Source organism: Lathyrus oleraceus, chromosome 7, assembly GCF_024323335.1.
Source record: "Lathyrus oleraceus cultivar Zhongwan6 chromosome 7, CAAS_Psat_ZW6_1.0, whole genome shotgun sequence".
Taxonomy (NCBI): domain Eukaryota; kingdom Viridiplantae; phylum Streptophyta; class Magnoliopsida; order Fabales; family Fabaceae; genus Lathyrus; species Lathyrus oleraceus.
Window position 1 is genome coordinate 496,641,849 of NC_066585.1, and position 72,089 is coordinate 496,713,937.

A 72,089-nucleotide genomic window follows, 5' to 3' on the forward strand; every position below is an offset into this window, starting at 1 on the left:
TAGACATTTTAGTTACTTTCTCTCACTAATATTTTAGCCTAAGTTCTTTTTAGAGAAAATTCCTTTTGTGAGTTATATTATTATGTAATTATGGAAGGGTATAATTTTAAATTAACCAAGAAAATCTTTTGTATACACCTTGGTTGATATTATCCATTTAGGGATTGTTTGTGGGTTAGAAGCTAAACCCATACAAATATTTTGTTTGGGATTGTGTGATTCAGTTCCGGTTTAGGTTCGAGATTATCCTGTTATAAAATCGCATAGGTTCTTGGTCAGCCCGTGATAAAACCAAGATAGGTTGAAGCTCAGGCCATTATTAAAATCTTTATAGGTTTGAGATTAGCCTGATATTAAAATCTCAATGGTTATTATTTATTACATGTAAAACCAAGATTTAAGATTAATGAGCTCAACCCGTGTAAAAGCTTGTAAGGTTTAAGGAATTTGAAGACTAATCGGTCCAATCCTTGTTTGTGGAGAAATGACTAACTACTTGGATTCACTGTTTGGAAGAGAACACTCAAACTGCTATAGTATGAAGTCTTGTATTATTGTGTTGGAGGCCAACCATCATTTCCTTGTATAAATGGGGTTCGTGATTCTTTTCTACTAAAAGCTCTAAATGTTTATTGGATACTCTCAAGATCAATTATTGGGGAGAGAAGTGGTTTATTTTCTTGTTTGACCGAACCTCTATACATCATGGTGCCCATATCTTTCTTTTAACTCTTTTAAATTATGCATTTTATTTTTTGCCTTTGATTTTTCGCTGCTAAGCATTTTAAAATATTTTTAAACTCTGATTTTACTTCTCAAAGTTTTTCAAAATCAACTTTTTCCAAACCACACACATCACCCTCCCCCCTCTTGTGTGTGAAGTCTCAAGTCCAATAGAAGGTAGATATGATCAAGCAAACAATGTTGTGACTTTGACTACTCACATCAAATACATGAAGGGTGTTAGATATACTGGTGAGCCATCCGATTCAAAAACTATGTTTGTTGCTCCTACTTAGAAAACATAATGCACAATGTCAGGTAAAAAGTCTCAACATCCTATCAAACATGATTACTAACGCATTAATTTTGTCTACTCCATTCTTCCATACTATTATAAATTGTATGGTAGACAACCACATCATCAACATGTGTATCCATAGTGGAACGGAAAGTTTAAAACGCATCATCAACAAGTTTGGCATGCCAATCCTAATATTCTTGTTCATATTGATTTTACCTCCATCAAGTTCTCTTATCGTGAACTTTATTATTTTGATAATAACTGCACTAGACACATGATAGGAGAAAGAAACTATGTCACATTTAGTGATAGCGCTAAGAGAAATAAATTTGTAGATAGTATGTTGTCTGCTGCTAACATTATAATGCAGAATGTTAAAGATCATGTTATTGACATCATGAATGACATTGTAGAAGCTAAGTTATGGCACACAAAAACTTTGTCACTTAAATTTCAGAAGTATGAGGAAAACTGCCTCTAAAAAGACTATCATTGGTTCAATTGATCTCAAAATTAAAGAAAGTAAAATTCATGGTGACTATCAAGTTAGAAAACAAACCAATATGTCATATAATAAGTTTCAACCAATATGTTCCATAATCACTTCACATAAATCTTATGGGACTCATGCACGATGAGAATCTTAGAGAAAAGAGATGTGTTTGTGTCTATGATGATAACTACTCCATATTTGAGTTTATTAGTGAGAAGCCTTATACCTCCAATGCTTTTGTAGTTCTTTGCCGTCACTTAAAACATGAAAAGGAGAATAGGTTGGTGTTCCTCTTAGTCTATTAAATTTCAGTTATAAACGGTATGTTGGGAAACATGTCTCAGACATTGTTCCTTCCTCACATTATTCCTCATTTTGATAAGTATGATATGGTTGCTGGAAATGTTCTTGACGCACCACATTTGTATGGCGCTTCCATAAGCCATGTTTTGTTAGAATTAATGCAGGTGTCCAAAGCATTACAAAAACTTATTATGACTCGACATTTCACAACAACAAGGTGGATGACCTGATCAAGATGATGGTTCCCAAGGGTGCTGAAGCTTATACATTCCAGGATTCCGAAGAGAATAATGTCAGAAGTGTTGAGGAGAATGATGATAATCAGATTGAGGCTAATAGTGAAGGGAGTGAAGGTGTTTATAATTCTGGGTGGCGTGAAGACTCTGAAGATTGGAGTTTTTTTATTATGATTTTCTGTTCTGATGATTCCTTACCCTTGCATGGATTTTTCTTTAAGTTTGTTTAATAGCCCTCAGAGAAAGATAAGGGCTCTAAGTACCCTTCTGGGTTGGTTCCATCTTGTTTATTTTTGGATTTCTGGTATGGTTTTTTGTTCCTCCTGGGTTGTTTCTCTATATGCATAACTACTTTTGTCCCCTTACCCCTTTTGAAGCAATTAGGGGGAGAACAAATTTGATGAACTTGATATAGTTTTTGAAGAAGAAATGTTGTATGGGCCAATGAGAAGTCATATTCTCAAAGGCTATGATTCATAAGAGACATAGTCTAGTCTTATTTTTTTTAAAATGTGTGGTCTCCCAAATCTGCTGGAGCTTCTTCATCTTAATCTATTGCTACTGCTACTACAATAATGATGTTTAACTGTGATATGTGGTGTATGTGTTCTTATTTTACGGTACTTGTTCCCATTTTGAGGAAATTAGGGGGAGATGATGGTATGTTGATATGCAAGAAAAACAATTGCTTCTATCTGGTGTTCCTGGGGAGTTGTGTCTTGTTGTTATCTATAAACTCATGTTTAATGGTTATGATTTACCTAACATGGTTTTTAGTTTCACTAGACTCTGATAATATAATATGGAAGAATGTAGGTAATAATGTGCGGAATAATGATTTACCTAACATAGTTTTTAGTTTCACTAGACTCTAACATGTTTTTTTTATGTTATGGCTTGCTTTGCTTGTTTCTTTGCTTGATGGTGGTATTTTGTCCTTTGTCACTTTTGAGGAAAATAGGGGGAGAAAAGGAACACGTCTGTTTAAGGATAATGTCTGTGTATTATACATGGTGGGTTATTTGAAGAAGTGTTTATTATGTGTTTTTCCGAAAAAAATAGCCAAAGGGGAAGATTGTTATTACATTTGGATTGACATATTTTTATAGGAAAAATGGAAAGAAATATTTCTCAAAAACATTTGAGCACAACTTGGCTCATTTGGTTCAATGTTTGATTGCAAAGGTTGTTAAATATTCGCTTCAGGTTTGTTCAAGCTTAGGTTCTGCTAAAGTTGCTTTAAAAGAAAGATTTGTCTGGCTAATGGTTGTAGACAACTTGTTGAGAAAGATATCTTCAACATTTTGCAAGACCTCCTGACGTGCGTGATTCAAGAATTGAGTTCTGATTCTCTTTAGATTTATTTCAGTTTCAATTATTCTAGAATTTGGTCAAGAGTGTATTCGGAAGAATAATTATAAATTAAAATAGTTTGGAAAAGATTTTATTAAATCATAATTTATAAAGGTTGAGGAAGATTTAATTGGATATGGTTTAGTTAAAATATTTTGATTTGAATTAAATAAGAAGATTTGATTGGATTTGCATTCAAGAAAAGATTTAATTGGATATGCTTTAAAGGAAGATTATGTTCAATTTTATTTATTCCAAAATTATGTTGAAACTAGATGTGCAAAAATATTGATTGAAGATCATTGAAACAAAAATTCAAGAAGAGATTTAATAATATTGGTTTTAATTACAATATTTGTACATGCACTTAATGATAATATCTTCAATCACTATTAAGAGATGGTTTATAGTGCATTTCAAGTTTGGAAGAGATTGTATTCTTAATTATGTAGTTAAGAGCTTGGTATTCATATTTATAACAAGTAAATACAATATGTGTTTTGTGTTAATGAATACTTATAATAAGCTGTGTAATGTTTCGTGAAAAGCAAGATGTTGAGCATAATGTACCAAACATCCTATCTCAACATGTCTCAAACTGTTTGCTTGGAGCGTAAGATAAATTGAAGTGTATCTCTTTCTTTCAATATCTTTTTCCTTTTCTGTTATATCAGAAATATAAGTGTGTTCATATGTGTTTGATTTGGAAAAGATATGTTTTTAGAAAGATTTCATTTAGTGTACTTATTTGTTTAAGATTTTTATCAATCAAGGATCTCAATCATCATAATGAATACTTGATTGATTGTGTGCATTGTTTGGAAGATGATCTGAATCAAATGCAGCAAGATTGAAGTTGTTATAATAAAGAGATTCTGATTTATCCAAGGAAATCAATCAATATTGGAAATCATCATTATTAAATATTTATCTCATACACTTTCGGGAAGTTCAGTAGTGTTTACAACGTAAACCCTTGTGGTCTTTTGGAGCTGGACTTTTGTGGCTATTTAAGGAGTTCATCTCCTTTGTGAAGACTTAGAACTTTAGAGAAAATATATATTTTATAAGATAGTTTTATTTGAGTCGTGTATTTGTTTTGTAATACTTTATTCCTTAGTCTTATTCTTGAGTCTTATTCTTATGTTAAGGAATAGAGTATCTGAGTTATAATTTTGTATGATCGTTTTTATACTTTTATAATTGTCAAAACACTTGGGAGAGTGTTTGAGTTAAAGTGAGAGGTGTCTCAGATTCATAGGGAGCCCTAATTGAACCTTCACATATAGTATTTGGAAAACAGAATTGGGAAAAGTGGGTTCAGATACTACCAATTGTACTTCAGACTATTAAGAGTGGAGTTCTTTATATAGGGAGTCCTGAATAGAAATTCACGAGAAGTATTAGGAAAAAAGGATTTGAACTAGGAGGGTTCAAGTAAGTCCAATTTTACCTTATGAATATTAAGAGTGAATTTCATTTCATTAGGTTAATGCCCTTCAGATGTAAGTGATTTTGCACCGAACTGGGTTACCAATTCCTTTTTCTTATTTATATTTTGCATTTATTCTATTTACTACACATTTACCCTATCATACACATTTTCCTAGATATTGTGTCTAACATCTTTCCATCAGAAGAACAAAATTTCATTATTGTTACCTTTAGTAAAATTTTCTAAGGTTTCATGTCAATCATCTACTTATTTCTTTAACAAAATAGAGTTTTCACATTTATCTGATTTTAAAGATGATTTATAATATCGACTATTTCTTCACCAAGAATTGTATTTCTATTTTCAAGAAAATAAATACACTCTTTAAAATCATTGACGCTTCTTTCAAATTTCTCATTATCTTTAATGACCTTAACACTTAACTTAAACATTTGATTATATGTTAGATTTGTAGCTCGATATCCTTGTCGTATTTTGTCGTTTTCAAGCACATGTGTTCCTGTTCGACATATTAATTTATTTTAGAGGATACTTCATAAGCATCTTGTGACGTACTATAGGTGATATCTTTGAAGACATCTTTGCATGAGTTTCTTGAGGCTATATCTTCTTCATGTGAATTTTCACACGTTCTTGACGTTGACCTTTCAAATATTCTTCTTGATGAAGTTTTTTAATTATTTATTATTTCAAAGATTCTATCGGATGAAGCTTCTTCAAGTCTTTTATTGGATCAATCTTCTTCGTCATTTCAATAAATAGACGTCTCTTCAGATGATCTTTCATTTATTATGAATTTTCTTTCAAAAGACACCTATGGTGTTAATCCTTCAATTATTTCTTCAAATGGTGAAAATGATGACTCTTATAAAGTTCGTGAATACATTCCTTCATCTTTCAACATCTAGATTACTTCTTGAGGTTCTCAATGATCTCTTTCTTCCTGGATTTTTCCTAAAATTCAAAAAATGTACTTTTATCTTTTGAATCTAGGATTGGAAGAAATTTCTGACCCTAATTCTTGAATCTGATATATTTGTTAAATATAAAGTTTTTAACACAACTCCCAATGATTCCAATGTTTGAGCACCATTTATAAAGATGAACGTCATATATATACATTTGGTGTTTCATCTTCCTGGATATGTATGTCTATTCTCTCTTGTTCATTCTTAGGAAAATATTCATGTGTCATTTCAAGAGTGTCTCATACTCCTTGGACGAAATACAATTAAAAACAAAAAAGTATTATCTGATGCTTAAAGCACCCATCATTAAGTAATTAACTTTAAAAATGAGTTTGACTTTTCTCTTATCATCTTCGGTCTAGAGACTTTCTACTTTATTCACTACTTTATTATTAATATAATAAGTAGAAATATATGGGCCATTTATAATAAACTTCCACATTTCAAGATCATTTGCTTCAACCAAAATTTTCATTATTGTTTTCCATAATTCAAACCTTTCATCATCAAATGGTGGAGGTGTATGTTATGAATCTTATATATGCAAGTATACATAGTCCAAGTGCAACAAGTGATAAAAGTAAGAGTATCGTCCCACAGAGATTGTATTAACTTAAATTGATTTTTAATTCATCCATGAGCAGAAATTAATAACAATATAGTTGTCAAAAGTACATATTCAAGATTAGTGAGAAAAAGTTGGAATCTTTAATAGATATGAAAGTAGACCGAGTTAAGACCCATTTAATGAGTTTCACCTAAAGTGCTTTCTATGATGAGTTATGTCGTGACAAATAAGGCATCATGAGACCTATTGGCGTATACCTACAACAAAAAAAGTAGATGCAAAAGTAGTCAAGGAACAAATTCCTAAGTTACACAATAACTGAAGTTCATATCTTTGTTGAATTCTAATTTCCCATATGGTTGTTGTTTGGAACCATGTTTTGCAGTTTACTCAAAGAAGTAATCAAAGGAGATTTAGATAATGTTCTTTTGATGATGACAATTAAAAAGATATTTTGATGACAACTTGAAGATGCAACCTATGAGTCAAGCAAGTATGACAAGTGGTTAAAAATGTAAATAGACAAATTAGGGTTTGGTGATCACTGCTAATATCCTTTGTTGAGGGAACTCAACCTGAAGATAGCTCAAGCCTCATATCCAAGAATATTCAATTAAGTTTCTATATGATTAGCTTATTTGTCAAGTTTTTAAGCTTCAAAGTGTGAAAGTGTAAGCCCGCTCAATCACATATGAGTGAACTGTGTGTTGTAAAAATACAAGGGTGTTCTTGTAATGTAGCATGGAAATTTTTTAATGTCCTTATTTCTCAAAGTTAACAACCCATAATCCTTTTGGCACGTACCAAGTTGATTCAGGAACTGTCGAAAAGTTTTGGACAAAATTTTGAACTGTCCAATCGATCAATCGATTGAATCCTTTACCAATCGATTTAGTAAGTAAATTTTTTTCCATAAACAATTAAGACAATGTCTTAATTAATGGAAATGTCTCTATATCCATTATTTCCTTTTTTATCATTTATAATCGATTAATTTTAGAGCTTCCAATCAATTGAAATAAGAAGGCAATCGATTTTCCTTTCTTGTGCGAACCTCTGGCCAATAAATAGAGGCATCTCCCTTCACATTTTAACATCCATAAACGTAAGCCTCCTATCTCACTCTTCACTCACTCTCTCTCTAAAAATAGTTTATACTTTCTCTCACTTCAATTTAACTGTAACATTTCGAGAAAGCCTTTGTGTTTAGTAAGAAAATTTGTATTATGGAAAGAGAATGATTGTAAATTCATTGGGGAGTGTTTTTATCTTGGCTGAGTATTTTATCCTTAAGGGAGTTTTTGTTTGGGTTTAAAAGATAAACCTATTAAAAGCTTTGTTTAGGGACTTAGGTTCTTAAGTCTCTATTTCAGTTCATAAGCTTAGTTTGTGTTACAAGCTTACTTCATTTTGAGAACAATTTGGTTCAAAATCTCAACTTGGTTCGTTAGTTAAGCTTAGTTAAAAATTCAATTTAGTTTGAGATAAGCTTAGTTTAAAATCTCATCTTGGTTTGTGGCAACCTAATCAAAACTCTAGTTCGGTTAGTTAGTTCAACCTGGTTAAAATATCATCTTATTTTTAGATAATTCCATGTTTGGAAGAAAGACTAACCGCTTATCTTCGAAAGTTTATGTTTGGAAGGAAGACTTACTGATTCTCTCTGTTGTTTGTTGTTTGGTTGGAAGTTAGCCTGAAACTTCATTTATCCTTGTATAAGGGGGCTCGAGAGTTTAACCTACTAAAAGCTCTTAAGTACTACTAGATACTTTCAAGATCAAATATTGAAGACATTATTAAATTTTCTTGACTAAATTTGTATAAATCTTTGTTGTCATTTCTCTTACCCTTAAATCTTTACTTTACGCTCATTTTTTCAAATGGTTTTAAACTCTAAAAATGATAACAAAATATTTCCAAAGTATCATTTTTATAAAACCCACAATTCACCCCCCCCCCCCCCCCCCCCTCCACCCCTCATGTGTGTGGAGTGATATGTCAAACATCTAAACCTTTATCCATAAAGCAACTAGATGGCAAATATTCCTATTTACGTTTTTCATCCATATTTGTCTTAAAGTCCATTTATCAAAGGATTCTTAAATATTGATAAACTTTTACATATTAATGAGATGATAAGCCAAAGAGACAAGCATAAAACATTAAAACATAAGAAAAAATGAGTCACGAACATAACATTATATTACACAATAAAGATATTTTTCATTAAACATCACTTAACTCAACATAAAAGAAGTTAATTCATAATGAGCAGAACAATTACACCAGTACAAGTTTCTAGGCTTAACATTTCTAAACACAGAAAAAAGTTTAAACCTAAAGGTGACACCCATACTCCTTGCAGTCTTCAACCATCAATATGCAGGTCATGGCACGCTAGGACAGGTGATTGTATTTATAAATGGATGAGTGACACACGTGTCAAAAACTGGTTCAACTTCCTTTCCTTGTTTCTAAGATATTTTCTCAAATTCTGAACCTCCTTCTCAATCCTAACATAAAACCTTATATATACTCATTAAAACCTAGGGAAAACTTCAAATCTAGGATCTTTGGCGTATTTATTACCCTATGATGACTTCTCAGAAAGTGTACAAATAGTGTCACAGCAATAAAAGAACAAATCCACAGGGGACTGTGTTCGAACAAGCTAACAATTGTGCAATATAAAGGAAAAACAGTAAATGAGGGGGGGGGGGTGTCAGGTTTTAGAACGAAAAATAAATTACGAGTTTAAAATAGAAGAATTAAGACGGTTACGTTGTGTATTAGAATTCCCTTATCCTCTCTTGTTGATGTATGATGCTTTGTATGAATGGTCTAATCCTTATAATCTCACTGCGAACTAACAAAACTGTTATAACCAATCCCTCACGAAATTACTCACTAACCACTATTCAATGCTTTCTATCCCTAGTCCACCGGTGTAAGCAGGGTTAGGCGATGTTCAAAATGTTAATTCCCTAGGCCATTAATCAGGGTCTCCTATCCCTATTCAAGTAGCGTAAGTAGAACAGTTGTCAGGTTCAACACATAGGCTCAGGGTTGTCGCACCTCAAAAATGATGATAATGCGATCCCTCGCGATAGGACGCGGAAAAAATGTTGTTCGAAACAGAGTCGCCACCGAACTTTATTCATTCCAATGAAGGAATAGGAAAATATCGAGAAAACCTTTAAGAAAAAGAATAATGGTCGTCGCAACCATATTCGGGTTCGGGAGTCGATTACGCAAGGGGAAGGTATTAGCACCCCTCACGTCCGTTGTACTCAACGGGAACCTTTTAGTCTGATTTTGCTATTTGACTGTTAATTGACTGTTTATCTGCTTGCTTCGAGTGATTAGAATTGATGATAGATATGGATGAAGACCTCAGGAGGGGGAAATTGGAGGTTTTTTATTAGTGTGCTCGCGAAGATACAGCAATCTCCTGCCTACGTATCCTTATGGTGCAATAAGGAAATCAGAGCATTCGTAGTTCGGGCTACTACGAATATTTGGTGTGTTTTGTTTTGATGAACGACTGTGTAGGTCGGCGTTCTAATGGTTAAACGCTGGCTTGTCTACTCTCGGGGGAGGCTCTAGCACTGGTTTGTTGTGCGCATTAGAAAGGATTAACAGTGTTCTTTTTGAAAAGGTTTTGGTCACGCGGGGGTGACGAGTTGATTTGATGTGTTTGGGTGTTTTGATTTGGTTGGTTTCGATCGCACGGGGGCGAGAAGTTAGATTTGATTGGTTTGAGATGTTTTTGGAGAACGACGAAAGATTGAGCAATGTGGTGTTCACCAATCATCCAATTCTTTCGAGGAGTAATAAGGCGTACGCCTTCTATTCCCTTTTCGTTTGAATTATTTTTGAAAAGTTTTGTTTGTGGATGTTGAATACGCATGGTAGTGAGGCGTACGCCCCCTACTGGCTTATTCAAGGAATAATGAGGCGTACGCCCCTTATTCCTTTATCCAAGTTTATTTAACGTGTTTTAGTCGGAAGTCGATAATTTGTGCAATATGGCGTTCGCCAATTATTCAAATAATCGAGAGATGGCGAGGCGTACGTCTCTCATCTTTTATCATCCGAAATTTAAATTGTAAAAGATATGTTTGGAGATGTCGTATTTGATTTGTATTTTAAATTGGTAGGTTTGGATTTGGTATGATTTGAGTTTATTTGATTGTAGTTTTGATTTGATGACGAAGATTCGAGCAATGTGGCGTACGCCAATTATTCGAATAATCGAGAGATAATGAAGCAGATGCTCACTATTCTCCTTTTCATCTGAAATGTGGACTTAAAAGGATTTAGGATTTGTATTAATTTGGAAGAGTGATTTGAATTTGTATGATTTAAGGTTTAATCGGGTGACAAGAACTCGCGCAATATGGCGTACGCCAATTATTCAAGTGCTTGAGAAATAGTGAAGCGTACGCTTACTATCTCCTTTTCATCCCAAGTTTATGTTTAAAAGAGACTTCTTTTGAAATTGAAGTGGTTTGGAAAAATGGTTTGAACTTGTGTTTATAAATGAAATGATTTTTTTTGTGTATTATTTCATCTACTCGGTTAATCAATAACCAAGTAGGCTTCATTGTAAGGAAGCCCAAGAGTAAGCTATGTGAGGTTGATGGCGATGCAAAGAGCAATCGACTTACAAGGGTGTTTTAAAGTGGGCTCGATATTTAAATCGAGAATTGTATGATTTGTGCTTTGTTTGAAATTGGTTTGTGTTGGTAGAGAATTAAAATAAAATTGCAATTGAAAATGATTTATGAAAAGATGATTTGTGAAATAATTTTTTTTTGTTTGAAATAATGTGAAATTTGTGATTGGAAGTATTTAATCAATTTCCTTTTAACAAAATTAATTGATCAAAGCCGATTAAATGGATTAATTGAATTAATTAAAATTTGTTTAACTAAATCAAATGATCAGGTTGATTAAAGCTAATTAATTTATTTGACAAAATGTAATTTTTGATTAATTTGTTTTGTATGAAAATGGAATAAGTAATAATCTAAATTATCTAAACATTGGGTCAAAATTCCAAATTTTATCACAATGGAATTGAAACCAACTAGAAACCACTCTATGTTATGCACATATTAACAAACAGGCTATATAATCAAAGCTAAATCTATGTACACTATAAAAAATTCAGCGAGCAATCGCTAATGTAATTTATCTTGTGATAATCAAAACAACCATGTAATTGACAAGATGACTATACTGTGAACTAATCCATATCAATTTAGAACAAGCAATGCTACGATAATTAATGGAAATGAAGTGACAATTAATACTAATGATATCAACGTTTGAATGAAAGAAAGTAAATCACAGGAATTTGCCCAACTTGATTAAGAGGCGGTTTACTACCCACAATGCTCATGAGCCAATAATAATATGCTGTGTAAAACGCATTAAACCAAACACTGCTAAACATTGGCAAACCAATATGCATATATTCATGGACATATCAGTATATATCAGCATATAAAATGCAGCCTCTAAACTAAATACAAACAAAATGCCTTTGGCTCCCGATTGATGACCGTCAAATGCAATTTACAACACACGTATCGACCCATCATATTAAGTCGGCATGAAAGCTCTTACGGGATAACAATCAAACTGGTCCTATAACAATTTATATACAAACAAATTCCAGCATAATGTTTCAAATGAAATGTGACAGCAGCAATTAGACAGACACGAAATCAAACCCGGAATAAACAGCCACACTAAATACATTGCTGCCACTCATGATCGCCCTTTCAATCACAAACAACCAAACCAAGAATCCAGACATATGACCATAACGAATTTAAAATTCGACAGAAAAAAAACAAACAGAGATAACACAATCTCAAAGATGCCCAAATACAGACCCAAGCTTTGAGCAGTACAGTACAATCATATTGAAAAAAATTGGAATCGTTACCCTCGTGTCGTCGTATCGAACCAACTACCGGACAGTCACTATCACGGTCTTGCAGATGCTCTGCTTGGAAGAACAAAGGTTTCACGGTTGTTCCTCTTTGGCTCTTGGAGTCACTCTGGTTCCGAAGCTCCCAATAATGAAACTTGAACCTTCCTGCAAGCTTCGAATACTTTAACAAAAACCAATCATCAGTAAAGAGCGTTCAAACAAAACTTGGGGTTTTGCTAAAAGGAGGGTTGTTGTTGATGGAAGTGGGGCGGATTTGTGGTTGTGGAAGAGGGTTTCGATTTAGGGTTTATGGGGTTCGTGACTTTGACGGCGGTAAATGGTGGCTGTTAGGGTGATTTTGGGTTTTGTGAGGTTGAAGGTGGTTGTCGCACCTCGAAAAAAATGGGGATACGACTTCAAAGCGAAGCGCGATCGCACGCTCGCAATGATGGACTGAACAGAGTCGCCACCGAACTTTATTTATTCCTAAAAAGGAAAGGGGAAATATCGATAAAACCCAAGACAAAAGAAAGGATAAGATATGGTCATCGCAACCAATATCAGGGTCCGGGAGTCGATTACGCAAGGGGAAGGTATTAGCACCCCTCACGTCCGTTGTACTCAACGGGAACCATTAGGTCAGTTGTGTGCATTAATGTTAGTTTGAAATGTTAGGCTTTTCGAATTATTAGGTGGGAAAGAAAGAATAGATAAAGAAGAAATGTTTTTGGAGTTTTTACGAAGGACTAAACCTAAGTTTTTTATTAGTGGGCCTGACAAGATTTACAAATCCTGCTCCTACGTATCTCAATAGGGAAGTCAAGGCTTACGTAGTTCTGGGTAGAAAAATGTTTGTTTGTTGGTCGATTTTAGCGAAGGCTATACTGTATTAATCGACGAAAACATTGTTTTACCCAAAACAGATGAGGAGTGGACGCATACCACACATCGAACGGATTTATAAATCTACATTCGGAAAAGCGTCATTTATCTCTACTCAACAATCATGGCCGAAACATTGTTTTGTATCACTTAAGACAATATATCTTTCATTTATGAAAAAGGTTCTTTGATTAGTCGCACGGCGGCGAGAAAAGAATTTGATTGGTTGGATGTATTTTGAGTGATGGCGAGAACTTGGATGAGCGAGATATACATCTCGAATCCTAGCCTCAGGAGTGCATGGTATACACCATGTTCCATTTCCATCTTTATTGAAAAAGTATTAAGGTAGGAATTAGGTATTTTGAAGTTTGAAAGACGAGTACTTGTGACCTACAAGCTCTTACGGCTTGGGTCTAATACTCGGGACTACGTCTGGACATTCCACCCAGGCAGTCTGTTTCTTTCCAATATTTGTTAAGAAAATGATTCGAATATTTATGAAGGTTTTGGAGGGAAGACGAATATTTATGGCTTGCAAGCTCTTACAGCTTGAGCCTAATATTCGGGATTACGACTGGATATTCCCTCCAGGTAATCTTTTTCTTCCAACTTTATTAAGAAGATGGTTTGAGATATTTACAGGTGTTTTGGAGAGAAGACGAATATTTATGACTTGCAAGCTCTTACAGCTTGAGCCTAATATTCGGGATTACGACTGGACATTCCATCCAGGTAATCTTTTTCTTCACATTTTATTAAGAAAATGATTTTGAATATTGGAGTGTTAAAGAGAAGACGAATATTTTTGGCTTGCAAGCTCTTACAGCTTGAGCCTAATATTCGGGATTACGACTGGACATTCCATCCAGGTAATCTTTTTCTTCAAGCTTTTAGAAAAGGGGTTTGAATATTGTGTTTGATTTGTGAAATGATCTTGAAATGATTCACATTTATTTTCGGAACGTATTTTGAAATTGAGGAAAGTTGAAATTGATTTTGAAATCAAATGAAATTTGAGTACGATTATTTACACGTGTAAAAGTATGGATATGGGTATTAATAACATAACTAAACTAATTAACACACCAAAGTCGACTAATCGAATAAAATAATATCGGAAATTCAACCATTAATTAAATCTAAAAGGTAAACATTTAAAGATATAAACAACTAAATATTGATTAAATTAAATTGATAAAAATTTCAAATAAAATAAATAGTAGAAGTTATATACAAAATTTAAATAAAATAGTAAGTATAACAACAAAATATAAGCATGAAGATCTGCTATCTCCAAGTATTGAACCCACCCCACTAAAGGCAATGAAAGTAATCTCTCTCCACTAGGCCATTCATAATTATTTACTATTACAATAACAACTGAAATACATGAACCAGAACAGATTGGAATAAAAAGAAACTAAAATAAAGTAGTCTGTTGAACTACCAATTAAAAGCAGAGAAAATCCCAAGACAAATAACCCAGCCGCCTGGCTGTTGGGTTCATGGACTAACAACTAATAAATTACTAGGGAATAAAAAAAGACAAAGCATTAATACACACTATTAAATAAAACATAGGAAGATTAAACGAAATAGCTAAACGTTTGTTTTGTCAATAAATAAAAAGAAATAAATGATTAAAAAAATGGTGAGAGGCGCTGTAACAGAACCTCTTCATCGTCCCAAACCCACTCAATCTCTCGTCACTCTCACTTCTCTCCCTCAATCGCTTTCAACCTCGCTCAAAAACCCTCTCAATCGCGTCTCTCTCGTCTCTCTCACGCTATCAAACTTGAAGACGAAAATGGAAACAGAGATAAAGGAAAACAAACTGGGCTCACCTTTGGTGATATCTCAACGGTTCAAGTAACGGTTCCCCTTCTCTCTTCGCCTCTGATTGATTAGGGTTTTTGCTTTTTGAAAATTTGATTTAGGGTTTCTTTTCAATTTTCGCCGTTAGCTCCCTTAATTTTTCGTCCCCCTTCTACTGATCTCTACTTTTCTATTTATTCTTGCACATTAGGGTTTCGAAAGATGCTCAAAGGTCCAATGGAGAAAGTTCCAGGATGGATTTTGAATGCTCAGAATTGGAGTTTAGCCTGTTTGATGATGGATTTCGAAAAGGTAGCCTTACCGTAACCTTTCTCCTTGATTCTTGTCTTAATCCTATTTTGGGAAATTTCTTGAGTTTTACTGCTTGACAGTTACTTTGCTTTACTGTAGTGAACATTCGTCTGGGCTTCAACTCTGGAATACCTCAAGGTTGGTGTTTCAATTTTGCATTTTTGATTCAAATAAGCAGCTTCTTGTGGTTAACAGGTGTATTGGCAGTTATGGGATTGGGATTGTATTAATTTCATGACTGTGTTGTTGAAGCTTGCAGGAGAATTACAAAGCAAAGTAGTGACGACTACATCATATCGTCAAGCAGTAACTGCAACGGCACCAACATACACGTCAAGAACAGGACCAACGCCAACATCAGAATGTCCTTTCATAAGGGTGGTGTGCAATTGCTCGAATTGTAACCGTTGTTCCCCGTCTTCAAGAATAGCGACACGGTTAGAGATAACCTTAAATGACTAAGAGCCATGAGGTCGAGTAAGTAAGCTTATTGGCATTCTCAGAGTTTGCTTTCGGTTTCTTCTTCCCCGAATCAAAATGCTGAATGTTTTCTCATCATCCATGTTCATTAGAGCCAACATTTTGGCTCGTTCCCAGCACTGTCGGTTCCAGGAAAATTTGGATTACCATTTTCTTTTATGCTTTCTGAACCAACTCTCACCGGTTCATCTTCACTCATCTCCAAACCTGTGGCTCGGAAATGATATCAGGGATTGATTCAACAATAGGTACTGGACGAGGAAATTCCACAGGATGACAGCCGGTTCAAACAGCGGCAGGACCACACTTAGATATGACAGGGTTCAAATTACACTGCCATGTAAAATGATTGGCATGAAAGGCACTGCTGGTTTGCTTTTTATGAGGTTTTGAATCTTTAGTTTAAGCTTTTCTTCCATTGGCTTCAGGTGGGATCAATGCCGAAATCATACCGATGGGCTACTTTGGTTCCAGTTGTAAAAAAAAAGAGTGCTAGGTTGACCGTCTTACTGCTTCTCCCAAAATGTTGACAGAGGAATGTACCGGTGATAGAACCTGATCTTGAACTTCCTTTTTTGGGTTTGCTGATACGGTAATAATTTTTATTCAAAATTTTTTATAGCTTCCCTCTGCTCGGAGGTTTAAACACATCTTATTTCTTCTTGTTTAGGTTACTGATTCTTGGAGCTTTCAAGATTATGAAGGAAAATTGTGTTGTGTCTCTGCTGTTTGAACTCCTGAGGTTGACTGCTTGTGCTCATCAACCAACGGAAAACCATGTTGCTGCCGGCCTGCTTGAAAAGTGACTTTAAGTCTGGTTATTAGGTTCAGGCTTAGGTGCAGCCAATGGACTTGAGGCATCATCTTCTTCCTCGCAGAGCTGCAAAAGCCGACAGATATCGGTGGAAAATGACCCAAGACTTCCACCTTGCTGCAAAGAAGAAGCAGGAGAAGGCTCATTGAGCTCGGCCTTCCACTCACGAAGCATCTGATGCACTTGTTCCTCAAGAACTGCAGCATCAATAGTACGGCTCTCCTTCCCAACAAACTGCAAATCCATGAATGTCAGCTGCAGGTCATCAACACGGTTCCGTGCCTTGTCCTTAAAAAGCCGGTGTGATGCAGATTATTGTGTTTAACACGACGAATGTAATGTGGCTCAGTGGAATTAAAAATTTCAAGTAGAGTTTGTAGTAGAATTTCCATTAAAGTGTTTTATCAAATCCAATTCTTTTATTGGAATCATGGGTAAAGAATGTTTATTGCCTACCCAACGTTGAATTCACTTTTGTATCAATCCTTAGCACCAAGTTACGGATTTCAAACCGAAACTGCTTGAGAAATAAAACATCATTCCACAATGCCGACATCAAGACTTTGCAGTTGCCACCAATTCTTCAATCAGCTCAAAACATGCAATAATTTTTCTATCTATTTTTGAGTTAATGAGTTTAGTACAATCCTGTAACTACCCTTGTTATAATATACACCTTGGCGTGGGAGTTTCTCAGTCACATCCAAATAAACACGGCTAGCTTTAACAACTTTATGAGTTATTGGAGGAGAACAATATGTGATGCAGAAATGCCAACGCCCTTGCAGTTCCAAGCGCGATTTTGTGCCGAAATCTCCAAGTTGTGAGTAATCCTTCAGAACCAACATTCTGAATTCCATTACTGTCAGTAGCTTCTTTCTGTGTGTCGGTGTTGCAATCATCAGTGCTTTGAACCCCAAGCGGCAAATCATAGAGAAGATTTTGCAAGTTTCCATTCTCCATGTAATCATATATGGCAATCCTTTGATCACCGGCTAAACAATAACCGGTTAAAGGAACTAGATTAGGGTGCTTGATTTTACCGAGAAACTCAAGCTTTCTTGCGGCTTCTTCATCTGTTACTGTAGAACCAACAACCAAACCTTTGACTGCTACATGGATATTTCCAGGTAGAAAGCTTCTATAAACAGGTCCAAACTTTCCTTCAACCGAGAGGGTACCTCTATCGAAATTCGAAATTGCAGATAAGAGGTCTGCAAAGGTCATATTCAACAACGGCTTCTCAAAAATTACTAATGGAATTGATGTTACTTGTTTGACATCAGCAACCCACGTTGTTAAATCAGTTTGGAAGTACAATGGACCGGAGAAATTATGTTCTTCTCTGTATGAACTTGTTTCACTTCCCACATTTTCTGTTTCCTTCTGCAAACGAATGCTCTTTTGAAAAGACCCGGATTCACATCGATTGGATAACTGCTAACCGATCCATAGAAATATGTTTTGAAGAATCTCAGGTCTGACTTCTGAAGCACAGAGGGTTAAGTTTTTTTTTGTAAGAGAAGTTGTAATTCTTCGCCTTCGGGAGATTCTTTAAGACAATTTGAAGTATCGATCCACTCAAATCTCTTTCAATCACATGCACTCATCGTCCATCCTTTCCAAGTGTATAAGCAAAAACAGCAAAAAATAAAAAAAGATTCAGGACCAAAATCGGGGTATGACAGTTGCCCCTATTTAAGTATCTTCAACTAGAGAATATGAAGCAGGACACTCTTCATATGATCATAGTGGGAGATGGTTAAATACTAAGAAGACCCGGATTTTGATCCTGAATCCCTATGACATGATGTGATATGATATGATATGATACGATATGACATGATATGACATGATATGATATGCATGGATGCATGAATGCATGGTTCTTTTTTGTAATTTTATCTGCTAGGGATATGGTGGACCCTTGACAGGAGATGCTAACAGACAGACCAAACTGTGGGGAATGCTGATGATCCACAGGGAGACAGACAAATGGTAAGAAACAACTTTGCTGGGGAGACAGTCCTGCTTGGAGAATCAGGCACACACTGGGGAGTATTCAAAGTGAGGTTTGACGAATACAAGGGATTTTGGTAATAAGTTCACACATGACTTACCGAACCCGAATAAAGGAAAAGATGCTACAACAGGTTCATATATGACCTGACAACGCTGGGGAATAATCAAGGTGAAAACTCTTCGGAACAGGTTCATGTATGACCTGATACCGGAATAAAAAGGTTCAATAACAGGTTCATACATGACCTGAATAGGATTGAACAAAGAATCTTCAGAGTAGGTTCAAGCATGACCGGACCCCGGAACAAAAAGGTTCAATGACAGGTTCATACATGACCTGAATAGGATTGAACAAAGAATCTTCAGAGTAGGTTCAAGCATGACCGGACCCCGGAATAAAAAGGTTCAATGACAGGTTCGTACATGACCTGAATAGGATTGAACAAAGAATCTTCAGAGTAGGTTCAAGCATGACCGGACCCCGGAATAAAAAGGTTCAATGACAGGTTCGTACATGACCTGAATAGGATTGAACAAAGAATCTTCAGAGTAGGTTCAAGCATGACCGGACCCCGGAATAAAAAGGTTCAATGACAGGTTCATACATGACCTGAATAGGATTGAACAAAGAATCTTCAGAGTAGGTTCAAGCATGACCGGACCCCGGAATAAAAAGGTTCAATGACAGGTTCGTACATGACCTGAATAGGATTGAACAAAGAATCTTCAGAGTAGGTTCAAGCATGACCGGACCCCGGAATAAAAGGGTTCAATGACAGGTTCGTACATGACCTGAATAGGATTGAACAAAGAATCTTCAGAGTAGGTTCAAGCATGACCGGACCCCGGAACAAAAAGGTTCAATGACAGGTTCATACATGACCTGAATAGGATTGAACAAAGAATCTTCAGAGTAGGTTCAAGCATGACCGGACCCCGGAATAAAAGGGTTCAATGACAGGTTCGTACATGACCTGAATAGGATTGAACAAAGAATCTTCAGAGTAGGTTCAAGCATGACCGGACCCCGGAATAAAAAGGTTCAATGACAGGTTCGTACATGACCTGAATAGGATTGAACAAAGAATCTTCAGAGTAGGTTCAAGCATGACCGGACCCCGGAATAAAAAGGTTCAATGACAGGTTCGTTCATGACCTGAATAGGATTGAACAAAGAATCTTCAGAGTAGGTTCAAGCATGACCGGACCCCGGAATAAAAAGGTTCAATGACAGGTTCGTACATGACCTGAATAGGATTGAACAAAGAATCTTCAGAGTAGGTTCAAGCATGACCGGACCCCGGAATAAAAACAATTGGACTCTGACCGTAAGCAATGGACTACAACCAGCTTTTAACGGATTTTGCCAACAACAATTGGACTTTGAAATGAGTTCTAGTAACAACTGAGCTTGGAATAATGCCTAGCAACAACTGATTTTTAGGAGACACCAATGAGTCTTGAAATAATTCCAGGGAATGACATAGGGGTTCTGGAACTTCGTCAGAATAAAAGTGACATGTCTGGGAATTCATCCGAGAGTAAAAGAAACAAATTCTGGAAATGCATCAGAATTACAAGTGATATTCCGGAAATACAACAGAATACAGACACATCTGGTAATACATCAAGGAAATTCTGGAAATACATCAGAATATAGACATATCAGAGAACACCTCAGATAGATGGTGAAACATCTGGAAATACATCAGACAAGTTATGGAAATTCATCAATAAACCAAGGAGTAATCCGGAAATTCATCGGATAATCCAAAAAGAAAATGAACCTTAATGGAAAATTTTTTAATAGGTGCCAACTGGGTTGGATTTGAAAATGACTACAAAAACCGGATGATGGTTTAAGGGCACCAAAGACAAACTGGAATTATAGGTCAAAGGATATAGGATCAACAACAAGACCTGGGTCAATGCAAAATGAGCACGAAGTACATTTCGGCCATGCATGATTTGAATTCTTTTATGCATGATATATGAATGATCATGCTATGAGAATGCTGACACTTGAGTGGACTGGGAGTTGGTAAAGGCTTTTTATGGAAGCTCATGATTCCTCAACACCGAGAACTCAACCAAATATTTTATGATAGATGTTGTCAAAGGAGGATTCTATCCAGTTTGATAGCCACAGCTTAGCCAATGGATCCTTTTGGAGGATTAATGAATCGTGCTAGCATAATTTTCGGGCACTCGTCTTAAACTCAATAGTTGTTGACGTATGGCAGAATTTGTTTGAGCAATTTGAAAGCACGAAGAAAGAGGTTTTGCCCCTCTGTGGCTCATCTTGCCCCAGTTTGTTGGGACCTTGGAGATGTTCACTTTGAAAGTGAGTTTGGAAACAACTTGCCATGAGACTACCTCGAGATGGCTTGCCCCAAGTGTTTGAAACTTGTAATGGTCTTGACTAACCAAATGTTGGAATGGTAGACTCTTGATTGATTGTCCTTTGGATAGCTGGACTCATTGAGCTCTGAGGTGGCTTGCCCCGGTCTAAGTCTTGAAGAAAATTACTCTTGGCTAACTGGGCCTTGGAGTAATTGGACTTACTGAGCTCTGAGGTGGCTTGCCCCGGTCTGATTCTTGAAGCAGATTACTCTTGGCTAGGTGACCCTTAGGGTGACTAGCTCGAATTAACCGATGCTCAAAGTGATTTTCCCCTGACTAAACTTCTTTCACTCCATCTAGTTCCTCAACTGTGTACTGAATTTCTTTGATGCTGAGTGTTGACTCGCAAATAAGATTGTGCATTCAAAAATGGTAATTTTAATTCAATGCTTATGCAAAAATTTGAAACCAAAATTTATTGATATGAACGGGTGAAATACAGTGAACGAGTCGTTGATAAGAACACAATGGTGATCAAGTCATTCACAGTATACAAGTCGGTGCCATCAAATGATTAACAAAAATCGTTTGGAGTCAGGTTAACACAACCTTGTTGTAGTATGTTTTCAAAATAAACCCTGCCTCAATTAGGTCTTTTAAGGGTTATAACGTGGTCTGGTTCGCGGTTTCTTGAAACAAAAGGATATAAGGCTCAAAATTTATTTTTACCCACCCCTTCTTCTTGATGATCTCCAGTTCCTATGTTCAGTCAATTCAATACACGCGTTCAACTTCCAAGAGGGTTCGAAGGTGTGATGAGGGTTCAAGACGAATTTTCTTGAAATGACAGTCACCTTATTTTGTTTTTGTCGAGGATTTAATGACCTCCTTTTTTTGTTTTTCTTTATCCCTTATTTTGCCTGGACCACTTCTTTGAAGCTTTCGGCCCACCGGGATGCCCTAACTTTTGCCTAAGTTATTTTGTGGTATTTGGCTTAGCGGGCTTTTTCGACTGCCATATTATTGGTGGATGAGGATCAACCAACACTAATTTTAGCTTTCCTCAACTTCTCCGACACTTCAATATGTGCGCGAAGGATAACATGTGGTTGAACCTAATTTGAGGGTGTTCATATGGACGATTTTTTTTGAAAGATCGAATGCACGATCAAACTATCTGAACATAACTACCCTGCCCCAGGTTAAGATTAAGGGTTTTAGATCCGAAATAAACACCAACTTCTAGGCTCAAAGTGGTTGTCTAGGGATTAACTCCTTATCACTCCAGTGTTTGGGGATTTGAAACAATGCCTTACATCATCGACAAGGTTTTACTCAAAAGCATACCACAACACGTTCAGGTGTTTCGTTTTCATCATCCTCCCTCCAATCTTTGTTAACACAACAGTTTGATAAACAAAAGTGAATGAGAGGAGTATTTTTTTTGTTTTTTAACATAAATGAAAAACGAGTGAATACGAATGGATTAATTCAAAAGATGCATAAACATTTCATTAATCTTACCAATTCAAATAAAACAACAATGTTTAAAAGCAATTAACAATCAACATGCAAGGAAACTACAAAGAAGTGTTGAAACAACCAAATGATTGCCGACTTTAGGGAATTGACTTCTTCAAACTTGAAGGTTTGGATCAACAAGCTTTTTGACATTGACACGATGATCTTCAAATTCTTTTCCTTCAGTCTCATCGTTGAACGCAACCCTCTTGGATCCACTACTCACTTCTCCTTTTCTTTCATTGGTATAGGTCGTGACATTGGAAATCCAAGGCGGTATCTCAATGCTCTTACCAGGAAACAATGATAGCTCATTAGCCACATCCCTGACATCTTCCTTGTGGAACAAAACCTTGAGGGTTTTCAAGGGTCCTTTCCCTTTCTCATTACCTGGCCCAGAAATCAAGGTATATGTACTTGAGCCTTCCTCCTTGAGTGTTGGTGACCCTATGTTAATCAATCCTTGCAGTTTGAGCTTAAAACTCTTACATTCCTCGATGGAGTGCCCCATTGTTCCAGTATGGTATCCGCACTTGATCTTCGGGTGATCTTCTTCAAAGACTAAGCTCTTCTTGTTAATCAGTCCTCGTACCAAATATTTTAGCGCACAGCAAGAATCTAGGTCATGTCCCAATGCCCCTTTATGGAATTCACATGTTGCATTTGGATTGTACCATGGTAGGTCTGGTGACACAGGCGTGAGAGCTCGAGGGGTCACCAAAGCATTCTGGATCAGTAGCGGGTAAAGCTTGCTATATGGTACCGGAATCGAGTCATTGTGATCCTGGTTCTTCTTGCTCTGATTCTGATTTTTGTTTTGAACCTGACTTCGGTGATTTTGAGGAGCAATAGCCAGAGGATGTTGATGATGACGCCTTGAGGGAGGTCCATATACTGGTAAATGAGGAGTTGCCACATAGAACTTCCCTTGACTTGAGGTAACACCGGATGGATGTGGCGTAGTAGCTCTCTTTGTTGCAGCAGCGTATAATGGGTGACCCTCCTTTCCCAACGAGACTTGCAGGGTTTCCAAGACCCATCTCATTTGGTTCTTCAAAAGATTGAGTTCCTCCTTCAGTGCTTCTTGGCTTTTCCTTAGCTCGTCCATCATATCTCGAGACATGGTTCTTTGTTCTAAACGCGTGTTGAGAATCACTTTGCTGATCACGGACAAAGGATGGATGAGTTTTTTTGTACTTTGTCTGGAAAATGACATGCGTTATGATGAGATGCAAATGCAATGGAATGCGAATGAATGCAATGCAAGCCATGCACATTTGTTTTTCATACACGGGTTCAAAAGTATGAGGTACTGATGAATCTGATTGTTTTCCAAGAATAGGTTCTCACCGGGTAAGATCTAAGGTTTTTGAAAAAGTTCCTAGAGTCATGGATCCATTAGACTGTTTGCTACCTGCGGCAACTTACTTGCCGGGCATCAACTCCATCTAAAGAATCTACTCTAAGTGAGGTTCTCGCATCGATCCAACGAGAAATACATCTCGCAGACCCACACTACGCAACCATCTTTCCTAGTTGGGCAAAGAACTAAGGTTCTACAAATGGTTCCTAGAGTCATGGATCCTAAAGAAAATATCGAAGCTTACGGCAACTTACTTGCCGAGCGACAACATCCTCTCAAGAATCTACTCTAAGTAAGGTTCTCGTACCGACCCAACGAGAAATACATCTCGCGGACCCGCACTACTCAACCTCGTCCTATCTTATGTTTTTACTCGAGACTCGGGTAAAAAGTCTTTCCCACAAGGTTTGCAATCAGAGTAACCAAGTACCAAACCATAATCGAACCAATACAACAGATTCATATCAATATGACAATAGAGATAGTAAAAACAATAAAGAAAAGCCACATAGGTAAACAAACAAAGGCACACAAACGACCTAACTAGGCTTGACTCACTTAGGGATGAATACTCCCCAGCAGAGTCGCCATCTGTCGCACCTCGAAAAAAATGGGGATACGACTTCAAAGCGAAGCGCGATCGCACGCTCGCAATGATGGACTGAACAGAGTCGCCACCGAACTTTATTTATTCCTAAAAAGGAAAGGGGAAATATCGATAAAACCCAAGACAAAAGAAAGGATAAGATATGGTCATCGCAACCAATATCAGGGTCCGGGAGTCGATTACGCAAGGGGAAGGTATTAGCACCCCTCACGTCCGTTGTACTCAACGGGAACCATTAGGTCAGTTGTGTGCATTAATGTTAGTTTGAAATGTTAGGCTTTTCGAATTATTAGGTGGGAAAGAAAGAATAGATAAAGAAGAAATGTTTTTGGAGTTTTTACGAAGGACTAAACCTAAGTTTTTTATTAGTGGGCCTGACAAGATTTACAAATCCTGCTCCTACGTATCTCAATAGAGAAGTCAAGGCTTACGTAGTTCTGGGTAGAAAAATGTTTGTTTGTTGGTCGATTTTAGCGAAGGCTATACTGTATTAATCGACGAAAACATTGTTTTACCCAAAACAGATGAGGAGTGGACGCATACCACACATCGAACGGATTTATAAATCTACATTCGGAAAAGCGTCATTTATCTCTACTCAACAATCGTGGCCGAAACATTGTTTTGTATCACTTAAGACAATATATCTTTCATTTATGAAAAAGGTTCTTTGATTAGTCGCACGGCGGCGAGAAAAGAATTTGATTGGTTGGATGTATTTTGAGTGATGGCGAGAACTTGGATGAGCGAGATATACATCTCGAATCCTAGCCTCAGGAGTGCATGGTATACACCATGTTCCATTTCCATCTTTATTGAAAAAGTATTAAGGTAGGAATTAGGTATTTTGAAGTTTGAAAGACGAGTACTTGTGACCTACAAGCTCTTACGGCTTGGGTCTAATACTCGGGACTACGTCTGGACATTCCACCCAGGCAGTCTGTTTCTTTCCAATATTTGTTAAGAAAATGATTCGAATATTTATGAAGGTTTTGGAGGGAAGACGAATATTTATGGCTTGCAAGCTCTTACAGCTTGAGCCTAATATTCGGGATTACGACTGGATATTCCCTCCAGGTAATCTTTTTCTTCCAACTTTATTAAGAAGATGGTTTGAGATATTTACAGGTGTTTTGGAGAGAAGACGAATATTTATGACTTGCAAGCTCTTACAGCTTGAGCCTAATATTCGGGATTACGACTGGACATTCCATCCAGGTAATCTTTTTCTTCACATTTTATTAAGAAAATGATTTTGAATATTGGAGTGTTAAAGAGAAGACGAATATTTTTGGCTTGCAAGCTCTTACAGCTTGAGCCTAATATTCGGGATTACGACTGGACATTCCATCCAGGTAATCTTTTTCTTCAAGCTTTTAGAAAAGGGGTTTGAATATTGTGTTTGATTTGTGAAATGATCTTGAAATGATTCACATTTATTTTCGGAACGTATTTTGAAATTGAGGAAAGTTGAAATTGATTTTGAAATCAAATGAAATTTGAGTACGATTATTTACACGTGTAAAAGTATGGATATGGGTATTAATAACATAACTAAACTAATTAACACACCAAAGTCGACTAATCGAATAAAATAATATCGGAAATTCAACCATTAATTAAATCTAAAAGGTAAACATTTAAAGATATAAACAACTAAATATTGATTAAATTAAATTGATAAAAATTTCAAATAAAATAAATAGTAGAAGTTATATACAAAATTTAAATAAAATAGTAAGTATAACAACAAAATATAAGCATGAAGATCTGCTATCTCCAAGTATTGAACCCACCCCACTAAAGGCAATGAAAGTAATCTCTCTCCACTAGGCCATTCATAATTATTTACTATTACAATAACAACTGAAATACATGAACCAGAACAGATTGGAATAAAAAAGAAACTAAAATAAAGTAGTCTGTTGAACTACCAATTAAAAGCAGAGAAAATCCCGAGACAAATAACCCAGCCGCCTGGCTGTTGGGTTCATGGACTAACAACTAATAAATTACTAGGGAATAAAAAAAGACAAAGCATTAATACACACTATTAAATAAAACATAGGAAGATTAAACGAAATAGCTAAACGTTTGTTTTGTCAATAAATAAAAAGAAATAAATGATTAAAAAAATGGTGAGAGGCGCTGTAACAGAACCTCTTCATCGTCCCAAACCCACTCAATCTCTCGTCACTCTCACTTCTCTCCCTCAATCGCTTTCAACCTCGCTCAAAAACCCTCTCAATCGCGTCTCTCTCGTCTCTCTCACGCTATCAAACTTGAAGACGAAAATGGAAACAGAGATAAAGGAAAACAAACTGGGCTCACCTTTGGCGATATCTCAACGGTTCAAGTAACGGTTCCCCTTCTCTCTTCGCCTCTGATTGATTAGGGTTTTTGCTTTTTGAAAATTTGATTTAGGGTTTCTTTTCAATTTTCGCCGTTAGCTCCCTTAATTTTTCGTCCCCCTTCTACTGATCTCTACTTTTCTATTTATTCTTGCACATTAGGGTTTCGAAAGATGCTCAAAGGTCCAATGGAGAAAGTTCCAGGATGGCTTTTGAATGCTCAGAATTGGAGTTTAGCCTGTTTGATGATGGATTTCGAAAAGGTAGCCTTACCGTAACCTTTCTCCTTGATTCTTGTCTTAATCCTATTTTGGGAAATTTCTTGAGTTTTACTGCTTGACAGTTACTTTGCTTTACTGTAGTGAACATTCGTCTGGGCTTCAACTCTGGAATACCTCAAGGTTGGTGTTTCAATTTTGCATTTTTGATTCAAATAAGCAGCTTCTTGTGGTTAACAGGTGTATTGGCAGTTATGGGATTGGGATTGTATTAATTTCATGACTGTGTTGTTGAAGCTTGCAGGAGAATTACAAAGCAAAGTAGTGACGACTGCATCATATCGTCGAGCAGTAACTGCAACGGCACCAACATACACGTCAAGAACAGGACCAACGCCAACATCAGAATGTCCTTTCATAAGGGTGGTGTGCAATTGCTCGAATTGTAACCGTTGTTCCCCGTCTTCAAGAATAGCGACACGGTTAGAGATAACCTTAAATGACTAAGAGCCATGAGGTCGAGTAAGTAAGCTTATTGGCATTCTCAGAGTTTGCTTTCGGTTTCTTCTTCCCCGAATCAAAATGCTGAATGTTTTCTCATCATCCATGTTCATTAGAGCCAACATTTTGGCTCGTTCCCAGCACTGTCGGTTCCAGGAAAATTTGGATTACCATTTTCTTTTATGCTTTCTGAACCAACTCTCACCGGTTCATCTTCACTCATCTCCAAACCTGTGGCTCGGAAATGATATCAGGGATTGATTCAACAATAGGTACTGGACGAGGAAATTCCACAGGATGACAGCCGGTTCAAACAGCGGCAGGACCACACTTAGATATGACAGGGTTCAAATTACACTGCCATGTAAAATGATTGGCATGAAAGGCACTGCTGGTTTGCTTTTTATGAGGTTTTGAATCTTTAGTTTAAGCTTTTCTTCCATTGGCTTCAGGTGGGATCAATGCCGAAATCATACCGATGGGCTACTTTGGTTCCAGTTGTAAAAAAAAAGAGTGCTAGGTTGACCGTCTTACTGCTTCTCCCAAAATGTTGACAGACGAATGTACCGGTGATAGAACCTGATCTTGAACTTCCTTTTTTGGGTTTGCTGATACGGTAATAATTTTTATTCAAAATTTTTTATAGCTTCCCTCTGCTCGGAGGTTTAAACACATCTTATTTCTTCTTGTTTAGGTTACTGATTCTTGGAGCTTTCAAGATTATGAAGGAAAATTGTGTTGTGTCTGCTGTTTGAACTCCTGAGGTTGACTGCTTGCGCTCATCAACCAACGGAAAACCATGTTGCTGCCGGCCTGCTTGAAAAGTGACTTTAAGTCTGGTTATTAGGTTCAGGCTTAGGTGCAGCCAATGGACTTGAGGCATCATCTTCTTCCTCGCAGAGCTGCAAAAGCCGACAGATATCGGTGGAAAATGACCCAAGACTTCCACCTTGCTGCAAAGAAGAAGCAGGAGAAGGCTCATTGAGCTCGGCCTTCCACTCACGAAGCATCTGATGCACTTGTTCCTCAAGAACTGCAGCATCAATAGTACGGCTCTCCTTCCCAACAAACTGCAAATCCATGAATGTCAGCTGCAGGTCATCAACACGGTTCCGTGCCTTGTCCTTAAAAAGCCGGTGTGATGCAGATTATTGTGTTTAACACGACGAATGTAATGTGGCTCAGTGGAATTAAAAATTTCAAGTAGAGTTTGTAGTAGAATTTCCATTAAAGTGTTTTATCAAATCCAATTCTTTTATTGGAATCATGGGTAAAGAATGTTTATTGCCTACCCAACGTTGAATTCACTTTTGTATCAATCCTTAGCACCAAGTTACGGATTTCAAACCGAAACTGCTTGAGAAATAAAACATCATTCCACAATGCCGACATCAAGACTTTGCAGTTGCCACCAATTCTTCAATCAGCTCAAAACATGCAATAATTTTTCTATCTATTTTTGAGTTAATGAGTTTAGTACAATCCTGTAACTACCCTTGTTATAATATACACCTTGGCGTGGGAGTTTCTCAGTCACATCCAAATAAACACGGCTAGCTTTAACAACTTTATGAGTTATTGGAGGAGAACAAACCGTGATGCAGAAATGCCAACGCCCTTGCAGTTCCAAGCGCGATTTTGTGCCGAAATCTCCAAGTTGTGAGTAATCCTTCAGAACCAACATTCTGAATTCCATTACTGTCAGTAGCTTCTTTCTGTGTGTCGGTGTTGCAATCATCAGTGCTTTGAACCCCAAGCGGCAAATCATAGAGAAGATTTTGCAAGTTTCCATTCTCCATGTAATCATATATGGCAATCCTTTGATCACCGGCTAAACAATAACCGGTTAAAGGAACTAGATTAGGGTGCTTGATTTTACCGAGAAACTCAAGCTTTCTTGCGGCTTCTTCATCTGTTACTGTAGAACCAACAACCAAACCTTTGACTGCTACATGGATATTTCCAGGTAGACAGCTTCTATAAACAGGTCCAAACTTTCCTTCAACCGAGAGGGTACCTCTATCGAAATTCGAAATTGCAGATAAGAGGTCTGCAAAGGTCATATTCAACAACGGCTTCTCAAAAATTACTAATGGAATTGATGTTACTTGTTTGACATCAGCAACCCACGTTGTTAAATCAGTTTGGAAGTACAATGGACCGGAGAAATTATGTTCTTCTCTGTATGAACTTGTTTCACTTCCCACATTTTCTGTTTCCTTCTGCAAACGAATGCTCTTTTGAAAAGACCCGGATTCACATCGATTGGATAACTGCTAACCGATCCATAGAAATATGTTTTGAAGAATCTCAGGTTTGACTTCTGAAGCACAGAGGGTTAAGTTTTTTTTTGTAAGAGAAGTTGTAATTCTTCGCCTTCGGGAGATTCTTTAAGACAATTTGAAGTATCGATCCACTCAAATCTCTTTCAATCACATGCACTCATCGTCCATCCTTTCCAAGTGTATAAGCAAAAACAGCAAAAAATAAAAAAAGATTCAGGACCAAAATCGGGGTATGACAGTGGTCGAAGGGTTTTGATGGAGGATGGTGGCGAGCTCGCGGGCACGGTTTTGATGGCTGAGCTGGGTTGCGAAGGGGTTTCGCCGGTGGGAGTTTGAGCGGAGGCGATGAAGATTGAAGGTTGGGATTTTGAAGGTTTACGGTGTTGTGGGGTTGTGCGGATGTGATGTTTGGAAGCGATGATGGAGGTCGCGTAGTGGGTTCTGGAGTTGAAGATGATTTTGTTGTTGTTGAAGGAAAGGAGTGGACGGCGGTGGTAGGTTTGGTGTGCGGTTGTGGTGTAGCGATGGTTTTTGTGAGAGAGGTGAGTGAATCCGAGAGTGAGGTTTTCTGTGTGAGAGTTGAGAGAGTGAATGGAGTGTTGGTCTCGTGAGGATTTTTGTGAGAGAATAGCGAATGCCTCCGAGACGCGTGTGAGATGAAATGGATTTAAGGAGATTTCAGAGAGAGTGGATTGTATGTGACGCAGACCGTTGGGAATGGATTGTGAGTGGAGAGTGAGAGATATGAGAGGGACGCGTGTTGTGGAGAGAGATTTCCTTCTTTTCTTTTTTTCTTTTTGTTTTTTATGTGAAGAGGGAATCCAATGCAAAAATATATATTTCCCATAATTGTTATTCATTCAAATAATAAATCATAAAAAAACTAACTAATAATTAATTTAAACTAACTAATATTTAAAAAACTCTAACTAATATTTTAAAAAAAACTAACTAATATTTAATTAAATCACTAATAATTCCTTTAACTAAGTATCAAAAAAAATATTTGACCAATTAAATAAAATAAAAATCGAGTACAAATTTGATTCGGAAAAAATTAAACCAATCACACTAAAATTGTCAGCACAAAACCTATTATTTGAGAAAACACCCTTTCTTCAAATTTTAACGATTCGACCGATTTGTCTGTATTCTCAAATAAATTCATTCTGACTGACATTTCAGGTATTATTCATGATGCAAATGTGTGTCATGTTATGCATATGATGCTAAATGAAAAATGAAAATAATTCTACGACAATTTAAATATGCCCGGACAAAATTGGGGTACGACAGCTGCCCCTATTTAATTATCTTGAATTAGAAGGTAAGAATGACAATGTCATCATACATTCGTGGTGAAAGGTAATTAAATACGAAAGGATCCGAATTTTGTCCTTTGGAATGCAATGGAGAGATGCGGATGGAAAATGCAATGGATTCTAACAGCACCAAGGTAATAGGGTAGAATGCCAAATCAATGCCAACCCTCGAGTCAACATTCAAATCTTGTCCAGGTCATTATTGTTGTAAAGACAAATATGGGACTGGTTTTCTGACATCAAAAGGATGACAGTAGGACTTGCTATCACCAAAAGGATGATATGATCTCACCATGATTTCCAGGATCGTCATCACCAAAAGGATGATGGATAAATCGAGCTTCAAAAGTAGTCATCATCAAAAGGATAATGGTTACAGGGGATACCACAAAGATCGCCATCACCAAAAGGATGATGGTAAGATCAACAACTAATCTCGCTATCACCAAAAGGATGAAAGCTAGACACACTCCAAAGGTTCCCATCACCAAAAGGATGATGTCCGTCACCAAAAGGATGATGGTTATTCTGATAAAGTTTCCATTAACAGAGAGTGTAATATTAAGGCTATCACCAAAAGGATGATAGTCGACTCATCAACTTCAAAGATCACCATCACCAAAAGGATGAGGGTAAGATTCAACAGCAAAACTTGTTACCACCAAAAGGATGATAATAAGTCAAGTAACTTCAATGATCACCATCACCAAAAGGATGAAGGTACAATCACACAACAAACTTGTTATCGCCAAAAGGATGATAATAAGTTGACAATCACCATCACCAAAAGGATGAAGGTATAATTAAAAACACAACTTGTTATCGCCAAAAGGACGATAATAAGCACTCAACGCAATTGATCGCCATCACCAAAAGGATGAAGATAAGATTAAAAACACAACTTGTTATCGCCAAAAGGACGATAATAAGTACACACGCAATTGATCACCATCACCAAAAGGATGAAGGTAGGATCAAGACACAGACTTGTTATCACCAAAAGGATGATAATAAGCACACAACGCAATTGATCACCATCACCAAAAGGATGAAGGTAGGATCAAGACACACTTGTTATCACCAAAAGGATGATAATAAGTCAACAATCACCATCACCAAAAGGATGAAGGTATTGTCAAACGACAAAACTTGCTACCACCAAAAGGATGATAATAAGTACACAACGCAGCTGATCGTCATCACCAAAAGGATGAAGGTAGGATCAAGACACAGACTTGTTATCACCAAAAGGATGACAATAAGTCAACAATCACCATCACCGAAAGGATGAAGGTATTGTTAAAAGACACAACTTGTTATCACCAAAAGGATGATAATAAGTACACACGCAATTGATCACCATCACCAAAAGGATGAAGGTAGGATCAAGACACAGACTTGTTATCACCAAAAGGATGATAATAAGTCAACAATCACCATCACCAAAAGGATGAAGGTATTGTCAAACGACAAACTCGTTATCACCAAAAGGATGATAATAAGCCGACACAAACTTAAATATCACTGACACCAAAAGGATGACAGTAAGATCACACAAACCAAACTTGTTATCACCAAAAGGATGATAATAAGGACAGAACTTCAAAACTTGTTATCACCAAAAGGATGATAATAAGCTGAAACAGACTCAATGATCGCCATCACCAAAAGGATGAGGGTAAGATCAAAACAAAACTCGTTATCACCAAAAGGATGATAATGAGCCCATAACTCAAATGGTCACCGTCACCAAAAGGATGAAGGTAAGGCCAATAACAAAACTTGTTATCACCAAAAGGATGATAATAAGTCAATAGTCACCATCACCAAAAGGATGAAGGCACTATAAACAACAGAACTCGTTATCACCAAAAGGATGATAATGAATCAGCAAACACCATCACCAAAAGGATGAAGGTGAGATCATAACTTTGAAACTTGTTACCACCAAAAGGATGATAATAAGTTATAATAACTTCAAATATTGTTGTCACCAAAAGGATGACAGTGGGGTGGGACTTTCCAAATGTCACCATCACCAAAAGGATGATAGCTTAAACCAAACTCCATAGTCTCTATCACCAAAAGGATGATTTTAGATTAAACTGGACGTCATCACCAAAAGGATGATGGTTGAACCAGAATGACAAGGATCCTTATCACCATAAGGATCTCTGACACCAAAAGGATGACGGTAAGCTGTAGTAATTGCAAAGGTCTCCATTCACCAAAAGGATGAAGGTTGGGCCAAAACTCCAAGGATCTTCGACACCAAAAGGATGACGGTAAGATCACAAATGTCGAGGATTTACCATTACCAAAAGGATAACGGTGATCGTAAACAGGGTGATGATTAACATTATTCCTCAATGGACTTTCACCAAAAGGATGATAGTGAGAAAAATATTGGAAAAAAAAGGCTACTATCAAAGTTCAGTAAACCTGATTTGCTAGGTAGTATTGGAACATTGTTGGGTAAGACTTGCTTGGGGTATCCATCAACAAAAGGTTGCAAAACCAATATTCTCTGGGGAGATGTAGTTTCTGTCAACAAAAGGTTACAGGAAACGACTCATTGAGGGACGCTCAACATGAAACAAGGTAAGTGTTTAGAGAAACAATGTTTGACTTGGCTGAGGATAACATCTTATCAACAAAAGGTTGAAGGAGGTAACTCGATGGGGAACACCCGATAGTAGGGTAGGAATTCACTTGGAGGGAGTGACAATGACTCAACTGAGGGTTGGCCTGGACGCCTACGACTAAACCTTGGATTTTGATTCGTGCTATATGCATAAATGTCATATATGTATTATGTATAAGGTGATGCATGTGATGCATGTGATGCATGTTTGAATGCAAACGATGATTGGTTTGTTTGGGATTGGCCCCCCTTTTCAAAGGCAATGTATTTTTGGAAACCAATGTAGGTTGTATTTGTTTTTGTGAAGGTGCCACCAAGGTGGGCTTTGGTTTTTCTGGTAATTGTCACTGTGACTTGGACTGTTGATGGGTGAAAGGATCTGACTTCCCGACACTCGGTAGTTGACAATGTGATGAACACACAATGGATGTGGATACGCTTGGTGCCCCAAGTTTGATCTCTTGCTGATATGTTGTGTATTTGTCTTCGAGAAGATCTCGATCTCTTCCTTTGAGATGTCTGGTCAGCCTGTAACTGAGCATAGCGACGTGATCAATGCATGATGGTTATGCTTTTGACGTGTCCCAAGGGTTCTTGTCAACATATGATGTTGTGCTGGTATGAACTTTTGACGTTTTGGTTGTGAACTCAAGCAGTCACTAATGTATGACGCAATTTGCTTGACTGGCTTGAAGATACGGAGGGAGTTTTCCCCCTTGCAACTTGTCTTGCCCCTGACCGTAGGGTATTCAAAGGAATTCTCCTTGAAAGGAAACCTTGGGAATGACTATCCCATGACTTGGTCTGAGTTTGTTTCCTTCAATGTCTGATTCTGGCAATGGTCTACCCTTGATTAGCCTCTGAAGGACTTGCCCCTGATTGGTTGAGCATTGAAGTGTTTTTTTTTTTTTGATCAACCGATGCTTGGAGATTTGTCTTATACTGACTACTTCTTATGTCCACATGATCAGAAGATGCCATGCCCTTGATTCATAGGATGGTCTTGATTCGTGTCAGCACCAACGATCAAATGCCTCTTGAATTATTTCTTGTTGGAATTTTCTTGATGTCAAGTACTGACTGACAATTAAGAGTTGTTATTCAAGAAATGGTGATTTTAATGCAACAGTTATGCAAGTTTTGAAAAACAATCATTCATTTGGAGTGTTGTAGTAGTGTGTGGCGAGTGGATCATGAGTCCAAACGTGATGCTGATTTTAGCTAGTGTGTGAATGATATAGTGAGAAGAGATTTAGGAGTCAGTTTACTCAACCTTGCTATAGTATGCTTTCAAAACAAACCCTACTTCAATTAGGTCTTTTGAAGGTTGTAACGTGGCTTGGTTCATGGTTATTGAAACAAAAGGATATAAGGCTCAAAGTTTATTTTAACCCACCCCTTTCTTCATGGTGATCTCCAATCCTACGTTCAGTTAATTCGACACACATTCTTCTTTCGCAGGTGTAAGGATAAAGATGGTGATTCAAGGCCTCTTGGAATGGCAGCCACCTTATTTTGTTTTTTTGGATGTCGGTGACCCTTTGATTTTGGTATGGTGGTCACTGAATCTTGTTTTGTTTTGTTGGAGACTTTCAATGTCTCTTTTGATTTTACTCCTTTTTTTTTATCCCTAATTTTTGCATGGACCGCTTGTTGAAGCTTTAATCCATCGGGATTGCCCCTGTTTTTGCCTAAGTCTCCTTTTTGGGTGTCAGACTTAGCGGGCTTTTTTCTGATTTGAATTTTTTTTGGAAATTGTGACTGCCAAGTCATTTGAAGAACAACCGACATAAAATTTGGATTTGTATGGTTCCTTCGACACTTCAAGATGTGTGCGAAGAATGTCATGTTGTTGATCCTTGTAAGGGATATTTCATCTTGTAATTTGAACGTGTAGTCAGATTAACTGAACACTACCCTGCCCCAGGTTAAGCGTAAGGGTTTGTAGATCTGAAAGAAACTCCTACTTCTAGGCTCGAAGTGGTTGACTAGGGATTAACTCCTTATCTCTCCAGTGTTTGGGGATTTGAAACAATGCCTGTACATCATTAGTAGGATTTTATCCGAAAGCATACAGTCAGCAATTATGAGTACTTTGTTTTCGTCATCCTCCTTCCAACATTTACTAACAATAGTGCAATGAAGAAAGTGAGGTGGAAAAGTATGTGTTTGTGATTTGCAAATGTGATAATATGAGTGAATATGAAAGATTGATTCAAAGCATGCATAATCATCTCAGTAATAAAACCAAATACAAATAACAATGTTTAAAGCATACAGTACTTAAACAAACAAGAACAAATTACAAAAGTGTGAAATGGTAAGAATGGCATAATGATTGCCTTCATTCAAATGAACAGGCCTTCATCTTTGGATCCTTCGTTGGGGAGTTGTTCTGCTTTTTTCAGGCTGGTGGGGATACTTTACCTCCGAGCTTCACTTGACTCTGCATGCGCCGGCATGGGGTTTGTTGCAACGTTTGGCCTCACTGGCGTGAATGTAAGTGCCTTACTATCAATCAGGTCCTGGACCTTGTGCTTGAAAGCCTTACAGTTCTCTATTGTGTGCCCTGGGGCACCCATGTGATACTCGCAGTGAGCATTGGCGTCGTAGCCTGGAGGATATGGTGGGGTTGCAGGTGTTATCTCCTTTAGAACAACCGATCCATCCTTTAGCAAGTAGGGAAGGATCTTGCTGTATGACACTGGCAAAGGATCGAAATGTCTTTCTGGCCTCCTTGCCCTCTGTTGATTGGGTTGACGTTGTTGTGGAGCACGTTGCTGTTGATTTTGATGCGGCTGTTGGTAAGCCGGCTGTTGATAAGGCTGTTGATATTGTCGTTGATATGGTTGCTGATGTGGAGGTTGATACGGTGTCGGGATGACAGCGGAAGTCTGGTGATAAGACATAGGAACATTCAGATGTGCCCTATATCCTCCTCCTCCCATTATGGCATTGGTTTGACCTTCTGGCTTCTTTGGGAGATTAGGATAAGGTTTCTTCATCCCACTTGAAGCATTAGCAGCACAAGGTAGTTTTCCTTTCTTGATCTGGCTCTCGATTCATTCTCCCACGGAGACAACCTCAGCAAAAGTAGGGAAACTGGATCCTACCATTTTCTCCATGTATTGGGTATGCAGAGTTCCCATAAACATGTCAATTAGCTCTTTGTCAAGGAGAGGAGGTTGGACACGAGCTGCAAGCTCTCTCCACCGCTGAGCGTATTCCTTGAATGACTCATTGTTGCGTTGAGTCATGTCTTGCAGCTGGGTGCGGTTGGGTGCTAGATCAGTGTTGTACTGATAATGCCTTAGGAAGGCTTCAGCAAGGTCTCTCCATGACTGGACCTGGCCTCTCTCTAGTTGCATGTACCACTCCAAGGATGCCCCACTGAGACTATCTTGGAAGTAATGAATCAGGAGTTGATCATTACTGATGTGGGCGGCCATTTTGCGGCAATAAGCTCTGAGGTGAGTTCTCGGGCAACTGATTCCCTTGTATTTGTCAAAGTCTGGGACTTTGAATTTCTGCGGAATCACGAGGCCTGGTACTAAGCACATATCAACAGCGTCCAAACCGGGAGTAGTGTGAACCTCCAAGGACTTAAACTTTTCCTCCAAAGCATGGAGTCTATCAACAGCTGGGTCTGGGAGACCTCTAACAGCAGGTTTGGCGGGTTGTGGCATGAAGAAAGCGTCATATGGATCTTCATCACCCATCATGGATCCATGGCGAGCAGATGTAGCAGAGTGCTCATGGGGGTTCATGTTGACCATGGGAACAGGAATGGGAATGGGTCCTCCTCTAGGCTGATTGGGGTTACCATCAAGGTCAGTTACTCCAGGGATGCTAAGGGATGGCGATCCAAATTGGGCAGCAACCTTCCTAGCTTCAGCGTTAGTCTCAACATCCTTCTCCTTTTGGGCCAAGAGTAACATGGTTTCCAGCAAGCGATCCATCTTTGCCTGCATGGAGTCAATGTCTGTTCTCATCGAGACTTGGTTTGCTTCCAGCTGTTCAAGTGTCATCTTGTAGTTGCGGCGAGTCTCGTACCGGTGTCGAGTAGTCAGGGTTACTGGACAAAGGGTAGAATATGGTGTAAGTATTTGATTTGGGAAGATGATATGCAATGCATGTTGATGATATGCAAATGCATGAAATTCTGCAATGTTTTTTCACAGAGGAATACAGACTCAAAATTATTCACACGTCGGGTACGTCAGGATAACAAGAAGAAGTACGAGTTTTTGTGATTACTAGAAATTCCCAAAGGTAGGTTCTAAAGTTATGTTTTCAAGGAAGGAACTTAGACTCACGGATCAAGTTCAAAACTTCCTCGCAATGGTGGGCTAGCCACATCGTGATGGGAGTTCTGAAATGATCTAATCTAAGTGGGATTCTCGTATTGCACGAACAGGGTGTAGACCCTTCGGTTCAATACTACACAATCACCAATCATGAAAACAAAACTTGGGTTTAAGGCGAGGTCCCTAGAGTCACGGATCGTGTTTAGAACCTCCCCCACAATGATGGGCTAGCCATATTGTGATGGAAACTCCAAACAGATCTACTCTAGGTGGAGTCTTCGTATTGTCCCAATGAGGTGTACACCCCCCGGTTCAATACTACACAACTCCGGGTTCTAAGTTTTTCTCGAAGCTCGGGTATGAAGCTTGTCTCACAATATACATCAAGCCCCATATCAAAGTATCAAAAGACATTACATACAAGCAACATAATAAAATACAGAGAAACAAGTATGGAAGATAAGAACATCTTCTAACAGTCATAACAAAATCAGACTAAGTTAGGCTAGACTCTCTCTTGCTAGGAGCAGGGTCCCCAGCAGAGTCGCCAGTCTGTCGCACCTCAAAAATGATGATAATGCGATCCCTCGCGATAGGACGCGGAAAAAATGTTGTTCGAAACAGAGTCGCCACCGAACTTTATTCATTCCAATGAAGGAATAGGAAAATATCGAGAAAACCTTTAAGAAAAAGAATAATGGTCGTCTCGTCATGACGTTCTCACTTCAGGATGGTAAGAGTCACTTAATCACTGATTCTCTTACTCTCTTGAGTAGTGTATATGAAGACCTTGAAGACCTGCAAGGAAGGTTTGTTCCAAGGAGGTGGAACCAATGTTCTGTGTGATGTTAGAACATGTTGTTCAACAAGTATGCAGCTACTGGTTGAAGAGCAGATGTTTTAGGGTTCAAACAAAGGGATAATTCTGTTTGGAACCTACTCCTAACCTGGAAGAGGAGACATCTGTGTGTGCTAAGTTGACAAACGCAGGGTCAACTGGGTGTGTGCTCAAGAAGGTCATCCCTAGAAGTTGAGCTGGTTGAGATGTGACATTGTCCAATCTCCTGCTGTTTGGCATATCCCTACAGGTTGATCAGGATTGGATAGTTGTTCCCTGAAGTACTATGGTGTGTTGGAAGACAAGTCTCCTGGATGTTAGCAGTCAATAATGGGGTAACCTGATTGTGATATCATTTAAGGGGGCTGGAACCATGAATCTTGTTATTCAAACACCACGTTCAGAAGTGGCAGTTCTTACTAGGAGTGAGAATATGAAGATTCATAGGTTGGTTGAGGTAATATGCTCTGGCAATGCATATCTACCATTGACTGGTGCTGTTTGTCTCACTAGTACTTATGGTCAGCTGAAGTCTGATTGGTCTGATTGGAGGAGTTAGTTGCCACTGGTAGGGATAGTGTATGTCATGTTGAGACATATGTGTACAATGCATGGATATTGGTGTGGAGTATCCATGATTGTTAAGTTGAGGGGGAGTCTTGGTTAACCTCCTCAATTCTGGTCAGCCTAGGGTCTGGTTGGCTGTTGACCTGTGTCACATGGGTTCTGGTGGTTGTGTGTCACATTTGCAAGGAAGAATTCATCTCTCTCATTCCTAAGAGTGAATTTAATCTGGGAAGACTTTCAAAATTGTCTAGGTGCTTGCAAGCAGAAGATGTTGACACAAGAAGAGTATTTTCAAAGTATTCTTATGGTGGAAATATCTGAAGGGATGATTGGGAAAGGATTTAAGATCAATGTCTACTTGTGCCAAGTGCAAGTGTTTAATTGATTATCCTTGGAGCTCAAGATAACTGATGTTCTTAAAGATGTTGGAACATCACTTCTTCAAGACCCTGTGCAGAATCACAGGAAGGACAGTACATTGGCTTATGATCTATCTCTTTGGTGGCAGCAAAAGCATATGATCTCTGAAAAAGTTTCCTGGCAAGAAACATGTTCAGCCTTGGTATGTACAAGAAGAAGAAGACATCATAGTCTTGATGGTGGTTACTTGGATCAGTTTATTTCTGATCTAGGTAAGGAAGTGCATTAGCTTATGCACACTGTGAAGTCAAGAACAAGTGGCAGCAGTCTTGACATCATGGAAACAGCCTTGCCTTAGGATGTGGAATCCTTGGTAAAGCTGAAGGGTTAGTGTCTAACTGGTCCTTCTGAAGACTCATACATCAGAGTGTCTGATGTCTTTGGAGAAGAAGCAGGGATTCATCAAGGTGTGAGCTTGGATGACTTAACTGCAAACTTGCAGGATGGAGGTTGTTTACTCAAACTTGGTTCCACAATCAAGTCTATGAGAACATTGAACTCTTGTTCTGTGAAGGGAGGAAGTTCTTTCAAGTGGCAGAAGAAGGAGCTGAATTCAACAGCTGGATGTCAAAACACAATGTTGTGACATTTGGTTCAACATCAGATTCTTAGTTGATGAAGTGGCACATCAACTTAAGATAGAAGGGTCTGCAGGGTTGTAGATTGGACACTTCAAAAGGCTTGAAGTTCAAATTTCACCTGGAAGGTCAGAATATCTTTGGGAGAAGTCTGATACACGTGGAGAGGTCAAAAAGCAGCATTTGACATGTTCATATGAGAATTCATGAAGGAGGTAATCAACCAGTGGCATTTGGTCTATCTCAGAAGTGAGTTCGAAGAATCAAGGTAATCAACATAAGGCAGCTGATTAGTCTTGAGGAAAGTCTGAGACAAATTACTTTTGAACAGAAAAGTATTAAGTTGAAGACAAAAGGAGGTGTTCTCTATTCATCTCTTGGAGCTTGTGGTAGAAGTTCTGAGCTATCTATGGAAGACTGTCTCTGGTAGTGGGATGAGAGTGTATATATCCCAATGTATGTCTGGGTTCCTCTGGCCCAAGCTGAGGACTCAGTAATATCTGAAGTCTATCAGATAGTGCTCCTTGTGATGCTGTGAAGGAAGTCCCAGCTGATGTTAAAACATCTTGTGAAGTGATCTTCTGTTCTGGTTAGAAGAGAAATTGACACAGAGTGTGGATGTGTTCAGCCAAGAGGGTTGGACAGAGGGTGCGCCCTTGAAGACATGAAGATGCGTCTTATGTTTTCCTTTCATCAAGTGGTCTGGAATCTCTTTGAATCAGGAAGTATGTGAAGGTCCAACCTTGGGGTGTTGGATATGATCATGTGTGACCTCCAAGAGAGTAGGTTGTCCATGACAGGGGGAGTGCGTCCGTGTGCTGCAAGTAATCACCAAGCTTGTGGTCTATGTGCTCTCAGATAACAGGGTATGGCAACCTGGCAGTTATCAGGATGCTGTGATGTGCAGCAAGGCTGAGTGAGCAGAAGAATGTCTGACCGGATGTCATGACATTGCCCTGGACAGTGCTGTTAATTCCTTCTGAATCTTAAAGTCATTAGGAATTATAAGGGTGATGTGGCCTAGTCTGATAAACCAGAATAAGCCTGATGGCTACAGCTGTGTGGTACAGGGGGAGTAACCATCAACTGAAGTGTGAAAAGTTGGCTGTAGCAGTGCTAGGTGTCAAGCCTCTACTGGAGGAATGACAGAGGTCTTGGGAAATGTTGAAGACTGGCTGAATGCAGGAATGTTAAGACATCGAGTGCAACGTGTCTGACTGCATATATGGAATGGTCTCCATGCACTGGAACGGCTGTTTTGGAAAAGAAACAGTCAAGAGCTATAAAAGGCATTCAAAGATAGTCTGAGATTTTGTTGGTGATTCTCTGACTGTTTCTCAGCAAAAATAAATGCATCTTGACCAAGCATTTATTTCTACCGGATATTCCTAAGCACATGCTGGACTATTTAAAGGATGCAAGAGCCCCCCCTTCTCCCCACAACAGATACACTCCAATCTCAGAATCATGTGGTATGTTAAGGTCTGGGCAAGCTGCGCCTGGATCTGGTTTTGTGAAGGGTGCCTTTACAAATGTTTAGCTAAAAAGGGGGAGAGAAAGAAACGTCCTGGGGTCGAGAAGCAAACAGATCACTGTGGTAACAAACAGAAAGTTGGGGTTGGGGTTAGACACAAAATTCACCAACTGAATTACCACTTGTGTCTTGTGATCTGAGATAAGAGAACAGTTGTGCCCTGTGATCTGAGTTACATTGTCTATGTACTCAGCATTACATACTCTTCAGGAAGCTCTCCTGTTGAAGGGAAGGGTTCTGGAACAACTGAGCCTTGTTTCTCTACCTCCTCATGTACACCAACATTGGTGTTTGTGGTGGTGGAGCCAATGACGGAGATGAAGAGCATTCCCAAATTGGGATGCTTAGTCCGGTGTATTGTTTATTTGTGTTAGCTAAAATTTGCCAAAGGGGGAGATTGTTGATTCCTTAGGATTGGCAGTAATTTTAGAAAACAAATAATGTAATCATCTCTGTTGTTTTAATATGTTGGGTTGAAGAAATTCAACATCTGGACCAACATGTCATGTACGATGTCACGACATCAGGTCTGTGACATCGCACATGTGTAGGAAACTGAATTAATTAATCCAGTATATGTTCTGGGATCAGCAAGGATATCTGGTGAATATCCTAACTCCCAGGTGGAGGTCTTGAAGACTAAATCAGAAGATATATAGGCTCAAAATATGGAGATATATATGGAGAGAGTTTAGGAACTTGAAGACCTTGTTTGTAGCAGAATTTTTCTGCTGAAGTTGCAACAGCAAAGAACAAGTCTGCTGCAACTTTCTGAAGGCCCAAATCCAGTTGGGTGATTAGGTTATAAATAGCTGATTGTAATCTAGTTTTTGTAAGCCTCTTAGAATGAATTTTTAAGGGTCTGTGTAAGGTAAACCTCCCAATCTGTGGGAAGGTTACCATGTGTTTCTCAGTGGTAAACCTGAGAGTGTTTGTTACTCAAAGCCTGTAGGCAAGAGTGATTATGTTCTTGAATGAAGCTGTGAAGCAAGTTCAAGGTGTTTGCACATTACATTGTATTTGTAGTGATAGGAATGGAAACTGGAGGTTTCTATCTAGGAGTTCCTAGGTATAGATTGCATTGGGTAGGGATTAAGTGATGAGTTGTAAACGGGGGAGTTTAACTCTGAATTGATACTACTAATAGTGGATCTTCTTCCTGGCTTGGTAGCCCCCAGATGTAGGTCATGTTGGACTGAACTGGGTTAACAATTTCCTGTGTTTGTTTACCTACTGCATGTTATAATCATGTCTGCCATAATTCAGGTTGTGTTACAGTCTGCCAATCAAGTTAATAACAAACCTGATACATAGCCTTCTGTTGGAATGTCAATCAGAATGTTTTGACATTCATCAACAACAGCACATACTGTTTAATAAGCTGATGAATTCAGTTCAGTATGTAGTGAAGTCTGGTTTTAAAAAGCATATCAGACCTGGCCTAAAGAGCAGTGTGAAATTGCCAAACTGGATGTCTTGACAGTTCTTCCAGTAAGCTGATACTGAAGTAGAGACTGGTTGGTCTTTTACAGTACAGCAAATTTAGCAGTCTGTGTTCAGGAACTAAACAGACTGAGCATATGGTTCTGGGCTTGGATGTCAGACGGAATGTTGTGACATTCATTCCTGACAGCATATGCTATATTGTTGGATGGTTAGTTTTTCTGTTTCAGGATTTTTCTCAAGCTATTCTTCAGGAATCCACCAGCTGATCTAAAATCTAGGAAACTAACAACTAAGCTACAATTAATGAACCTAACAAATAATCTATTTGTTAGCTCCTTAATAAGTGGAGATTAGTTTAACTTGTTACAACCTTTAATCTAGGAAATACAAGTACATGACCAACAAACTGGAACAATGTAACAGATGATGTCCAAAACAGGATTGAGACGTCGTGCTGATAATTGTGTAGGAAAACAACAGTAGTGAATGTTATGGTGCACATAACTAAGTGTTCCTCCATTCTAGGATGACATAGGAGGAGAGGATGTGACACTGTGAATGGGTGCACATTAGTACAGAGTGTAATAACTGTCTTGCTGTATTAGGTACAATGTTAGATCAGATGTCATGACTTGAAGTAGAACATCTGAATACTGACTACACCAGAATTTCAATTGGTATCAGAGCAGGCATCCTGTTCTGTCTCTGGATGAGATCCATGGGTGATACTTTCTGGTAGCTGGCAAGGAGTTATGTTAGTACTGATGCTGGAACCTGTGTAAGGTTCTGTAATTCCCTGAATGGTCCCTTGAAGTAGGTGGATGGACTGTTCATGACAGGAATGGTGTGTACCTGTCTCTGGAGGTTGGCAATAGGCCTGTGTGTGGGACAGCTGTGCCAGTACTAAATCACATTCAAACCTGGTATGGTCTTGGAGGCCAATCTGGTGAAGTGTGTGGTCATAGGTTGAGTTGTATTATGATTTCCGCTGCATAATACCTGGCAAAACTCAAACTCTGATGTAGTTTCCCCTCATGTGGATGAAAGGCTGCTGTGTTCAAGATCTCATCATAATCTACTGAAGATGTCAAAGATACGTGAGTCTCCTCAAGTCCACTCGTCATGACGTTCTCACTTCAGGATGGTAAGAGTCACTTAATCACTGATTCTCTTACTCTCTTGAGTAGTGTATATGAAGACCTTGAAGACCTGCAAGGAAGGTTTGTTCCAAGGAGGTGGAACCAATGTTCTGTGTGATGTTAGAACATGTTGTTCAACAAGTATGCAGCTACTGGTTGAAGAGCAGATGTTTTAGGGTTCAAACAAAGGGATAATTCTGTTTGGAACCTACTCCTGACCTGGAAGAGGAGACATCTGTGTGTGCTAAGTTGACAAACGCAAGGTCAACTGGGTGTGTGCTCAAGAAGGTCATCCCTAGAAGTTGAGCTGGTTGAGATGTGACATTGTGCAATCTCCTGCTGTTTGGCATATCCTTGCAGGTTGATCAGGATTGGATAGTTGTTCCCTGAAGTACTATGGTGTGTTGGAAGACAAGTCTCCTGGATGTTAGCAGTCAATAATGGGGTAACCTGATTGTGATATCATTTAAGGGGGCTGGAACCATGAATCTTGTTATTCAAACACCACGTTCAGAAGTGGCAGTTCTTACTAGGAGTGAGAATATGAAGATTCATAGGTTGGTTGAGGTAATATGCTCTGGCAATGCATATCTACCATTGACTGGTGCTGTTTGTCTCACTAGTACTTATGGTCAGCTGAAGTCTGATTGGTCTGATTGGAGGAGTTAGTTGCCACTGGTAGGGATAGTGTATGTCATGTTGAGACATATGTGTACAATGCATGGATATTGGTGTGGAGTATCCATGATTGTTAAGTTGAGGGGGAGTCTTGGTTAATCTCCTCAAGTCTGGTCAGCCTAGGGTCTGGTTGGCTGTTGACCTGTGTCACATGGGTTCTGGTGGCTGTGTGTCACATTTGCAAGGAAGAATTCATCTCTCTCATTCCTAAGAGTGAATTTAATCTGGGAAGACTTTCAAAATTGTCTAGGTGCTTGCAAGCAGAAGATGTTGACACAAGAAGAGTATTTTCAAAGTATTCTTATGGTGGAAATATCTGAAGGGATGATTGGGAAAAGATTTAAGATCAATGTCTACTTGTGCCAAGTGCAAGTGTTTAATTGATTATCCTTGGAGCTCAAGATAACTGATGTTCTTAAAGATGTTGGAACATCACTTCTTCAAGACCCTGTGCAGAATCACAGGAAGGACAGTACATTGGCTTATGATCTATCTCTTTGGTGGCAGCAAAAGCATATGATCTCTGAAAAAGTTTCCTGGCAAGAAACATGTTCAGCCTTGGTATGTACAAGAAGAAGAAGACATCATAGTCTTGATGGTGGTTACTTGGATCAGTTTATTTCTGATCTAGGTAAGGAAGTGCATTAGCTTATGCACACTGTGAAGTCAAGAACAAGTGGCAGCAGTCTTGACATCATGGAAACAGCCTTGCCTTAGGATGTGGAATCCTTGGTAAAGCTGAAGGGTTAGTGTCTAACTGGTCCTTCTGAAGACTCATACATCAGAGTGTCTGATGTCTTTGGAGAAGAAGCAGGGATTCATCAAGGTGTGAGCTTGGATGACTTAACTGCAAACTTGCAGGATGGAGGTTGTTTACTCAAACTTGGTTCCACAATCAAGTCTATGAGAACATTGAACTCTTGTTCTGTGAAGGGAGGAAGTTCTTTCAAGTGGCAGAAGAAGGAGCTGAATTCAACAGCTGGATGTCAAAACACAATGTTGTGACATTTGGTTCAACATCAGATTCTTAGTTGATGAAGTGGCACATCAACTTAAGATAGAAGGGTCTGCAGGGTTGTAGATTGGACACTTCAAAAGGCTTGAAGTTCAAATTTCACCTGGAAGGTCAGAATATCTTTGGGAGAAGTCTGATACACGTGGAGAGGTCAAAAAGCAGCATTTGACCTGTTCATATGAGAATTCATGAAGGAGGTAATCAACCAGTGGCATTTGGTCTATCTCAGAAGTGAGTTCGAAGAATCAAGGTAATCAACATAAGGCAGCTGATTAGTCTTGAGGAAAGTCTGAGACAAATTACTTTTGAACAGAAAAGTATTAAGTTGAAGACAAAAGGAGGTGTTCTCTATTCATCTCTTGGAGCTTGTGGTAGAAGTTCTGAGCTATCTATGGAAGACTGTCTCTGGTAGTGGGATGAGAGTGTATATATCCCAATGTATGTCTGGGTTCCTCTGGCCCAAGCTGAGGACTCAGTAATATCTGAAGTCTATCAGATAGTGCTCCTTGTGATGCTGTGAAGGAAGTCCCAGCTGATGTTAAAACATCTTGTGAAGTGATCTTCTGTTCTGGTTAGAAGAGAAATTGACACAGAGTGTGGATGTGTTCAGCCAAGAGGGTTGGACAGAGGGTGCGCCCTTGAAGACATGAAGATGCGTCTTATGTTTTCCTTTCATCAAGTGGTCTGGAATCTCTTTGAATCAGGAAGTATGTGAAGGTCCAACCTTGGGGTGTTGGATATGATCATGTGTGACCTCCAAGAGAGTAGGTTGTCCATGACAGGGGGAGTGCGTCCGTGTGCTGCAAGTAATCACCAAGCTTGTGGTCTATGTGCTCTCAGATAACAGGGTATGGCAACCTGGCAGTTATCAGGATGCTGTGATGTGCAGCAAGGCTGAGTGAGCAGAAGAATGTCTGACCGGATGTCATGACATTGCCCTGGACAGTGCTGTTAATTCCTTCTGAATCTTAAAGTCATTAGGAATTATGAGGGTGATGTGGCCTAGTCTGATAAACCAGAATAATCCTGATGGCTACAGCTGTGTGGTACAGGGGGAGTAACCATCAACTGAAGTGTGAAAAGTTGGCTGTAGCAGTGCTAGGTGTCAAGCCTCTACTGGAGGAATGACAGAGGTCTTGGGAAATGTTGAAGACTGGCTGAATGCAGGAATGTTAAGACATCGAGTGCAACGTGTCTGACTGCATATATGGAATGGTCTCCATGCACTGGAACGGCTGTTTTGGAAAAGAAACAGTCAAGAGCTATAAAAGGCATTCAAAGATAGTCTGAGATTTTGTTGGTGATTCTCTGACTGTTTCTCAACAAAAATAAATGCATCTTGACCAAGCATTTATTTCTACCGGATATTCCTAAGCACATGCTGGACTATTTAAAGGATGCAAGAGCCCCCCCTTCTCCCCACAACAGATACACTCCAATCTCAGAATCATGGGGTATGTTAAGGTCTGGGCAAGCTGCGCCTGGATCTGGTTTTGTGAAGGGTGCCTTTACAAATGTTTAGCTAAAAAGGGGGAGAGAAAGAAACGTCCTGGGGTCGAGAAGCAAACAGATCACTGTGGTAACAAACAGAAAGTTGGGGTTGGGGTTAGACACAAAATTCACCAACTGAATTACCACTTGTGTCTTGTGATCTGAGATAAGAGAACAGTTGTGCCCTGTGATCTGAGTTACATTGTCTATGTACTCAGCATTACATACTCTTCAGGAAGCTCTCCTGTTGAAGGGAAGGGTTCTGGAACAACTGAGCCTTGTTTCTCTACCTCCTCATGTACACCAACATTGGTGTTTGTGGTGGTGGAGCCAATGACGGAGATGAAGAGCATTCCCAAATTGGGATGCTTAGTCCGGTGTATTGTTTATTTGTGTTAGCTAAAATTTGCCAAAGGGGGACATTGTTGATTCCTTAGGATTGGCAGTAATTTTAGAAAACAAATAATGTAATCATCTCTGTTGTTTTAATATGTTGGGTTGAAGAAATTCAACATCTGGACCAACATGTCATGTACGATGTCACGACATCAGGTCTGTGACATCGCACATGTGTAGGAAACTGAATTAATTAATCCAGTATATGTTCTGGGATCAGCAAGGATATCTGGTGAATATCCTAACTCCCAGGTGGAGGTCTTGAAGACTAAATCAGAAGATATATAGGCTCAAAATATGGAGATATATATGGAGAGAGTTTAGGAACTTGAAGACCTTGTTTGTAGCAGAATTTTTCTGCTGAAGTTGCAACAGCAAAGAACAAGTCTGCTGCAACTTTCTGAAGGCCCAAATCCAGTTGGGTGATTAGGTTATAAATAGCTGATTGTAATCTAGTTTTTGTAAGCCTCTTAGAATGAATTTTTAAGGGTCTGTGTAAGGTAAACCTCCCAATCTGTGGGAAGGTTACCATGTGTTTCTCAGTGGTAAACCTGAGAGTGTTTGTTACTCAAAGCCTGTAGGCAAGAGTGATTATGTTCTTGAATGAAGCTGTGAAGCAAGTTCAAGGTGTTTGCACATTACATTGTATTTGTAGTGATAGGAATGGAAACTGGAGGTTTCTATCTAGGAGTTCCTAGGTATAGATTGCATTGGGTAGGGATTAAGTGATGAGTTGTAAACGGGGGAGTTTAACTCTGAATTGATACTACTAATAGTGGATCTTCTTCCTGGCTTGGTAGCCCCCAGATGTAGGTCATGTTGGACTGAACTGGGTTAACAATTTCCTGTGTTTGTTTACCTACTGCATGTTATAATCATGTCTGCCATAATTCAGGTTGTGTTACAGTCTGCCAATCAAGTTAATAACAAACCTGATACATAGCCTTCTGTTGGAATGTCAATCAGAATGTTTTGACATTCATCAACAACAGCACATACTGTTTAATAAGCTGATGAATTCAGTTCAGTATGTAGTGAAGTCTGGTTTTAAAAAGCATATCAGACCTGGCCTAAAGAGCAGTGTGAAATTGCCAAACTGGATGTCTTGACAGTTCTTCCAGTAAGCTGATACTGAAGTAGAGACTGGTTGGTCTTTTACAGTACAGCAAATTTAGCAGTCTGTGTTCAGGAACTAAACAGACTGAGCATATGGTTCTGGGCTTGGATGTCAGACGGAATGTTGTGACATTCATTCCTGACAGCATATGCTATATTGTTGGATGGTTAGTTTTTCTGTTTCAGGATTTTTCTCAGGCTATTCTTCAGGAATCCACCAGCTGATCTAAAATCTAGGAAACTAACAACTAAGCTACAATTAATGAACCTAACAAATAATCTATTTGTTAGCTCCTTAATAAGTGGAGATTAGTTTAACTTGTTACAACCTTTAATCTAGGAAATACAAGTACATGACCAACAAACTGGAACAATGTAACAGATGATGTCCAAAACAGGATTGAGACGTCGTGCTGATAACTGTGTAGGAAAACAACAGTAGTGAATGTTATGGTGCACATAACTAAGTGTTCCTCCATTCTAGGATGACATAGAAGGAGAGGATGTGACACTGTGAAAGGGTGCACATTAGTACAGAGTGTAATAACTGTCTTGCTGTATTAGGTACAATGTTAGATCAGATGTCATGACTTGAAGTAGAACATCTGAATACTGACTACACCAGAATTTCAATTGGTATCAGAGCAGGCATCTTGTTCTGTCTCTGGATGAGATCCATGGGTGATACTTTCTGGTAGCTGGCAAGGAGTTATGTTAGTACTGATGCTGGAACCTGTGTAAGGTTCTGTAATTCCCTGAATGGTCCCTTGAAGTAGGTGGATGGACTGTTCATGACAGGAATGGTGTGTACCTGTCTCTGGAGGTTGGCAATAGGCCTGTGTGTGGGACAGCTGTGCCAGTACTAAATCACATTCAAACCTGGTATGGTCTTGGAGGCCAATCTGGTGAAGTGTGTGGTCATAGGTTGAGTTGTATTATGATTTCCGCTGCATAATACCTGGCAAAACTCAAACTCTGATGTAGTTTCCCCTCATGTGGATGAAAGGCTGCTGTGTTCAAGATCTCATCATAATCTACTGAAGATGTCAAAGATACGTGAGTCTCCTCAAGTCCACTCGTCATGACGTTCTCACTTCAGGATGGTAAGAGTCACTTAATCACTGATTCTCTTACTCTCTTGAGTAGTGTATATGAAGACCTTGAAGACCTGCAAGGAAGGTTTGTTCCAAGGAGGTGGAACCAATGTTCTGTGTGATGTTAGAACATGTTGTTCAACAAGTATGCAGCTACTGGTTGAAGAGCAGATGTTTTAGGGTTCAAACAAAGGGATAATTCTGTTTGGAACCTACTCCTGACCTGGAAGAGGAGACATCTGTGTGTGCTAAGTTGACAAACGCAGGGTCAACTGGGTGTGTGCTCAAGAAGGTCATCCCTAGAAGTTGAGCTGGTTGAGATGTGACATTGTGCAATCTCCTGCTGTTTGGCATATCCCTGCAGGTTGATCAGGATTGGATAGTTGTTCCCTGAAGTACTATGGTGTGTTGGAAGACAAGTCTCCTGGATGTTAGCAGTCAATAATGGGGTAACCTGATTGTGATATCATTTAAGGGGGCTGGAACCATGAATCTTGTTATTCAAACACCACGTTCAGAAGTGGCAGTTCTTACTAGGAGTGAGAATATGAAGATTCATAGGTTGGTTGAGGTAATATGCTCTGGCAATGCATATCTACCATTGACTGGTGCTGTTTGTCTCACTAGTACTTATGGTCAGCTGAAGTCTGATTGGTCTGATTGGAGGAGTTAGTTGCCACTGGTAGGGATAGTGTATGTCATGTTGAGACATATGTGTACAATGCATGGATATTGGTGTGGAGTATCCATGATTGTTAAGTTGAGGGGGAGTCTTGGTTAATCTCCTCAAGTCTGGTCAGCCTAGGGTCTGGTTGGCTGTTGACCTGTGTCACATGGGTTCTGGTGGTTGTGTGTCACATTTGCAAGGAAGAATTCATCTCTCTCATTCCTAAGAGTGAATTTAATCTGGGAAGACTTTCAAAATTGTCTAGGTGCTTGCAAGCAGAAGATGTTGACACAAGAAGAGTATTTTCAAAGTATTCTTATGGTGGAAATATCTGAAGGGATGATTGGGAAAGGATTTAAGATCAATGTCTACTTGTGCCAAGTGCAAGTGTTTAATTGATTATCCTTGGAGCTCAAGATAACTGATGTTCTTAAAGATGTTGGAACATCACTTCTTCAAGACCCTGTGCAGAATCACAGGAAGGACAGTACATTGGCTTATGATCTATCTCTTTGGTGGCAGCAAAAGCATATGATCTCTGAAAAAGTTTCCTGGCAAGAAACATGTTCAGCCTTGGTATGTACAAGAAGAAGAAGACATCATAGTCTTGATGGTGGTTACTTGGATCAGTTTATTTCTGATCTAGGTAAGGAAGTGCATTAGCTTATGCACACTGTGAAGTCAAGAACAAGTGGCAGCAGTCTTGACATCATGGAAACAGCCTTGCCTTAGGATGTGGAATCCTTGGTAAAGCTGAAGGGTTAGTGTCTAACTGGTCCTTCTGAAGACTCATACATCAGAGTGTCTGATGTCTTTGGAGAAGAAGCAGGGATTCATCAAGGTGTGAGCTTGGATGACTTAACTGCAAACTTGCAGGATGGAGGTTGTTTACTCAAACTTGGTTCCACAATCAAGTCTATGAGAACATTGAACTCTTGTTCTGTGAAGGGAGGAAGTTCTTTCAAGTGGCAGAAGAAGGAGCTGAATTCAACAGCTGGATGTCAAAACACAATGTTGTGACATTTGGTTCAACATCAGATTCTTAGTTGATGAAGTGGCACATCAACTTAAGATAGAAGGGTCTGCAGGGTTGTAGATTGGACACTTCAAAAGGCTTGAAGTTCAAATTTCACCTGGAAGGTCAGAATATCTTTGGGAGAAGTCTGATACACGTGGAGAGGTCAAAAAGCAGCATTTGACCTGTTCATATGAGAATTCATGAAGGAGGTAATCAACCAGTGGCATTTGGTCTATCTCAGAAGTGAGTTCGAAGAATCAAGGTAATCAACATAAGGCAGCTGATTAGTCTTGAGGAAAGTCTGAGACAAATTACTTTTGAACAGAAAAGTATTAAGTTGAAGACAAAAGGAGGTGTTCTCTATTCATCTCTTGGAGCTTGTGGTAGAAGTTCTGAGCTATCTATGGAAGACTGTCTCTGGTAGTGGGATGAGAGTGTATATATCCCAATGTATGTCTGGGTTCCTCTGGCCCAAGCTGAGGACTCAGTAATATCTGAAGTCTATCAGATAGTGCTCCTTGTGATGCTGTGAAGGAAGTCCCAGCTGATGTTAAAACATCTTGTGAAGTGATCTTCTGTTCTGGTTAGAAGAGAAATTGACACAGAGTGTGGATGTGTTCAGCCAAGAGGGTTGGACAGAGGGTGCGCCCTTGAAGACATGAAGATGCGTCTTATGTTTTCCTTTCATCAAGTGGTCTGGAATCTCTTTGAATCAGGAAGTATGTGAAGGTCCAACCTTGGGGTGTTGGATATGATCATGTGTGACCTCCAAGAGAGTAGGTTGTCCATGACAGGGGGAGTGCGTCCGTGTGCTGCAAGTAATCACCAAGCTTGTGGTCTATGTGCTCTCAGATAACAGGGTATGGCAACCTGGCAGTTATCAGGATGCTGTGATGTGCAGCAAGGCTGAGTGAGCAGAAGAATGTCTGACCGGATGTCATGACATTGCCCTGGACAGTGCTGTTAATTCCTTCTGAATCTTAAAGTCATTAGGAATTATGAGGGTGATGTGGCCTAGTCTGATAAACCAGAATAATCCTGATGGCTACAGCTGTGTGGTACAGGGGGAGTAACCATCAACTGAAGTGTGAAAAGTTGGCTGTAGCAGTGCTAGGTGTCAAGCCTCTACTGGAGGAATGACAGAGGTCTTGGGAAATGTTGAAGACTGGCTGAATGCAGGAATGTTAAGACATCGAGTGCAACGTGTCTGACTGCATATATGGAATGGTCTCCATGCACTGGAACGGCTGTTTTGGAAAAGAAACAGTCAAGAGCTATAAAAGGCATTCAAAGATAGTCTGAGATTTTGTTGGTGATTCTCTGACTGTTTCTCAGCAAAAATAAATGCATCTTGACCAAGCATTTATTTCTACCGGATATTCCTAAGCACATGCTGGACTATTTAAAGGATGCAAGAGCCCCCCCTTCTCCCCACAACAGATACACTCCAATCTCAGAATCATGGGGTATGTTAAGGTCTGGGCAAGCTGCGCCTGGATCTGGTTTTGTGAAGGGTGCCTTTACAAATGTTTAGCTAAAAAGGGGGAGAGAAAGAAACGTCCTGGGGTCGAGAAGCAAACAGATCACTGTGGTAACAAACAGAAAGTTGGGGTTGGGGTTAGACACAAAATTCACCAACTGAATTACCACTTGTGTCTTGTGATCTGAGATAAGAGAACAGTTGTGCCCTGTGATCTGAGTTACATTGTCTATGTACTCAGCATTACATACTCTTCAGGAAGCTCTCCTGTTGAAGGGAAGGGTTCTGGAACAACTGAGCCTTGTTTCTCTACCTCCTCATGTACACCAACATTGGTGTTTGTGGTGGTGGAGCCAATGACGGAGATGAAGAGCATTCCCAAATTGGGATGCTTAGTCCGGTGTATTGTTTATTTGTGTTAGCTAAAATTTGCCAAAGGGGGACATTGTTGATTCCTTAGGATTGGCAGTAATTTTAGAAAACAAATAATGTAATCATCTCTGTTGTTTTAATATGTTGGGTTGAAGAAATTCAACATCTGGACCAACATGTCATGTACGATGTCACGACATCAGGTCTGTGACATCGCACATGTGTAGGAAACTGAATTAATTAATCCAGTATATGTTCTGGGATCAGCAAGGATATCTGGTGAATATCCTAACTCCCAGGTGGAGGTCTTGAAGACTAAATCAGAAGATATATAGGCTCAAAATATGGAGATATATATGGAGAGAGTTTAGGAACTTGAAGACCTTGTTTGTAGCAGAATTTTTCTGCTGAAGTTGCAACAGCAAAGAACAAGTCTGCTGCAACTTTCTGAAGGCCCAAATCCAGTTGGGTGATTAGGTTATAAATAGTTGATTGTAATCTAGTTTTTGTAAGCCTCTTAGAATGAATTTTTAAGGGTCTGTGTAAGGTAAACCTCCGAATCTGTGGGAAGGTTACCATGTGTTTCTCAGTGGTAAACCTGAGAGTGTTTGTTACTCAAAGCCTGTAGGCAAGAGTGATTATGTTCTTGAATGAAGCTGTGAAGCAAGTTCAAGGTGTTTGCACATTACATTGTATTTGTAGTGATAGGAATGGAAACTGGAGGTTTCTATCTAGGAGTTCCTAGGTATAGATTGCATTGGGTAGGGATTAAGTGATGAGTTGTAAACGGGGGAGTTTAACTCTGAATTGATACTACTAATAGTGGATCTTCTTCCTGGCTTGGTAGCCCCCAGATGTAGGTCATGTTGGACTGAACTGGGTTAACAATTTCCTGTGTTTGTTTACCTACTGCATGTTATAATCATGTCTGCCATAATTCAGGTTGTGTTACAGTCTGCCAATCAAGTTAATAACAAACCTGATACATAGCCTTCTGTTGGAATGTCAATCAGAATGTTTTGACATTCATCAACAACAGCACATACTGTTTAATAAGTTGATGAATTCAGTTCAGTATGTAGTGAAGTCTGGTTTTAAAAAGCATATCAGACCTGGCCTAAAGAGCAGTGTGAAATTGCCAAACTGGATGTCTTGACAGTTCTTCCAGTAAGCTGATACTGAAGTAGAGACTGGTTGGTCTTTTACAGTACAGCAAATTTAGCAGTCTGTGTTCAGGAACTAAACAGACTGAGCATATGGTTCTGGGCTTGGATGTCAGACGGAATGTTGTGACATTCATTCCTGACAGCATATGCTATATTGTTGGATGGTTAGTTTTTCTGTTTCAGGATTTTTCTCAGGCTATTCTTCAGGAATCCACCAGCTGATCTAAAATCTAAGAAACTAACAACTAAGCTACAATTAATGAACCTAACAAATAATCTATTTGTTAGCTCCTTAATAAGTGGAGATTAGTTTAACTTGTTACAACCTTTAATCTAGGAAATACAAGTACATGACCAACAAACTGGAACAATGTAACAGATGATGTCCAAAACAGGATTGAGACGTCGTGCTGATAACTGTGTAGGAAAACAACAGTAGTGAATGTTATGGTGCACATAACTAAGTGTTCCTCCATTCTAGGATGACATAGAAGGAGAGGATGTGACACTGTGAAAGGGTGCACATTAGTACAAAGTGTAATAACTGTCTTGCTGTATTAGGTACAATGTTAGATCAGATGTCATGACTTGAAGTAGAACATCTGAATACTGACTACACCAGAATTTCATACATCAAGCCCCATATCAAAGTATCAAAAGACATTACATACAAGCAACATAATAAAATACAGAGAAACAAGTATGGAAGATAAGAACATCTTCTAACAGTCATAACAAAATCAGACTAAGTTAGGCTAGACTCTCTCTTGCTAGGAGCAGGGTCCCCAGCAGAGTCGCCAGTCTGTCGCACCTCAAAAATGATGATAATGCGATCCCTCGCGATAGGACGCGGAAAAAATGTTGTTCGAAACAGAGTCGCCACCGAACTTTATTCATTCCAATGAAGGAATAGGAAAATATCGAGAAAACCTTTAAGAAAAAGAATAATGGTCGTCGCAACCATATTCGGGTTCGGGAGTCGATTACGCAAGGGGAAGGTATTAGCACCCCTCACGTCCGTTGTACTCAACGGGAACCTTTTAGTCTGATTTTGCTATTTGACTGTTAATTGACTGTTTATCTGCTTGCTTCGAGTGATTAGAATTGATGATAGATATGGATGAAGACCTCAGGAGGGGGAAATTGGAGGTTTTTTATTAGTGTGCTCGCGAAGATACAGCAATCTCCTGCCTACGTATCCTTATGGTGCAATAAGGAAATCAGAGCATTCGTAGTTCGGGCTACTACGAATATTTGGTGTGTTTTGTTTTGATGAACGACTGTGTAGGTCGGCGTTCTAATGGTTAAACGCTGGCTTGTCTTCTCTCGGGGGAGGCTCTAGCACTGGTTTGTTGTGCGCATTAGAAAGGATTAACAGTGTTCTTTTTGAAAAGGTTTTGGTCACGCGGGGGTGACGAGTTGATTTGATGTGTTTGGGTGTTTTGATTTGGTTGGTTTCGATCGCACGGGGGCGAGAAGTTAGATTTGATTGGTTTGAGATGTTTTTGGAGAACGACGAAAGATTGAGCAATGTGGTGTTCACCAATCATCCAATTCTTTCGAGGAGTAATAAGGCGTACGCCTTCTATTCCCTTTTCGTTTGAATTATTTTTGAAAAGTTTTGTTTGTGGATGTTGAATACGCATGGTAGTGAGGCGTACGCCCCCTACTGGCTTATTCAAGGAATAATGAGGCGTACGCCCCTTATTCCTTTATCCAAGTTTATTTAACGTGTTTTAGTCGGAAGTCGATAATTTGTGCAATATGGCGTTCGCCAATTATTCAAATAATCGAGAGATGGCGAGGCGTACGTCTCTCATCTTTTATCATCCGAAATTTAAATTGTAAAAGATATGTTTGGAGATGTCGTATTTGATTTGTATTTTAAATTGGTAGGTTTGGATTTGGTATGATTTGAGTTTATTTGATTGTAGTTTTGATTTGATGACGAAGATTCGAGCAATGTGGCGTACGCCAATTATTCGAATAATCGAGAGATAATGAAGCGGATGCTCACTATTCTCCTTTTCATCTGAAATGTGGACTTAAAAGGATTTAGGATTTGTATTAATTTGGAAGAGTGATTTGAATTTGTATGATTTAAGGTTTAATCGGGTGACAAGAACTCGCGCAATATGGCGTACGCCAATTATTCAAGTGCTTGAGAAATAGTGAAGCGTACGCTTACTATCTCCTTTTCATCCCAAGTTTATGTTTAAAAGAGACTTCTTTTGAAATTGAAGTGGTTTGGAAAAATGGTTTGAACTTGTGTTTATAAATGAAATGATTTTTTTTGTGTATTATTTCATCTACTCGGTTAATCAATAACCAAGTAGGCTTCATTGTAAGGAAGCCCAAGAGTAAGCTATGTGAGGTTGATGGCGATGCAAAGAGCAATCGACTTACAAGGGTGTTTTAAAGTGGGCTCGATATTTAAATCGAGAATTGTATGATTTGTGCTTTGTTTGAAATTGGTTTGTGTTGGTAGAGAATTAAAATAAAATTGCAATTGAAAATGATTTATGAAAAGATGATTTGTGAAATAATTTTTTTTTGTTTGAAATAATGTGAAATTTGTGATTGGAAGTATTTAATCAATTTCCTTTTAACAAAATTAATTGATCAAAGCCGATTAAATGGATTAATTGAATTAATTAAAATTTGTTTAACTAAATCAAATGATCAGGTTGATTAAAGCTAATTAATTTATTTGACAAAATGTAATTTTTGATTAATTTGTTTTGTATGAAAATGGAATAAGTAATAATCTAAATTATCTAAACATTGGGTCAAAATTCCAAATTTTATCACAATGGAATTGAAACCAACTAGAAACCACTCTATGTTATGCACATATTAACAAACAGGCTATATAATCAAAGCTAAATCTATGTACACTATAAAAAATTCAGCGAGCAATCGCTAATGTAATTTATCTTGTGATAATCAAAACAACCATGTAATTGACAAGATGACTATACTGTGAACTAATCCATATCAATTTAGAACAAGCAATGCTACGATAATTAATGGAAATGAAGTGACAATTAATACTAATGATATCAACGTTTGAATGAAAGAAAGTAAATCACAGGAATTTGCCCAACTTGATTAAGAGGCGGTTTACTACCCACAATGCTCATGAGCCAATAATAATATGCTGTGTAAAACGCATTAAACCAAACACTGCTAAACATTGGCAAACCAATATGCATATATTCATGGACATATCAGTATATATCAGCATATAAAATGCAGCCTCTAAACTAAATACAAACAAAATGCCTTTGGCTCCCGATTGATGACCGTCAAATGCAATTTACAACACACGTATCGACCCATCATATTAAGTCGGCATGAAAGCTCTTACGGGATAACAATCAAACTGGTCCTATAACAATTTATATACAAACAAATTCCAGCATAATGTTTCAAATGAAATGTGACAGCAGCAATTAGACAGACACGAAATCAAACCCGGAATAAACAGCCACACTAAATACATTACTGCCACTCATGATCGCCCTTTCAATCACAAACAACCAAACCAAGAATCCAGACATATGACCATAACGAATTTAAAATTCGACAGAAAAAAAACAAACAGAGATAACACAATCTCAAAGATGCCCAAATACAGACCCAAGCTTTGAGCAGTACAGTACAATCATATTGAAAAAAATTGGAATCGTTACCCTCGTGTCGTCGTATCGAACCAACTACCGGACAGTCACTATCACGGTCTTGCAGATGCTCTGCTTGGAAGAACAAAGGTTTCACGGTTGTTCCTCTTTGGCTCTTGGAGTCACTCTGGTTCCGAAGCTCCCAATAATGAAACTTGAACCTTCCTGCAAGCTTCGAATACTTTAACAAAAACCAATCATCAGTAAAGAGCGTTCAAACAAAACTTGGGGTTTTGCTAAAAGGAGGGTTGTTGTTGATGGAAGTGGGGCGGATTTGTGGTTGTGGAAGAGGGTTTCGATTTAGGGTTTATGGGGTTCGTGACTTTGACGGCGGTAAATGGTGGCTGTTAGGGTGATTTTGGGTTTTGTGAGGTTGAAGGTGGTCGAAGGGTTTTGACGGAGGATGGTGGCGAGCTCGCGGGCACGGTTTTGATGGCTGAGCTGGGTTGCGAAGGGGTTTCGCCGGTGGGAGTTTGAGCGGAGGCGATGAAGATTGAAGGTTGGGATTTTGAAGGTTTACGGTGTTGTGGGGTTGTGCGGATGTGATGTTTGGAAGCGATGATGGAGGTCGCGTAGTGGGTTCTGGAGTTGAAGATGATTTTGTTGTTGTTGAAGGAAAGGAGTGGACGGCGGCGGTAGGTTTGGTGTGCGGTTGTGGTGTAGCGATGGTTTTTGTGAGAGAGGTGAGTGAATCCGAGAGTGAGGTTTTCTGTGTGAGAGTTGAGAGAGTGAATGGAGTGTTGGTCTCGTGAGGATTTTTGTGAGAGAATAGCGAATGCCTCCGAGACGCGTGTGAGATGAAATGGATTTAAGGAGATTTCAGAGAGAGTGGATTGTATGTGACGCAGACCGTTGGGAATGGATTGTGAGTGGAGAGTGAGAGATATGAGAGGGACGTGTGTTGTGGAGAGAGATTTCCTTCTTTTCTTTTTTTCTTTTTGTTTTTTATGTGAAGAGGGAATCCAATGCAAAAATATATATTTCCCATAATTGTTATTCATTCAAATAATAAATCATAAAAAAACTAACTAATAATTAATTTAAACTAACTAATATTTAAAAAACTCTAACTAATATTTTAAAAAAAACTAACTAATATTTAATTAAATCACTAATAATTCCTTTAACTAAGTATCAAAAAAAATATTTGACCAATTAAATAAAATAAAAATCGAGTACAAATTTGATTCGGAAAAAATTAAACCAATCACACTAAAATTGTCAGCACAAAACCTATTATTTGAGAAAACACCCTTTCTTCAAATTTTAACGATTCGACCGATTTGTCTGTATTCTCAAATAAATTCATTCTGACTGACATTTCAGGTATTATTCATGATGCAAATGTGTGTCATGTTATGCATATGATGCTAAATGAAAAATGAAAATAATTCTACGACAATTTAAATATGCCCGGACAAAATTGGGGTACGACAAGGGTAAGTAATCCATATGTGTCTAATATCATATTAACAAAGTATCTCAAATAAAAAGCATTAAGATTAAGAAACAACTGAATAAGATTATAATTCAAAGGATTCATACAAAGTCAAACTAATATATAATGCCAACAGGATTGAATAAGGTTCATAATCACACAACCTAACCTAAAGAAGCTTAGCTACTCATACTCAAAATTACAATACCAATTGAGTAAAAAAGAATAACACATGAATTCCCTTGAAGGATTGGCCTCCAATGGCTTCCAATGCTCCCCAAATCACCCTTTGATGTTGTAAAATCATGCTCCCAGTGTCAAATTTTGTAACCCTTGTGAAAGTGTAGAACTTCCCGTTTTAATGGGGTCAGAATGGACTAGAGCGCGTCAGAAAAAGGCCCAGAAAAGTGACTATCATGCGCACGATACCATGTATTGCGTGCGTGATGCAACTTTTAATACCCTATCACGTGTGCGATGTTGCACGATGGTGGATGTGATTATTTTCGAAGCTTCACTCCTTTTTGATCCTTTTCACTCAAATTTTCACTAAGTCCACAATTTGCACACTTAGATATTTCCCCCTTATTTTTTGGTCATTCTTTCTTATATTTGCTCAATTTTCACTTTTTTTACTCTTTTCTTTGACTAAATATATGCAATGATGGACTGTTATCACAACCCAAAACTTGAATCGTTGCTTGTCCTCAAGTAACTCATTTGTAACTTCCCATTTCAAAAGACGATAAGTCACACAATAACAATCGAACATCACCAAATTAATTTTTTCTTTTACCTGACCATCTTCTAGCTTCCAACTTCTATCCGACGAATTTATAAAATATCCTCAACATTGAAGAGTACTCAACCTGTCTCTCAGCTCACTATAACTCACTCAATGGATATGCGATTTATCAATCAACATGCAAAATCAATTAAACTTAGCTTGATCATGTTCTAATAGAGTTCATCATAAAAATCACAACACACACATTAGAGGACTTTTCAAGTTGTAACTTGGCTTATGCTAGGGTAGGATATTTTTAGGAAAGTAGGTTTAAACCTTTTGATTTAGGTTTCTAGTTCTCCTTCTATCATCATACCTTTTTGTTAGTACTAGATATTTTTTATCCTTCTTATAATGTCAATCTTTTCTTTTCTCATTCATTTTTTTGAAGAAGTGTCCTTTTCCACTTCTTTTCACAAAAACATTTTTAAAATTTTGGATCATATTCTCTAGTACCCCAACCCCAAACTTAAAACGTTGCTCACTTCCAAGAGCAACCCCAAACTTAATCTTTTTCATAAACTCTAAGAACAATATTTATACCTAACTCCAAAGAGAGGGTGGAAAGAAAATATCTTTCAAGTGATATGGCTAAGAATTTAAGGTTATGCCAACGAAGGAAAGGCTTAGACTCAAAGTGTTTAGCAAAGGATAATCCTACTACTAAAGGGTGGTTTACAAAGGCTCAAAGTTATAAGAAAAAAAAAATTTCCTCAGTGTGTGTTGATCAAACTCGATAACTTAATCGGAAATAAATCAAACCAGATAAAAGAATAATGCATGATATACTTATAAAGAAAGAAAAGTGAACAATGGAAATATTTGGCTCAAACCTTACCATATGAGGTATCTGTAGGTTGAGTACAAGTTCGTTGAATCTTTTATCATCCTTCGCCTTCAAGATGCTAGTTGTTATTTTGATTATCAAGTCTCTTTTGGATCATTTTCTCAATGCAAAAGTTAGAACTTGCAATCTAGAAAAAAACATAAATAGCTACAAACAAATTTATTAAGAATAACATAGATCTTCATGACATGGTTATTCTTGAGTAGATAGTTTCTCTTTAGGATAGTTTTGAATAGAAATAAAATAAATTATGCAAAACAAAAACTGATTAAAAATTGATGGGTTGCCTCCCATTCAGTGCTTCTTTTACGTCAATAGCTTGACAATTGACATTAGGTGTCAGATAGTATGAGGGAGGCTATTTCCTTCAGAATATCTCCTCCATAATAATGTTTTAGCCGTACACCATTGACTTTAAACCTTCTGATATCACCAGGATCCTAAATTTCAATGGGTCCATTTTGACATACTTCAGTGACCACAAACGGTTCAGACCACTTGGACTTCAGCTTACCTGGAAATAATCTTAGTCTCGAATTGAACAACAATACCGATTTCCCTACCTAAAAATGTCTTCTAACAATCTTTTTTATCATGGTATCTATTAGCCCGTTCATTGTAAATTAGCATATTTTCATATGCGAACAGTCACATCTCTTCCAATTCAGTTTCAATAATCTCTTCTTAACAACTAATTTCTCATTGAAGTTTATAAATTTTATAGCCTAATATGCTTTACATTCCAATTCAACCTGAAGATGGCATGCTTTTCCATACACCATTTGATATGGAGAGAACCCTAAATGTGTTTTGAAGGCTGTTATGTATACCCACAGGGTGTCATCCAATTTAGTTGGCCAATCTTTTCTTGAGGTTGCCATTGTCTTCTCCAAAATTTGCTTCAATTGCCTATTTGATACTTCCACTTGATTGCAAGTTTGTGGATGATATAGTGTTGACACTTTATGTTTCACATTATATTTTTTGAGCAGTTTTTCCAAGTTTTTGTTACAAAATTGTGTTCCACCATCTCTGATTAAGACTCTGGGTACCCCAAACCTAGCAAAAATATTCTTTTTCAAAAAGTTAGTAACGGGTCGGGCATCATTAGCACTGCACACAATTGCTTCCACCTATTTGGTAACATAATCAACACATATAAGAATATAAAGATAGGTATTCAATTGGGGAATTGACCCATGAAATCAATTTCCTAACAATCAAATGGTTCTACTTCCAGCATGATGTCCAAAGGCATCTCGTCTCATTTTGAGATGTTACTCGTCTTATTGAACTCCGGACATGTAGACACATATAACTTACATTCATTAAATAAGGTAGGCCACCAAACCCCACTCTGTAAAAAAATTCCATCCCTTCTCTCGCCACTGTGGTGTCCTCCATATGCGGAACTATGACAATGCCACATAATTCTGCCGGCTTCCCTACTTGCTACAAACCTATGAAGTAAACCATCAGGAATTCTCTTAAACAAGTATGAATCATCCCAAAGATAAAAATTTGCTTCTTTATAAAAGCATTTTCTTTGTTTCCATGTATATTCTTCTGGTCCAACATTTATTGCTTTATAATTTGCCATGTCTACAAACCAAGGTCTCTCACTAATCGCCATCAGTTGCTCATCCAGAAATGTTTCTGTGATATTGTCCTTATTTTTGGTCACCTCCTCGTTCTCTAATCTAGAAAGGTGATTCACCACCATATTCTTCACTCCCTTTTTATCCTTAATTTCGAGATCAAATTCTTGCAACAAAAGAACCCACCGTAGCAATCTTGTTTCCGAATCGCTTTTACTGAACATATATTTCAGGGTTGCATGATCTATAAAAATAATCACTTTGGAACCAAGTAGGTAAGGGCGAAATTTTCCCAAAGAAAATATTACAGCTAGCAATTCTTTTTCAGTAGTAGTGTAATTAACTTGATTTTTATTTAAAACCTTGCTAGCATAGTAAATCCCATGGAATTTTGTGTGTGTCTTTAGCCAAGAACTATGCCCACAACATAATCACTAGCCTCACACATGATCTCAAAAGGGAGTTCCCAATTTGGTGAAACAATGATTGGAGCAATTATAAAAATTTATTTTTTATCATAAAAAAGAATGTAAGAAATCTTTATCAAAGTTAAATTCGTTTTCTTTGACCAACAGGCTGCACAAAGGTTTTGAAAATTTTGAATTTTTTTAATAAACCTTCTATAGAAACCTACATGCCCTAGAAAACTACTTACTCCTTTGACATTTACCGGTCGTGGAAGTTTTTCTATCACCTCATTTTTTTCTTGGTCGACCTCTATACCTTTCGCATAGATTTTGTGGCCAAGAACAATACCTTCAATGACCATGAAATGACATGTTTCCCAATTTAACACTAAGTTTGTCTCGATACATCACTTACGAAAATTGTTCAATCGATCAAGTTAACTGTCATACGACTTACCAAAAACAGAGAAATCATCCATGAATACCTCTATGTAATTTTGAATCATGTCAGAGAAAATAGAAAGCATGCACCTTTGAAATGTTGCGGATGCGTTATATAATTCGAAAGGCATCTATTTGTATGCAAAAATTTCAAAAGGGCACGTGAATGCAATTTTCTCTTGATATGCGGGATTGACAACTATTTAGTTGTATCCCAAATATCCATCCAAAAATTAATAGTAGGCTTGTCCATCTAGTCTTTCAAGCATCTGATCCATAAATGGCAACGGAAGATGATCCTTCTGTGTTGCTAGATTTAACCTGTGATAGTTAATACACATCCTCCACCTGTAACGGTACAAATTGGGATTAATTCATTTTTTCATTTTGAATAACAATGATGCCCCCTTTTTTAAGGACTACATACACTGGACTTACCCATGAACTATTAGAAATAGGGTAAATCATACCTGCTTCCAGCAAGTTAAGGACTTCTTTTCCTACCACTTCCTTCATTGATGGATTTTGTCACCATTGAGGTTGAGCCACTGGTTTGAATTCTTTCTCAAGCTTGATTTTATGCATACAATATGATGGACTAATTCCCGTTTAATCTGACACTCTCCATCCTAATGCTTATTTGTTTTCCCTTAGTACTCACAATAGTTTCTCTTCTTCAACTTTTGATAAAGTGCTACTAATAATTGCTGGGCTTTTATTTCCTTGACTTAGAAAAACATATTTCAGATGTTCTAGGAGTTCTTTTAGTTCAGGGTCTATTGGTTTTTCCTCACAACTTCCTCCCAATTCTTCAAGTTTCTTATAAGCACGATCCAACTGAGCTTCTTGTAATTATAGTGCCCCCTCGTTTATCTCTTCATGCTCATCATCTGATACTGTCTTGTAGTGGTAAATTCATTACCATCAAGATATGGATAAACTTTGACGTTAATAAAACCAGAGTCACCACCGCGCTTTTATTATTTCCAAAGGAAAAGGGAAAAGTACGAACAAAACCCAAAGATAAGAAGTTTTCAAATCAAAACTAATAAAATGTCAGAAATTACAGGTAAGAGGGTTGGTTACACAGAGGGAAGGTGTTAGCACCCAAAGTGTCCTAGGTACTCCTAGGGAGCCTTTTTTATGTGTGCATATGTGTTTGGTATAAAAGATGTTTGAGGAAAAATAGAGTGTGGGGATGAGAAAAGAATTCATTAATTATATTTTTGTGTTTGACAAGACCTTCGGTCTTTGCTTACGTACCAACATAAAAATGAGAGATCAAAACCTTGTAGTTGGTGGTAAAAATTTCAAAGAAGTTGGTGGATTGCTTTTAACAAAAGTTTAATTGAGAAGGCACAAAAGGGCCAAAGGTTTGAATGGAATTGTTAGTTCTTTTTTGTCTTTTTGAAATTTTAAGTAAATATGATTAAGTTCATTTACAAATTAGGTTTAAGAAAAAGTTTGAAAATCCACTGGCATAAGGCCAAAGTTTCTATTTGAAATAAGGTCTAAGTTTGAAATCACAAGCAAAGAAAGTTTTTTTTTGAAAATGGGGAGAGATTTTGAAATTTAAGAAGTGGGAGAAGATGAAGAGGTTATCCTAAGCATAAAATTAAAAGTTAAGAGTTGAAAAGATTTGACCAATGAGATGTAATCCAACAGACAAGAATGTCATATAGAAAACCCATTTTCCCTTTAGACTTTGAATCAAGCAATACTCAACAAGAAATTAGCAATATCCAAACATCAAGAAGATCAAGGCCTTAAATAAAGATAGCCACATCCAAACCAGCAAATCCCATAGCTAGCAGTCTTCTTTGTCTTCCCATGTACCAGATGAAATATTCTTTGATCAACTTAGAATAACACATCAGACACAAGATCAAAATAACAATTAACACTAAGGCAAAGTAATAGATGAATTCAAACAGAGTCCAAGGCTTGCATTAGATGAAGGCTCAGTTCACAATAACTTGGTCTCAAAATGTTGGCATTGGCCAAGTCCTTTTTGCACATGCAATGTTGCTTAATCCTAAGTCCAAAAGTTCATATCAAGATCAACAGTCCACCAAATATTTTTTAGGGTTTTTGTTGTTTATTAAGTGTTTTAAGATCCTAAGACCATAAACAAAATCAAAATGAACAAACAATATATACAATCATAAGATATGGCTCAAAGGAGAAAAGTGAAAATGGCATAAACATAAACAAGTTAAATGAAACGTAAATGGTAATGAATGATAAATGACTGAAATTTAAATTGCATAAAGTAAATGACTTGAAAGTAAAGAAATATTAATAAGAGTTAGTCAAAGGTTAATCAAGTGTTAGAGATGTCTTTTAATTGATTAAGTCATTCTTTAGAGAACACTCAACCATCCATTCATAAGCATGGATCCTTGAACCAAGACATCTTCCATGGGAAGGAAAAAAGGTCAAGTTTCCATACAATACCATGAAGGATGGGAGACTTACAATCTCACTTACTAGAATTCTATGCATTTAGGGTCAAATTTAGTTCTATGTTAAGCAATCGTAATTGAACTTAAGTAGAAGTCACAACTATCTAAGGTCGGGCAATAAAAATTTAGGTGTTAATGCATGTTAGAGATTTGGTATGAAGAACCAAACTCCTACAACATACCACACAGTAAAATAAAAGATCCAGAAGGATGGATCTATCTCAGTCATACTTGTATTGGTTCATCTAACACAAGGTCATTGATGAACCAATTAGCCTTAATACATTAGAGATTTCATTGGTCAAATTAGGGAATGACAAAGAATAGGGATGAAGATGAAGAGGGAATGGAATGAGAGAAACACAAATTGGTAATGGGAGGAATTTTATCAAATTAAAACCATCCATTCATTTTGGGAGATGAAATGTACATTTCATCAACCCCCTAAATCCAATGGTTTTAATCCAACAAAAGTCAAATCAATCTTGACCATGGCCCAAACAAATAGTCAAACTTCACAAGACCGTAAAAATGGCTCAACATAATTTTTACACATTTAATCAATTAAAAATCAAATTAAAAATGCATTAAAGTACAATTTAATTTGGTCAAAACCTAAAATCTCTTTAAAACACCAAAGAAATGGCCAAGGGATTTATCCTAGGCCAAGCAAGGTCAAAGGACCTTTGACAAAAAAATTCATGATTTTTGAAAAGTCAGAAGTATTTTTAAACAATTAAAAATATGCACAAAAACATTTAATTCATGAAAAATATCAAAATTAATTCAAAAAATAATTTTAATTTAGAATATGAAAGAGAAAAATATTTAAAGATTTTTGGTGAAAGTCCCATATTTTTTTGGATTAAAAATAAAATTTCTATGAATAAAATAAAATAAGTGGATTAAATGGAAATTCAGAAAATACAAAAAAATAAGGGCCATCAGATCTCCCTCATTAATTGAGGTGGCAGGTCTGATGGCCAAGCGCGCGTGTTCCACAAACACCTTAGTCAACTGCGCCACACACTTGGTAATTAAAAAGAGAGGCTGAGATTAAAACATGAGATGATGATCAAATGGCTCTGGACACGCCAGCACACCATCGGAGCTAGGGCTCCGGTCATCTTCTCTGGTGGACCTCACCGAACTGGTCCACCTTCAACTCAATAAGAAGTGAAAAAGAAGGACACTATTTTAAATAGAAAATGCTCAGGATCACGAATCTGGCCTCAATTTTCTCCAATTTCAAGTGTATAAAAAGATACAGGGATTTGAATTTTGAGGATCCTGAACTGAGTTGCTTCGATTTGACCTCAAAGCAACTCAATCTTGTTGCCTACATTGGTAGGACTTCAGCCAACCAAAAATCACAAAGAATAGTGAAGAATTGAGAGAGAATCAAAGAGATGAAAATTCTAGAAAATTACCTTCGAAAACTTTCTTAATCTTGCTTCCAATTGTCCTTGGCTTGACTTCAGAAGCTTGTAGGAGATGAATTGGATCAAAGAAAAGTTTGGACTCTTGGAGTTTCAATCTCAAAACAGAATGAGATTTGAAGCTTGATTTTCAAAAGAAAACCTTTAAGATTATCCTTTAATGGTGAGGGTTTGGATTGCAGGTTCAAAGCTTGGGCATGAGGTCCTCAATTCTGAGCCAAGAGGGTTGTATTTATAGGCCTTGCATTTGATTTTCACACACTTCCAAAATTTGCCAAACTTAGCAATCTTCTTGCATACTTGCATGGGCGTGTGATATGCCCATCAAATGATGCTATCAGGTCCAAAATCACCAATGTGCAATTCTGAAATCATGTCATGTACTCATGCAATGGATATTGAAATGTGTATGTGAAATTCATCCAAATGAACCTTTGAAAAGAACCCATGCGCAAGTCCTTCATTTCTAGGCCAAATGAGATGATATTAGACTTTTTGGAAAGGTGAGATCAAGGGGAACAACTTTCATGTTGAACACGTTTCCATTTAAAGCTTGGATCATGATGAACTTTTAGGTGGAAGTTTGGAAAATCAAACATATTTGAAAATTTCCTAAGTACCAAGTCAAATGTTCACTTCTTCCACCTTGAATAACTTTTGCGATGGGCTTCAAATGGAAAACGTTCCTTCATAAAAGTTGTATCTATTTCAAAACTCTTCAATTTGGTCACAAATTTGACCTCGTTTGGATTTGGCGTGAAGGAGTTATGCATTTTAGAAGTTGAGGAAAATCACTTGTTCAATGGTAATGACCCAAAATGACCTATAATGTTTCGTCTTGGCACATGCATTTGCAAGTCGAATTTGAACTTCTTCCAAAAATAAAAGTTATAGAGGACACCTTTAATTTGATAATGGAACTTTAATGGCTTTCATATCATAAAAATGGAGCAAGTTATGGTCCTTGGAAGTTGACCTCCTAACTAGGATTCAGACAAAATGACCTATAATCTTTCACCATAAAAAATGACTTTCCAAGCAAAACTAGCTCTTGACTTAAACATGAAATTTGTTTGGGATGTCATAAGGAGTAACTTTTATCTTAGAATAATTTTCATATGATACAAATTGTAGGAGATAAGGTCTAGGGAACCCCAGTTTTGACCAGTTGACTTTCTCAGGTCAACCACCATGAACCATCTTACAAACTTGACATTATCTTGATATTTGGGACTCATGGAGGATCATATATGTGTAAGATGATGTCATATGAAGTATCCATTGAAATATTTGATTAAATGATGAAGAAACTTACTAAGGAAGTCATACAAGATACCTAGATGAATTAGGGCTTCCAAGGAAAACAAGCTTCAAACTCTTGATGAATTCTTGATCAAAATTATATGTGAATATCATGGGGATCCATGCATGATGTCTAGAATCAATTTAAGCCATATCTTGATTAGTCTCCTTGCATTGAGGGTCTCAAACCCTAGATATGAGCTTGATGGAGGATAGGTGAACACACACACTACCTACAAAACAAGTAAACTACACATTGACATACTTTTAGCATTTTTGTTAGTAAATAAGGAAAAACAAAGTATGATACAATCAAATGTGCTGGGTGACCTCTCCTAATTCAAACCCAATGAATGAGGGGTAAGGAGGATGCCAAGGTGTGATCCCAAAGCTAATTCATATGATGAGATAGCATGAGGGGTCTTAGAGTCAAAATTGGGGTCTTACATGTCTCTTCAGTGGATTTGACTAGAGCCTTTTTTGTTGGGGAAGATGGGCCTCCTTCTTTTGAAACATTTTTTATTAACTCGTCAATTAAATCAATTTGGTAGCATTGTAAATCCTTTTCAGTCTGCTTCATGGCTTCAAAAACATTGAATATTACCTACTCTTTATTAAATTGGAGAATTAACTCTCCTCTTACCACATCAATTAATGCTCTACCTGTTGCGAGGAAAGGTCTTACTAACAACAACGGTGTCTCGGTATTGTAACACCTCAAAATTTGCCCTCCTTTCTTGGGACTAGCTTAGCATATTGCATTTCATCTTTTAGGGCATTAGGCATTTGTATATTGCATATCAGGTGAGAATAAGCAAGTCATCCTCTAAAATTCTTTCTCAGAAGATAGAGAGGTTAAGAGATGCAAGCCTGAGGGTCTCATAAATTGATCACTAATCATCTGAGGGTTTGTGCTTCAATTAGGGTTTCTTGGTCCCTCAAGGAGGTTGAGCATTATCTTATTGGCAATGGTACATCATCATCATCATGGTTTTATCATCACCAAGGGATTCATTATTCATGATCATGTTCTTTGGGATTAGGGTTTTGACCTCTGGTCAACCCTAATCAATGGTATTCTTTCAACCAGTCAGGGATTCTCAAGGAGATGAGGTCTTTCTTGAGAAGGAGATCATCATATGATTTTATTGAGCTTGTATAAGCTAGGGTTTCATTTTGGGAGTCATTTCATCAAGTGGTTGAGGCTCAAAGTCATCTGAGCATGTTCAAGTCATCTAGGGCCCTAGAAAGTCAACAGAAAGTCAACTGAGGGCTAGGAGGTGGAGAAATGAGTTTCAACATCTCATTCATGTTCAAAAGGGGCTTATTAATCATGTAAAATGCCTATCTTGAAGAATTTGAGGCCAAATCAAAACTTTCCAAAAATGGAAAGTGACCTATAATTGAAAGTTTCCAAAAATGGAAAGTTTTTTATTCAAATCCAACTTGATGATCAAACATAAAAGAAACTTCAAATGAATTTTTGCCCAACATGAAAGTTGAAGATCTTTCTTTCCCATTTCCAAAAAGTCCAATATCATGAGCATCTGATGAATGGTTAAGGAGATATGGTCCAATCATTGACAAGTGTACATGGAACTTCAAATGGCCATAACTTTTGATTCATAACTCCAAATTTGGTGGTTCTTTTTGCATTTTGCTTCTCATGACATGAAGTTTCCAAATCAATCATCACATTGCATAAAATGTCATCACATGATCATTTGCATATCCATGCCCATTTTGGAGGGGAATTGCAAAATTTAAAAATGGTGCATTACATGAACTTTTTACCATTGCCAATGTGTTTTAAAGATGATTTTAAGTGCATTTGAGCTGGTAATGGTTATTGTTCACGTGTGCATGCTTCACACACCCTCCAATTTGTCATTTTTTACCATGCACCTTATCTTGATTAATTTTAACTAAACCATGCCTAATTTGGATTAAGAGTGGATTAGTGAAGCATATATATTGATAATCATAACAGAATTGAGGAGAATTCTAGATCTAGATCTCACAATTTTCTCTCCCTCCAAATTTTTATCATAATCAAAATTCAAATTTCTTCAACATAACACCTTGTTTTTATTGAAGATTCATGATCAGTGAGTGTGATTGAGTGTGAATTCAGCCTTTGTTTGCAGAATTGGAGCCATAATCGAGCAGTTGAAGTTCAAGAACATAACCATGGCAAGTGAGAATTGAGCTAGATCTACACGTTTCCAAGCTTCAATTTCTTCATCAAACATCATTACAAGTATTCTGGATTGGATTTGGATCATTGCAAGGCCTTAGATCGTGCGTTTTCAAGAGCTGCTCTTCAAGAGGTGAGCTTTTCGACCTTTATAATCCTCAAATCTATGTACATATTTGTGTAGATCTTTTAACACTGATGATTCTGAGCTAAAAATCACATGAAATGATGCATTATAGAGTGAATTATGTGTGCTTGAAGTTTTGCATTCAAAAATGTTTTGCATCGATTCTCTTTGATCTTGATGATTTGAGCTTAGATTTTAGTTGATC

At 38.0% G+C, this 72,089-nt stretch overlaps 2 protein-coding genes across 8 annotated transcripts; one reads left to right on the forward strand and one right to left on the reverse strand.

Moving 5' to 3' along the window:
- The first annotated feature begins 14,728 nt into the window (after positions 1-14,728).
- LOC127107056 (uncharacterized) lies at positions 14,729-28,975 on the forward strand. 7 transcript variants are annotated; one of them, XM_051044330.1, is made up of 6 exons: positions 26,493-26,866; positions 27,024-27,124; positions 27,224-27,262; positions 27,384-27,944; positions 28,033-28,196; positions 28,275-28,975. In XM_051044330.1, exons 1-4 carry the CDS (start codon positions 26,634-26,636, stop codon positions 27,584-27,586), a joined length of 576 nt encoding a protein of 191 aa, XP_050900287.1. In that variant the 5' UTR covers positions 26,493-26,633; the 3' UTR covers positions 27,587-27,944; positions 28,033-28,196; positions 28,275-28,975. The 7 variants fall into 7 exon arrangements, with proteins under 7 accessions (XP_050900286.1, XP_050900287.1, XP_050900288.1 ...); XM_051044331.1 differs by having other exon boundaries at positions 27,384-27,852; XM_051044328.1 differs by having other exon boundaries at positions 27,384-27,601; positions 27,697-28,196.
- A 173-nt stretch (positions 28,976-29,148) lies between these two features.
- Positions 29,149-37,859, reverse strand: LOC127104551 (probable LRR receptor-like serine/threonine-protein kinase At2g24230). Its single transcript, XM_051041737.1, has 2 exons — positions 37,605-37,859; positions 29,149-29,802 (listed from the first exon to the last, which is right to left on the reverse strand). Exons 1-2 carry the CDS (start codon positions 37,857-37,859, stop codon positions 29,149-29,151), a joined length of 909 nt encoding a protein of 302 aa, XP_050897694.1.
- Between the last annotated feature and the right edge of the window lie 34,230 nt (positions 37,860-72,089).

Excerpts from the sequence above, each read along its gene's own strand:
- LOC127107056 (XM_051044329.1), top strand. The coding sequence starts at position 14,870 with ATGATTAAAAAAATGGTGAGAGGCGCTGTAACAGAACCTCTTCATCGT. Across the intron at positions 15,103-27,023 it reads GTGATATCTCAACGGTTCAA|GGTTTCGAAAGATGCTCAAA; the intron begins GTAACGGTTCCC and ends CTTGCACATTAG. Across the intron at positions 27,125-27,223 it reads TGATGATGGATTTCGAAAAG|TGAACATTCGTCTGGGCTTC; the intron begins GTAGCCTTACCG and ends GCTTTACTGTAG.
- LOC127104551 (XM_051041737.1), bottom strand. The coding sequence starts at position 37,859 with ATGACACTTGAACAGCTGGAAGCAAACCAAGTCTCGATGAGAACAGAC. Across the intron at positions 29,803-37,604 it reads TTCCCATTCCTGTTCCCATG|AAGGAAACAGAAAATGTGGG; the intron begins GTCAACATGAAC and ends ATTCGTTTGCAG.